The following is a 67,471-nucleotide window of genomic DNA, read 5'->3' as shown; positions in this document are numbered from 1 at the left end:
GTTTTTGTTTTAGTTTCGGTTAATAATCAAAATCAAACTTGGGGGCTAAAAAATTTACTTGAAAATACATTAAATGAATGCATAAATACAAGAATTAAATATATAAGTACATGAAATGTAGATATAAATACATAAAATAAAGATGTAAACTATGAAATAGAGGTAATAAAATTTTGAAATATATAATACATGAATGGTTTGGTTAATTTTGGTTAACCGAAGGTACAAAAAGTAACCGATAAACTGTTTTTCGATTATCGGTTAATTTTGATTCGGTTTCGCCAGTTTTTGGTTTGATTATTGCTTATCCCTGGGAGTTAGTTTCGGGTTTCGTTTCTTATGTTTACCCAGTTTAATCATATGAGTACCAATTCCCGTTTTTACTTAAATTGTGAGATGTGGTTTTAAATATATAATCAGTTAAGTTAAGTTGAATGACATTTAGTTACTTTATATTTGATGGAATGAATATTTATCTAAAGTAGAAAGTTCTTTTAATAGTTAGAGATTAGTTGTTAAATCACATAAAATAATTAACATAATAAAAGACAGTATATATGTGACATACACACACAAACTGATCGGGGTTGAAGTTCCAATCAACGGTAAGTTTAAAGCAATGTTCCTAAGTACCTTAACTAGTATGGTAAGTAGGGTGTCAAATCCAGAGAAGTTAGGTAATGATGCTTGAATTTACTTGATTCATTTATGAAGTTCAAACAAATTGTTTAGAAAAACTGGTTTCAATGAACCAAACACTTTGATTTTGTTGAAAGGATCAATTGTCGATAAGAAAAACAAGAATTTGATTAAGTTGTAAACATTGTAAGAAGATGACATCACCTTAGGTTTCAGATTTAGAAGCTAGTTGTATAACCAATATTAACCCTTTTACATGGACACAAATTGTTCAGAATATTCTAAGAATAAGGACAGACAAAATCCGACCGTCTTGACCTAAAAGGTTTTTGAACAACTAGTTAAGATAAGAGCACAAGTTGGAACAGTATCCAATCGTTCATCTCCTAATCAAAACCCAACAAGTTGAATTAAGAAAATATTGACTTTAACGCTCTTTGAAATTCAAATTAATTGCACAACTCATTCGCAATCAACATAATGTAAAATTGGTACAACTGATAAATGGTTCATATTTAACAATGCATAATTACAAATTAAACAAGTTGGTTTTCCTGGGCGATAAGGGGTTACAACCCTCCCACCCCCCACCAGAGGGATATTTAGACGATAAGTGGGGGTTGTATAGATTTGTCGTCAGGTTATGTGATGAAAATAATAATATTTTATTCAATGAGGGTGTGATTTTTTACTTGAACACCACAACACATTTAAAATGAAAATATGTCATAGCGACATAGAGTCACGTGTCGAAAATCCCCTAATTTATTAACTCTTCACTATGCATAGCCTTGTACTAACTAAACTCTACACCTAGGGGTTGATCAAAGAAAGACTAGCCATTCATAGCTTGGCAACATAGACAAAGTAACGACCTTCCAAACATATATTGCTTGTTTTCCACTATTGCCATGCATTGAACAACCCAGCAAGAAAGGTTGCACGAGGTGGAGATAGTGATAATAGAGAGTTTGTGTATTAGTATCTTAAATATATATAAACGAAACTTTTAAAAGTTCTCTAGCTGCTCTCTACATTCTCTCAAGTCACCAGATTGTTTTATTTAAAAATGGAGGTTTCTCATGCATTTGACCAGAATTCACGGGTATGAGACTTACCAAACCCACATTATAATATCTCATTAAATAATCCTATAAAATAGGTTCAAAATTAATATCCGATTAAAAAAATATTATTTATAATTAAGAAAACAATTTTATAGTAAAAAAAAATAAGTGGGTCATGGGTCTCACTAATCCCAGATAGCTTTTAAATCGGTTTATAGCATCTCATTTCTTTGTGAATTTCTTTCATCATCAAATCACAACTATATTATTAACTTTCTTACAATAAACAAAATTAAAATTAAAAATATATATATAAATATTAGTTACGAATAATGTAAAACAACATGGAGTTGTTTAGAGGAGAGTTTATGTTAAAAAATGGGTCCTACTGGGCACACCCAAGAGAATTAAAAACACCCACCCCCGCCACGGATCGGGCAATCCACCACGGATTACTTTAGTTTTGTCGTATTATGTCTGTACGCTATCCGCCACGGATAGAGCTGTCCGCCACAGACCTCGCACACGTCAACCCCGGACTATCAAATCAGTCTGACCTCGTACACAATCCGCCACGGATTGGGCGATCCGCTCCAGATTGAGTTAATAATTGAATTATAAAGCATCCGTCTCTCTTCTTTCTATATATTGTGCATGCATTTTCCCCTTTCTTTATAACAAAATATTTGTTACAATATACAAAGAAAATGTCGTTGTATGATATTTTGTTTGGTGACGGGAACGACGAGTAGTCGGGCTACGCATATAACGATCAGTCGGAGCAATCGGGATTTCTAGATTTGAATGAACTTCCAGACTCGAACCATGAGCCGGGCTATGCATATATCGAGCAGTGCGACTTACCAAATCCTGACCAGGTTATTTAGTATATTTATATAGTACAATAGCGCGCTAGTTATTTTTTTAATATTATACGTTGCCATTATATTTTATCAGGGGTATGTCATATACGGTAGTCACCCTTCCTGACCGGAGGAAAATAGGACATCGCCGAATACATACGATGCCAGAACCGAGCCTTATGGTCAGTCTTCGCAGCAGTTACATGTAGACGCTCCGTATTACGGAACCCATAATTCGTACCAGTTACCTTTAGAAGAGCAACCATACGTGTCACGACCAGTCATGAGTAACGTCACTGATGGCATTCAAGAGGCTCACAGTGAAGGAAGCGATGATGATGGTATTGATGATGATGATGATGGTGATCGTTTACATACGCCAGGCGACATTTTCCTATGTAACTGATAATGTATGACCTATGTTTTTTTTAAAACTTATTATTATTCTTTTTCAACACGTTACTAAATATTACTTTATTTACATTGCTTGATATCAGTATTTTAATTCTTTTGATGAGTTGGTGGATTGGGTTAAGAAGACAGGACGGGAGCATGGTTGTGTTAAAAGGGGTTGTCAATTTAGGAACAAAGTGTTGAACTTGTATGCAATCAAGGAGGGGAACCAAAACTCAAGGCCAGGGTGAGGCATACCAGGAGTATTAAAAGGGGTTGTCAATTTAAACTTGTCGGGAGGTACAACGCGACAGGTGATTGTTGGAAGTTAGAGATAGTCAACGAGACGCACAACCACGGTCTCGTTGTGTTTGAGGAGGGGCACCCAGCTCTATGGAAAATGATCGACGAGGAAGTTGATATGGTTGCGACGTTACATAGACAGGGTCTGAGGCCGACTCAAATTAAGGCAGCCTTAAAGAAACGCTTTCCCGGTAACAAATGTATTAATAAGGACATATACAACGTTCCGCATACATATCGCGCCGTGCGTTTGGATGCGGCCACTGACTCACGGCTACGGAGAGTGGAGCGTGGAGTGTCACAGCTCCGTAGTCAGATGACCTGGATGGTTGGGTTTATGTCTGCCCAGCAGCATGGTGACTTGTACACAGCACAAGCGCCACTTTTCGACTAGGAGGGGAGCACGTCAGGCGATGATGACGCGGGTGGTGCTGCATTTTAGATTTGTTTTTGTATGTTGTTTATTTTTCCCGAACTCGTAATGTATTAAATATTATTACTTTATAAATCTCATTCTGTTTATTTTGTTCGTTTTCAATTTTTAAAATTGTTGTTTCGTTGTAACTTTAATACCGATCAAAAAATAGTTACACCCGACTAACAAAAAAACAAAACAAACAGAAGTTGTTATGTATTTATTATTATTATTATTATAATATAAATATTGTCCTGTTTATTTTGCTCGTTTTCAATTTTAAAATTGTTGTTTCGTTGTAACTTTAAAACCGATCAAAAAATGATTACACCCGATGGACATAAAAACAAAACAAACAAAATGAAGAAATAAAAATAAAAACAAAAAGAAAAGACAACAAAAGACAAAAAAAAACACAATAAAATAATAAAAAAGACAACAAAATGACAAAAAAAAAACACATTTTTCCAAAACACCCCACCAATTCGTGGCGGATTGAGTGGGCGTTTTGGAAATACAATATGGTGTATCTAGCAAACCCGTAAAAAAATCACCCTGTTTAAAAAGTCTGAGTATGAAGTGGTCTAGCGCTCTAGGCCATTAGATTACCTGAATGGGAATGAAATTTAATCTTTTAATTGTTTAATCCAGTCTTCTAATTTGATTTTATTCAGTGTTATTTCATTTCCAATTTTTATATATTAAATTATTAGTATATCTTTTATATTAGTTTCTATAATTGAAAATTAATTATACATATATATATATATTTATTACATTTTTATTAATATCTTAAATAGATATTTTAATGATGAAAATGATGTGTGTTTCTGTTAGTTAATCATCGACCCTGTTAAGTTTATTAGAAAATACCGTTATTATAGTTTAGTGTCAAAATTGTAATTAGGTGATAGTTTGTGTGGATAATGTAAATATGTAAAATACAACTGGTGCAACGTTTTATGAAACGTCGCGACTCTTGACGGAGTAACTGTCTCCGGTAATAACCGTCACCGGAGGGTATAAATACACCTCCCCGGTTGATTGTAAACATCACAAACACATTCAGTTTATAATAAAGAAATCGTTTCCGTATTATTGTTTATCGATCCAATTTGTTATCAAATTGGTATCAGAGCGCAGGCAGAAACAAGAAGAAGATCGAGTGTTTCTGATTCAATTTTACTAACCCTAAAATTGACAATAGAGAAAAGCGCTTACCGGTTCTGAAATCGAAATCCTGAAGTGACTGAGGATCTCATAACCTTGCAGATTGCAAAACCCCAGATCGTCGAAGCCTGATTATCGAATTAGGGGAACCAGTTATATTGCAAGAAGTGCGATACGAGGAGGAAATCGCTAGACGAGCGATTATAGGAGACGAAGAGAACGACTCCATTTTGATTCAGGAAGAAACTATATATTTTTTTTGAAAAGAAAGTTAACAAAAAAAGGAAAGAAAATCAACGTAAGTTTTCTTAAAAACAAAATTTGTTGGGTCAAGAGTTTGACCCAAATGAGGAGATTTGACCTAAATGAAGAATATTGAAGATTGGAATCTTCTCAACCTCCTCAGAAACTGCTAAGTATTGAACCCGGGTACACCTTGGACCTTCGAGTAAGCTTTTACTTAGCCGAGTACGAGATTTTGCCTCCTGGGCAAGGTTTACTTCAAGTAGTCTTCTTTAGTGGATATCCGAGCAAGGTATGCTTTTTAGTGTTTTCCCGAGTAAGGTTCATTAATTTGGCATATCCGAGCAAGGTTCACTTTGTCAAGCAGGATTGTTCTCAAGACCAAGTATTTTACTCTTCCGAGTAAGGTTTGGTCAACCAAGTCCAAGAAACCAAGTATTTGGAAGACCGGGCAAGGTATTCTTTAATAATTGTGGTCCAAGTATACTTGATGAGTTGATGGAATATCTCTAAGTTATATCGAGTAAGGTTCTGCTCAAGCAAGGTATGTACTCCCGAGTACGCCTTATCAATAAGTTATTCAACTGACAATGAGCCGAACAGGATCATAGAAGAACAAGGTTGCTCGTAAGGATTTGTCGAGCAAAGTTTGATAAGTCCAAGAAGATTGAAGTCTACTCGGTGAATATTTTACTTGGTAAAATATTCTTTAAGTAAAGTCTACCCGGAAACTGATTCCGAGTACACTTCTATGTTTACTAAGTCTGAAGGAAGGCCGAGTACACTGCGTACTCGGAGACTGAAGTTTAATGAAAAGCCTACCCGGAAGACTTGTTTTACACTTAGTATAATTTTTGAATATGTAAATTGAATATGTACTATCGGATAGGGTTTCTAGAAGGAATGACAGCTGTCCTAGGTTGGCAGGCCTATAAATAGATTAATTAGGACATGCCGCAAAGGACACGAGAGACAGAGAGGATAAGACCGACACATTAATTAAGAGAATATTTTGTGTGTGACGGCTGTCCTAGGATTCCTCCTAAACCCTAATCGATTATCCTTTTGTATGATTAACGTTATATAAATGGAAATCTTTTGAGTGAATCCTTCGTGTGTCTTCGTATTTTGAATATTCACTGCAACCGTATGTTTGTTATTGATTCCACCTTTAACAAACGGTCATCTTTCTAAACATAGTAACCCGTCATTAACTCGCTTGTCAACACGATTAATTTTGTGTGAGTTATGACATGATTGATTAAGATCCGATCCGAAACGACCTGACAAGTGGTATCAGAGCTGTGTTGCTGCTATTTTTAGAAAGATTGTTGCTGATTAAGTTTTGAAGAAGAATGACGTAAGCAGAGCACTGTTCGATTGATTTGTGACGTCAGAAGCTCTGTTCTTCATTTTTCTTCCAGATCTACAAGTTTTAGGTGTTTTCTTTTCCTTATTTCACTTAAAGCTTTGATTTTTATTGTTGAATCTTGTTCTATTCATATCAGACACCTCAAATCTAAGAATTTATTCTCAGATCTGATTATTTCTCTATTTTCGATAAAAGCTTAACTTTTGTTTTAAGAAAATGTCTGGATATGAGGAACAAGAGGTGTCTACTAATAAGATACCTAGATTGTATGGTCAGGAGAACTTTACCAAGTGGAAAGTGCTTTTTGAGGCTGCTGTTTGTTATAATGATGTGGATATGTGGAATTCTATCAAGAATGGACCACAAGCTGCTGTTGAAGAAGGTGCTAATGCAAATGCTATTGCTGCTGTTAGAGAGAGAATGAGAAAGATTGATGACAGGGCTTTGGCTATGCTCAAACTTGGTCTGTCTTGGGAAATCCTCACAAAGGTTGCACATCATCAAAGTGCTAAGGTCCTTGAGATGTATGAAGGGAACACTGAATTGAAGAACATTAAGAAGCAAAGACTGAAGCAACAGTTAGAAAGATTCAAGTATAGAGATGGTGAAAGGTTGAAGTCAATACTAGAACGTTTTCTGAGTATTGTGAATGAGTTGAGAACAACTGACTATGTAATGACTGACTTTGATTTAAATACAAAGTTGCTCAACTCAATGCCAAAAGAATGGTATACTGCTTGCAAATTCATCCTTCAAAAGCAAAATTTCAATGAATTGAAATTGAATGATGTAGTATGTTTTCTTCAAGCTGCTGAACTTGAAATGATTGAGAATGAAATGATCAAGGAAGATAAACCAAGTTTCAATGTGTCAAATGCTTTAATTGCTCCAATGGGGAATCTTACAACAAAGAATCAACAACAAATTCCCATCATTGAAGAACCAAGTGATCACAACAATGAGATTGCTAGGTCATTCATTGGAGGTGGTTCAAGCAGTCAAGGTGGTCAACAGAGGTTTAATGTTCAATTAATTGATGATGATTCAGCCTCTGTGGGAAATGGAAATGCTCAAAGTGCTGGTGCAGGGCATTTTCAAGGGAGTGATGCACAAGCCCTAATGTCTATGTTCACTGAGTCCTACAATGCATTTGTGGCCAAAAACATGATTCACACAAGTGTAGTGCAGGATGATTTGGAACAAATAGATGCTGATGACCTTGAAGACATGGATCTCAAATGGCAAGCTGCAATGTTGGCATTAAGAAGCAAGAGACTGTACAACAGAACTGGTAGATCACTAGTTTCTGGTCCAAATGAGAGAATAGGATTTGATAAGTCCAAGGCTATCTGCTACAACTGTCAACAGCCTGGACACTTTGCAAGAGAGTGCAATTTGCCAAGGAACTTTCAAGTCAATCAGTTCCAACAGCCTAGAAACCAACTACAATACCAGCAGAATGTGCATAGAAACAACAACCAGCAGAACTTCAACAATAACCAAGGATTCAATCCCAACAACAACAACTTCCATCCAAACAACAACTTCAATCCCAATTTTAATAACCACTATCAGCCTCAGATGAACAACCAGCAAAGCATGAATCAGAATCAAGTATATCAAATGAACAACAATCAGAATCAAGCTGTTCAAATCCCTGCAACTCACAACATTCCAGCAAACCAAAATCAACCAAGAAATCAAGGCAATGTGGCAGTAACTACTCAGCATGAGGGAAGCTTTGACTGGAGTAACCATGAGGAAGATATAGCAGATGATATCAGAAGAGCTAATGTGGCATTCATGGCCATAGACTCTGCATCTTCATCTAAGGTACATTCTGATCCTAATGCTGATTTACCTAAACTTGTCAATGAATTAAAAGAAAAGATTGGTAAACTAGAAAGTGAGTGTTTTAAGAAGCAAAGAATTATCAATGCTTATGAGGCAAGTGAGATTGTTAGTGAGGAAAGAATGAAAAGTTTGGAAGAGGATTGTATGAATAGCTATAGAGCTCAGACAAGATTCACAACAGAAATTAGTGGGTTGAAGAAGATGGTGATTGATGAAAAGGTGCTGAATACAAAGCTGCAAACTGAAAATGAATTCCTAAAGAACTTAGTTTCAACTGGAAACATTTGTGGAATTCTGAATAAAGTAAAAGAAGATGAAAAGTACAAGGCTGTTCCACCACCATTCAACAACAACTTTATGCCTAACGTTGACAAAGAAAATAGAAGTGCTTATCTACAACAATTCAAAGATGTGTTTCAAGACAAAGAAGATGTTGCAGATTTGTACAAGAATGTTGAGGTGAGTGAAGATGGTGAATTTGTTATGAAGAAAGAAATGAAAGAGGAAAAGTCAATTGGAGTTCAAGTATCTGAAGATGACCTTGATTCAGATGAGTTGGATCAAGATGATCTGAGTGATTTGAGTGATCAAATTACTAAGGAGGAAATTCAAGCTGCTGAAAAAGGAAGAAAATATAGAAAGCCTGAATCTGTTGATCAACTTCCAAAGTATCCTCCAGTTACACATAAAATGAAAAGAATGAATGAGCAAATTAAGAGAGAACATGTTTCTTTTGACATTGGTGAGAAGAAGAATGTGAGTTACAATGCTGTCAGACCTCCAAGCAAAAGGTTTTTGGAGAAGTTGGAAAAAAACAAGAAAAAGAAGGTAAATAAGGAAGAAATGGATATAGAATATATTGCTCCTATTTATCCTATCTTTTCAAGTGTTGAAGACTTTGATGTGGGTGAGGTTGAAACTGTTGAGGAATATGAAAGAAGGAAGTCAAGATATAGAGAGAATGAAGATGATCAACCACTGGACTTGAAAAAGGTTGTCTTTGTTAAAGGGAATGTGGAAAGAAGTGACATCAGAATGGCTGAGTTTGTTCCATTCTCAATTGATTTTGACAATCTGAAAAACAAAAAGACAATTGGTGTAAGAGAGCCCAAACCAAGTGAAAGATTCAGGAGACCAAAAGAACATGAGATGTTCAAAAGAAAGGTGTGGTGTAGAAAGTGTGATGAATATGGACACCATACTGATTCATGTAATGAGAGACTCAAGTTTCAGCCATTTCATGTCCCAAATGGAACAAAGTTTGGTCAAGATTTTGTTTTGTACAAAGAGAAGTATGCCTTGTATTTGGGAAAGGGAAATGTGAATAGAATAGAGACAAGAGTTGAAGTGAAGGCTGAGACAAAGAAGAAGATGCATATGACTGAAAATGTGAGAAGAAGTAAATCACCTCAGAAGCAAAAGCAGGTGATAAGGGAAAACCAGTCATTGAAATTTACCAAAAATACTCATTCAGTCAAGTCTGATGAGTCACAAGAATCATCAAGCAGTGAGAAATCAAAAAGAAAAACTGTATATCAAAGAAAGAAACAAGCTGTACTCACTGGTGATGAAAAGTTCTTGTTAAAACATGGATATGAACCACAAGGTTTCACATGGAAACCTAGAACTGAAGCTAAAGTTGTAGCTGTGACTGATGTAAGAGACTTCTCAGAATCTAATGACTATGTCTTACAAGAAAAGAGAACTGCCTCAGTTGAGCTTGACAATTCAGCTTCACTTGTCAAGACACCAAGAGAGTGTGGTTATGAAACTGACCATTCAGACAACTTGGAGATCACTCATGAAGATCCTGAACCTACTACACTCACTTCCCAAGCTGCCACTGAAATTGACACTGATAAGTTGCAAGTTGAAGAAGCTTGCATCTCATCACTGAACTAATCAAATTTCTCTTTGTGCAGGAACAGGCCACTCCATTGAATGATATATGGTATATGGATAGTGGTTGTTCTAGGCACATGACTTGTGACAAGAGGTCACTTGTGAATTATGTAGAGAAGTATGAGGGTCCAGTTTCCTTTGGGAGTGATGAAAATGGAGGAAAGATTGTGGGTAAAGGGATATTGACAAATGGGAAGGTGTCTTTTGACAATGTCTTTCATGTTGAGGGACTACAATACAATTTGTTGAGTATATCTCAAATGTGTGATAAGGGTTACAAAGTCAGTTTTGATGATTCTCATTGTTTCATCTTAAAACCTGAGTTTGTGATCCCACCTGAAATGATTATGATGATGGCACCAAGAAATGGCAACTTGTATGAGTTGAATATGAAAGATGCTATTTCAAGAGGTGGTGCATGTTTTGTTTCCAAAGCCACTGAAAATGAATCTAAATTGTGGCATAGGAAGTTGTGTCATGTGAACTTAAAGAATATGAATAGACTGGTCAAGGGTGAACATGTGATTGGTTTACCTACAAGAGAATTTAAGTCAGATGATCATTGTGACTCATGTCAGAAGGGAAAACAACACAAGTCTACTCATAAGACAAAGCTCATCAACTCAATTGATCAACCACTTGAGTTACTTCACATGGATCTTTTTGGTCCTGTGAGTGTACCAAGTATTGGAAAGAAAAGATACTGTTTGGTGATCATTGATGACTATTCAAGATATACTTGAGTTTATTTCCTAAGTACCAAAGATGAGACTGCTGAGTTGATTAAAGGTTGTGTCACAATGATTGAAAACAAGCTGAATAAGAAAGTGAAGATGCTGAGAAGTGACAATGGTACTGAGTTCAAGAATGGAGTTGTGGAAGAATTTTGTGCTATGAAAGGAGTACTGCAACAATTTTCAGCTCCAAGAACTCCTGAACAAAATGGTGTTGCAGAAAGAAGAAACAGAACACTAATAGAAGCTGCAAGAACCATGTTGGCTGATGCTAACTTACCTGTCACATTCTGGGCTGAAGCAATCAACATGCTTGTTATGTTCAGAACAGAGTGCTTGTGAACAAAAGGCATGATAAAACTCCATATGAGATTTTCAACAATAGAAAGCCTTACATCAAGTTCTTCAAGCCCTTTGGCTGCAAATGTTTCTTATTGAACACTAGAGACTATTTGAACAAGTTTCAAACTAAGTCACTAGACTGTTTCTTTGTTGGATATTCTACTCACTCAAAGGCTTACAGAGTTTATGTGAAAGATCACATGAGTGTGATAGAGTCATCTGACATTATTTTTAATGAGAATCAATTCAATACAGTCAGTGGTGCAACATGGCTGTTTGATCATGAAAAGTTAATAAAGTCATTCAAGATTTATTCTGAAGACTTTGATGAAACATTCTACAAGACCAGTGTACTTGAAGAAAATAAGAAGAAAGAACTGGACTTGGAAGAATTGTGGAAGAAGGTTGCTAGAACAGAAAAAGAATACACTTTTGTGAATAGCTCCTCAAAGAATGACATTGAACAAGATCAGGAAATGACAAGTCAAGATAGTACTGATGTACAAAATGATCATGTTCATAATGGGAGTGACACAGGCAACAAAACAAATGATGAAGAAGCTGCAACAACAGCAAGATTTCAAGACTTATTTCAAAGTTTGAATCTGGGAAACAATGGTGCATCTACTTCAAGACAACACAATGAAACCTGAAATTGATCATTGAAGAACCTGAAATCAATGAAACAAATCTTGACACAAATTTGTCTACAAATATGATAATACAAACTCCTACTGTTGAAAAGAATCATCCTGCTGGAAATATCATTGGTGACCTGCATGAAAGAGTAACAAGGAGTCATTCTGAGATAGCTAACATCTGTTTGTACTCTTGCTTTCTATCCTAATTAGAACCAAAGAATATTGCTTAAGCTTTAAAAGACAATAGTTGGGTAGAGGCAATGCAAGAGGAATTGGCCCAGTTTAGAGATTTACATGTATGGGATCTTGTAGACAAGCCACATGACAGATATGCAATAGGAACCAAATGGGTGTTCAGAAACAAAATGGATGAAAGGGGTTTGGTGATTAAGAACAAAGCTAGACTTGTAGCACTGGGATGTCTTCAAGAGGAAGGGATAGACTTTGAGGAAGTGTTTGCACCAGTTGCAAGACTGGAAGCCATATGGATTTTTCTTGCATATGCTGCCTCAAAGAACATTAAAGTATTCCAGCTTGATGTCAAATCTGCATTCCTTAATGGAAAGATTGATGAAGAAGTGTATGTGACTCAACCACCAGGTTTTGAGGATCCCATGTATCCAAACAGGGTGTATAAGCTAAACAAAGCCCTTTATGGTTTACATCAGGCTCCTAGAGCATGGTATGATGAGTTATCAACTCATTTACTTGAAAATGGCTTCACAAGGGGAGCCATTGACAAGACACTCTTCTACAAAAGAAAAGGGTCAGATTTGCTGCTTGTACAAGTCTATGTTGATGATATCATCTTTGGATCTACAAATGAAAATATGTGTTTGGAGTTTGAAGAGGTGATGAAGTCCAAGTACAGCATGAGTTCCATGGGTGAAATGAATTTCTTTCTGGGACTACAAGTTCAACAAAAGGATGAAGGAATCTTCATTCACCAAGTTAAGTATGTGCAGGACATTATGAATAAGTTCAACTGTCATGATTACAAGGCTGCCTCAACTCCAATGGACACCAAAGAAAAGATGATAGCTGATGAAAAGGGGGAGTCAGTTGATGAACATGAATACAGAGCAAAGATTGGATCTCTGATGTATCTGACTACAACAAGACCAGATATCATGTTTGCTGTGTGTGTATGTGCTAGGTTCCAGTCAAATCCAAAAGTCTCCCACATGAATGCTGTGAAAAGAATATTCAGATATTTGAAGGGAAGACCAGACTTAGGGATTTGGTATCCAAAGAACCAATCCTTTGATCTGATTGCATATACAGACAGTGATTATGATGGATGCAATATGAGTAGAAAGTCAACATCAGGGGGATGCCAGTTTTTGGGTGAAAGGCTAGTGTCATGGCAATGCAAGAAACAGACCACAGTGTCAATCTCCACTGCAGAAGCTGAATATGTTGCTGCATCTGCCTGCTGTGCATAAGTTCTCTGGATTCAGAATCAGATGCTGGACTATGGTTTGAACTTTCTAAACACCCCTATTCTGATTGATAATACTGCTGCATATTTTACTGTTAAGAATCATGTGCAACATTCTAAGACTAAGCATATTGAAATCAGACATCACTTCATCAGAGATTGTAGTATGTGCAGGACATTATGAATAAGTTCAACTGTCATGATTACAAGGCTGCCTCAACTCCAATGGACACCAAAGAAAAGATGATAGCTGATGAAAAGGGGGAGTCAGTTGATGAACATGAATACAGAGCAAAGATTGGATCTCTGATGTATCTGACTGCAACAAGACCAGATATCATGTTTGCTGTGTGTGTATGTGCTAGGTTCCAGTCAAATCCAAAAGTCTCCCACATGAATGTTGTGAAAAGAATATTCAGATATTTGAAGGGAAGACCAGACTTAGGGATTTGGTATCCAAAGAACCAATCCTTTGATCTGATTGCATATACAGACAGTGATTATGATGGATGCAATATGAGTAGAAAGTCAACATCAGGGGGATGCCAGTTTTTGGGTGAAAGGCTAGTGTCATGGCAATGCAAGAAACAGACCACAGTGTCAATCTCCACTGCAGAAGCTGAATATGTTGCTGCATCTGCCTGCTGTGCATAAGTTCTCTGGATTCAGAATCAGATGCTGGACTATGGTTTGAACTTTCTAAACACCCCTATTCTGATTGATAATACTGCTGCATATTTTACTGTTAAGAATCATGTGCAACATTCTAAGACCAAGCATATTGAAATCAGACATCACTTCATCAGAGATTGTAGTGAAAAAGGGTTGATTGAAATGCAAAGAGTTGATATAAGTGATAATCTGGCTGACCTATTCACCAACCACTTGATAGAACCAGGTTCAACTTTCTTTTGAAAGCCCTGGGGATGATCAACTTTGATGAAATCTGATTAAGGATGTGTGCTTAGTTGTGTACCTCTATGTGCTACTTGAATATTTTAGAAGAGGTTACACAAGTTGAATATGTTGCTGAATATGCTGCTGAATATGTTGTTTAATATGTTTTTGATTATGTCACTATTTTGATGTTAACTGATAGGTGGTTAAGTAGCTATCAGTGCAATTTGGTTGACATTGATGATAATTCTTGACTATTATGTTAACTGATCTGATGTTATGATAAGTAGTTTGATCTGTTTAGGTGAGATTAATTGCTTATATAATGTCATGAGTAATCACATGTTAATGGTTACTTGAATATGTTCTTAATCTGATCTTCTGAAGTTGTTAAGGTAGAATAGACATTGAATGAAATTACAGTATGTTTTTCTTGATGATGTAAGAATGATTAAGATTTGAGTATGCGATGCAACTGTTTATGTCAAAATGTGCTTTATGTCAAAATTAAGTGATTCAATGAAATTTATAATGAATTTTGCATAAATACTATATTTTGGTCAAAACATGAGCAAGTTGATTAATGGTGATGAGATATGATAAGATTATTCAGTTCAAGCTTTTAAGAAGCTTAAAAGAAGGATTTTTAAAGGGAAAGATCTCAAACAGTTGTTTTTTTTTTTGCTGAAAATTATGTCATTTGCCCAGTTGGAAGGACATGCACTTGTGTATGTTTGGTCCTTAAATCTCTATTGATTCAAAGGATAGCCATTGACCTGAAAACTGAATGCATTTGGGGAAATTATGACTTGTTTCTTATTCCTTCACTTAAAACTATGTCAATAACTCTGACTTTAAAAGGACATATACTCACATGTATGTTTGGTCCTGTTGACCACTTTTGGTCAAAACAGGATAGCCATTAACCTGACAATGAAGAGGTATTGGGGTGATTGAATATTAAACTGTATTTATGGGAAATGATAGTACATTGACTACTTAGCTAATCATATGGAATTATTAGGCTAAAAAAGGCCTTAGTATAGTCTTTAACATGTATGGTTACTTTCCCATGATGATGTAAAATCTAAGGTGATATAAACATAATGAATATGCTAATCTTTATGTGGAGATGCATGGTTGTTTTGCATGTCTCAAGATAGATCTCTCCGAATGATATGACAGAAAAGTGATTACCCAGTCATACACAAGCCTGTTGTTATTTGGTCAACCAAAATGAAACAATTTTTTTTGTATGACAAAGAACATGCTTTAAGAAAATTTTGAGAAAATATCAAAAACAAGGGGAAGAATGAATAAATCAACCAAAAGTTGATGAATGTTTTAAATATTTTATCAAACAAGAGGGTTACAACAAGAACTACAAAGATGTTGACAAAATCTGTCTCATCTTGAATGAAAGGCATGTTGCTAACTGTAAGTCCAACGTTCAACCTCTATATAATAAGTTCTGTCATAAGAAACTATTTTTGACCAAATACAGGAGGTTGGAGTCAAATTGGGGTGATCTGGGGAAAGCCAAATAAGCTTTGAGAAGAGATATGAGGCATCATAGCACAGTGTTGACCATTATTGCATTATACTCAAATTGAACCTTAATCATATCACCAAAGAGATGAAAATCATGCTAAGTTTATACCTGCTGTTAACCTATCTAAGTTGTCATAATAATGCTGAGAGTGAAGTAATGAGATAGCTACTTAGTCAATATGATCCCATTCCTGAGATCTTTTCAGTTTATAAAAGAAATTGTTTTGAAATGAAGTATAACTGAAATTTAATCTCTAAATGCACCATTTGCTCTTAAACTATGTTCTGAAAGGATACATAACTTAGAAATGTCTTTGAAAAGTGGTTTAATTCAAAAAGTGTTGCATTTTGCCTAAAATAGGCTGAATATGTAAGTTCGAGTAAGGTTTGATGATTTCTAACCCTCTCGAGCACAAACTGTTTGAATATGTATTTTCGGGTAAGGTTATTGAATTATAACCTTTCCGAGTACAGAACAGTTGATTATGGTTGAATATGTAAGTTCGAGTAAGGTTTGATGATTTCTAACCTTCTCGAGCACAAACTGTTTGAATATGTATTTTCGGGTAAGGTTATTGAATTATAACCTTTCCGAGTACAGAACAGTTGATTATGTGTGAATATGTTGTTTCGGGTAAGGTTTGACAACTTTCAACCTTTCCGAGTAAGCTTAGTCATTTTTGACTAACATTATGATTTTCGGGCATGCTTTGAAGTGTTTACACTGTTGCACTCACTTTCCGAGCAAGCTTGAAGTCTTGAGATGATTATGTGTTGAAATAGCTAACTGTTAACAAGAAATTCTTGTTTCGAGTAAGCTATGCATGTTTTATGTTAGCTTCGAATAAGCTATGCATGTAATATGCTGATTGTGTTTTCAAGCAAACTTTGTGAACTTAAGTGAGTACACCAAGTAAGCTTTGTGTGAATATGTTGTTAGGAAAGGTTTGTTAATCTTTCCGGGCACGCTTAGATGTTACTGTTTAAGTTTGTCATTTTTCGGGTATGGTTTGATATGATAAGTTCCCTCGAACAAGGGCATACCTGATGATTGAATGTGTTTATCCTAGCAAGCTTAGTGCTAACTTAGGATTTTCGAGCAAGCTCTATGAAATTTTAGACTATAGCACACTTAAATGTTTATGTGTTTAATTTCATTCAGAGCATGCTCTGTGATATATGTGTTTATGATTTCTTTGAAATTACAAGTGTTTTCGGGCAAACTTTGTTTTCCGAGCACACTTTATATTTCGGGTACACTTGTGTTCCTTCAATATACTTGGTAATTTTCAAAACCTAACTTTCCGAGTACGCTGTCTGCTAGAATTTGGTCTCGAGCACACTTTGTATTATATGAAAGTTATTCGGGTATACTTTGCATAAGATTGTTGTCCGAGCACACTTTACATTTGAAAGAGTGCTCGAGCACAATCTTCATACAAGCATACTTGAATGAATGCATTGATTGAATATGTGAGTTAGTATGATGAAATTGTTTAGACTCATACTTAAATGAATACGTTGTTTGAATATGTTAGTGATTATGATTTTTAGGGTTCATGCTAGATAAGTTTTAATTTGAATTTGAGAAATTTTTGGGAGGATCTTAATTGATTCTTAATAAGAATGTTTATTTGATAACTATATTTGATTATTTGTCTTGCGATTTATTTCTCAAGAAATCAAGTATTTCGGGTAAGCTTTCTTCATTATATCTTAACTTTAAATTAATTTACTTGATTGAGCAAGGTTTAAATAGAGAATTATTCGGGCAAACTTCACATTCAAAATGAAAAGTTTTCGAGTAAAGTTTGACCGAGTAAGGTTTGTTAGTGGAAGAAGATCGATTAGACTTTGGATAAATTAATTTTTCGAGTAAGGTCTTATAATTTTAAATGAGATTAAATGTTTTTAATATATCAAGTGGATAACGTTACTGGTTGACAGCTAGTAATTCACAAGAAGACAAAAAGCATTTAAAACCCACTTTCAAAATGTATAAAAGAGGGACTTAGGCAAATTTCTTCTACATTATTTCCCTCTATCTCTCTCCTTCCACTGCAAATCTCTCTTACTAAGAAAAATAACCGACTTATCGAATTCAAGATTAATCCAAACCCTAATTTTTATCAGCCACTAATTTCCGACTCGGTAAGCATAAAATTTTATGTTTTCCGATCACGATTAGATTGTTATTGTGACTTGATAATGTATTCGAGTACTAACACTCTGTTTATGTGTTTAGGTTATTAATTTCTCGAAGAACAGGTTCTTGAAGATTTCTTTCTTTCTTCTTCATTTTTATAACTTGAAATTGTCTAAAGTTTTAAACTTTATGTCTAATTTCACTTTGAATATGTTTGTTTATGTTTTACAGATATGGCGGACAACGAGCCGAAATATGTGTTTGAGCCAAAGCACAATATGTGCGCACTACTACAAGTAACACCAGAAAATGAACCGATGGCTCGAATGATCTTATGGATGGCACGGTCAAACATTAGCTTTGCTCTCACTGAAAGCCCGATTATCTACAGAAATCACTCCTTGGATTTCTGGAGATCAGCAGAGCTTATTGAAGACGGTAATGAAAGACGAATCGAGGCAACCGTGGCCAGACAGGAGATACAGATCACTGAAAGATTGATCAGAAGATGTTTAAGACTGAATGACGATGATCACAATCACATTAGCTTCGATACAAAGCATCTGTTGAAGATTTTCAGAGAAACTATGGGGTATCAAGGAAATGTCCATGAGGGACAGTTTTAGAAGGGATTATTTCCAATGTTGTACAGATTTCTGATTCATCACATCATACATGGATTTGCTCCGAGAAAGGGATCATGGACTCTGATGAGTCTTGATCTAGCAAATGCCACCGTTGGAACAATCTATGATCTGCCATTTAATTTTTCCAAGATGATCTTTGATGGGCTAGTGGGGAATCTAAAGAAACCGGAAAGAAAAAGATTTTTACAGTACCCGAGATTCCTGCAGATCATATTCAATAGCACACTACAAGATTTACCAACAATTGGAACCACCCATAAACTGCAAGATCCCGATGCCTACAAGAGAATAAAGAATCCTGGTGTCTCTAACAATTTTGATGCAAGTATTCCATTGGAAATTCTGCCATGGTTATTAAACCATGATTTGGTATAATGCCTGTGCCTGAGCTGAGCTCAGAGGAGGAAGAAGGGAGTGATGAGGAGAGTGCTGAAGGAGACTCTAATGATGATGTTGATGGCAATGATGGGGGAGATGGTCTGGATATGGAGGTTATGGCACCAGTACAGGGGGAGCAACATGAAGAACTTGAACAACCTATCCCTACACTACCACAATCACCACCACCTACCTCACCACATCAAACACCACCTCAAACCCTTACCCTAGACCAACCAGAAACATCCACATATCAATACACACATCAATCACCAACACCACAAACCCCTACCACAAACCTACCTGATTTTGAACCATTTACTACATCAAACCCTACAAGTCCACATGATGATATGTCACTAAGAAATGCTGAGTTGATGCTTGAAAATGATGAGTTGAAAAGGCAAGTGGAGGAGGTTAGGGATGAAAATACTGATTTGAAAAGAAAGAATGAAAAGCTAACAAGTGAAAATGAACTGTTATTGAAAAAGTTAGCTGATGCTGAATTGTTAATTCGAACCCTGGTGCAGGAGGTTGAGAAGACCTCAGCTGCCCCAAAACAGGGGGAGAATATAGATGAGAATGATATGGTCATGACTGATATTGAAAATATTGATGGTTTGATGAGGATCATGAATGAATATGATGATAGTGATGAATCTGTAATGGATGTGAGAGAAGAAGTAATCAATGATGATGTTGAGAATGTGCTGACAGAAGAGTTGACTGAGATTGTGAATGAAGAAATGAGTGTGGAGAATGTGAATGTGAGTGCTGCTACTGAGGAACTAAAACACACTGAGCCAAATGATGATCAAGAAGCTAGTTCCAAGAGGGTAGAGCATGACTCTGAATTGGAAGACTTATTTAGAGAGATTGATGAGTTTGGAAGTGATGAAAAAGAAAATGAAGAACAGTTAAGAAAGAGAAAAGAAAAGGGTAAAGAGATAGCCACAGATGAAGAACCTGCTGTATACGTTGAAAAAGATGTAACTTTTGTGGATACTGCTGCTGCTGCTGCTCTTGCTGAGAGAGAAAGACTTATTAAAGAATCAATGGAAAGGGAAACAATTGCCCATTCCTTGACTGAAGAAGAGTTGGCACAGCAGAACCTATTGATCAAAGAAGCCAATGTAGCAAAAGAAATATTTCAATATGTGGCAGATCAAGAGGTTATTGAAATTCTGGTGAATATGAACAAAACTCAAGAGTTTGATGACTCTTTGAGAAAGGTGGTAAACAAGTTTCAGGAGCAACAATCGGAGACTGTTGAACCATCAACCAATCTTAACACTGACATGATTATACCTGAAGAGATTGGGGAGTCAATTGCATCTGCAGCTGCCAAGAAATGGGCAGAACAGGTTAAGGAGGATATGAAAAAGAACCCTGCTAGTAACTGGGGAGAAAGAAGATATGAAAAGACCTATCAAAGAAGAAAGAAATCTGCTGAACAGACTGATGATGAACCAATCAGGGCAATCCCCTTGCAAACATTGCAACCAGGAGAAAAATTACCAGGGTCCTGATGTTAATGTTTCTGATAAAGATGAAGATGAAAATATGGATGAACCAGAGCATCCTGACTCTGATGAACCCAAAATAGATGCCATGAATGACTTATCAGATGATGAGGAGGATGACTCTGAGGAGTCTGATGGAAAGGGTGATGATCACCCTAATCAAGGAGGTGAGAAAGTTGACACAAGCTCCATTGCTGAGACCCCTCAAGCTGAAATGACTTATATTCAAAGGGGAAACATTGAAATTAATGCAGAGGAAGTCTTAAAGAAAGTTGAAAAGAGAAAGAAAAATACTGAGCATTATTAAACTTTTTTGAAGGTTAGAGGCTATCCTGAAGCTGCCTTAGAAAAATACACTGCTGAACAAATTCAAGATCTTTATAACAGCGAGAAAGAGATAGTTGCAGAAAAGTTTGTGAAACAAGATGATAAGATGGAATTGGAAGAATTAAAGAAGAAATATGATGGCATGTTTAGGTATTTGATTGAGAAAGGCATGAAGCCTGAGGTTGTGAGAAATCTGAGCAAATAGGCAGTATTTGACCAATATTCCAAAAGGAAAGAGAAAGAGTTGAAAAGGGTCTATACTGAGAGCACAACTCAAAAAGAACTATCTAATGAGCCTCCAAAGAAGAAAAGAAGAATTCAGACCTTAAGGGAGAAGGAAAAAGAGCAAGTCAAACCTGTTGAAATTTCTATCCCTCAAGATGATGTCAAATCTGAACAAGAAACTGAACCATTTATGCCTTGGGAGAATGAGGAAATGATCAGCATCCTAAGAAACATAATGACAAACAAGAGAGGGATGACTGAAGAAGACTTTAATGTGTTGGAGAAAGAGGACTTGAAGACTCTTTTCTATCTGCAGAAGGATGAGTGGGAAAAAGCATTAAGGGAGGGAGAAAATCCCAGATATTACTCTGATGGCAGATTTGTGCCTGCTGGACTAGCAAGAACTCCAGGAATGATCAAAATGTTAATTGAGCTGGAGGCAGCAGGACATGACATAGTGGAGATTGCAAACCTTCCTACTGAGATGGTGGAAGCAATATATGTGAAGACATTCAACTTGGGACCTCAAAAGCCCAAGAAATCAATTCCATTCAGACCTCCAATCCATCAAAGATTGCAAAGAGGAAGAGGCCAAGCAGGAAGAGGGGATTCAAGCAGCTCAGTACAACAAAGAACAAGACCACAGTCTGATGTGGATCTACCCAGAGAGCTGTACTATGATTCAGTTACTGATTCTATGAAAGTGATTATGGAGAGCAGCATGCTAAAGGAGATTGTGGTCAGAAGTGACTTCCGTGAGTATAATGAAGATCAATTAAGAAGGATGGCCACACTTCACTTGTATGATTACAGGAACAGGGACAGATCAGCAGGAAGACAGATGAATGACTTATCTAAGTATCTGCAAGAACAGGCTGCTGATGGGTTCAAATTTTTGAAAGAAAAGAGAAGTTGGAGACTGATCCAACTTCACAAGTCAAAGAGGTCAGAAAAACTGAAGAAAATGGACAGGGCTGAACTGAACTACCAGATGAGAGTCCGAGATCAGAATCCTCTGTCCAACATGGAGACTTGTATAAGCTTGGGAAGAAGGATGAGAAGGCCAAATTACACAGTGCAGAAGAACGGTGTCATTATAGAAGTTGAATACAAAGAAGACACTGGCCACTATGTGCTGAGGAACTCGGATGGGAAGGCCTTGGCAACAATCAAGAAGGATGCAGATCTGACATGCCTACATAATGATGATCTTACTGATATAAGAGACTTGGTGATACCAGAAGGACACACTCACTACCAAGTGCTCAATATATTCAGAGAAAGAGCAGCATCTGTGATCCAGCTGAGAAGACAAGCAGCCTACAATGAGAGGAAAAGACAAATGAGATAGAATAGGCTTTGCTTTGTAATGTCTTCGGACAAGCTTCTGAATATGTAATGTTGTTTATGTAATTTGATTATGAAATTTGACTTTAATTTGATGTGTATTTTGCTAAGTGTATGCAACCTTAGAGTGTTTTGGGTCAGCTGAGGTGTTCCAATCTAGGGGGAGATTTTTGGGTCAAGAGTTTGACCCAAATGAGGAGATTTGACCTAAATGAAGAATATTGAAGATTGGAATCTTCTCAACCTCCTCAGAAACTGCTAAGTATTGAACCCGGGTACACCTTGGACCTTCGAGTAAGCTTTTACTTAGCCGAGTACGAGATTTTGCCTCCCGGGCAAGGTTTACTTCAAGTAGTCTTCTTTTGTGGATATCCGAGCAAGGTATGCTTTTTAGTGTTTTCCCGAGTAAGGTTCATTAATTTGGCATATCCGAGCAAGGTTCACTTTGTCAAGCAGGATTGTTCTTCAAGACCAAGTATTTTACTCTTCCGAGTAAGGTTTGGTCAACCAAGTCCAAGAAACCAAGTATTTGGAAGACCGGGCAAGGTATTCTTTAATAATTGTGGTCCAAGTATACTTGATGAGTTGATGGAATATCTCTAAGTTATATCGAGTAAGGTTCTGCTCAAGCAAGGTATGTACTCCCGAGTACGCCTTATCAATAAGTTATTCAACTGACAATGAGCCGAACAGGATCATAGAAGAACAAGGTTGCTCGTAAGGATTTGTCGAGCAAAGTTTGATAAGTCCAAGAAGATTGAAGTCTACTCGGTGAATATTTTACTTGGTAAAATATTCTTTAAGTAAAGTCTACCCAGAAACTGATTCCGAGTACACTTCTATGTTTACCAAGTCTGAAGGAAGGCCGAGTACACTGCGTACTCGGAGACTGAAGTTTAATGAAAAGCCTACCCGGAAGACTTGTTTTACACTTAGTATAATTTTTGAATATGTAAATTGAATATATACTATCGGATAGGGTTTCTAGAAGGAATGACAGCTGTCCTAGGTTGGCAGGCCTATAAATAGAATAATTAGGGCACGCCGCAAAGGACACGAGAGACAGAGAGGATAAGACCGACACATTAATTAAGTGAATATTTTGTGTGTGACGGCTGTCCTAGGATTCCTCCTAAACCCTAATCGATTATCCTTTTGTATGATTAACGTTATATAAATGGAAATCTTTTGAGTGAATCCTTTGTGTGTCTTCGTATTTTGAATATTCACTGCAACCGTATGTTTGTTATTGATTCCGCCTTTAACAAACGGTCATCTTTCTAAACATAGTAACCCGTCATTAACTCGCTTGTCAACACGATTAATTTTGTGTGAGTTATGACATGATTGATTAAGATCCGATCCGAAACGACCTGACAAAATTTAATAATTTTCAAAATAAATTTAGATAATTAAAATTACTAGATAAAACTTTGCATCGAAGAACCGATAGCAAGCCGACCCGTTTATAACGATTAAAGAAAATATCGCACGATGTCAGATGGACAAGAAACCTCGACAAGTCAGAATAGCCAACCCAACCAACCAAGGGATAACACGTTGTTATCATTTCAATGTCCCATATTAAATTCCACAAACTATACAATATGGGCAGTAAAAATTAAAGCAATTTTTAACGTTCATGGATTACTGGAAGCCATTGAACCAGAAGAAGGAAAAGTTGTTGACCAAAAAAAAGAACAACATGGCAATAGCCTACCTTTATCATGCACTGCCAGAAGACGTGGTACTACAAGTAGCTCAATATACGAAAGCTACATAAATATGGGAAGCAATCAAAGTAAGGAATATGGGTGTCGAAAGAGTAAAAAAGGCACGACTCTCAACTCTAAAGGCTGAGTTTGAGTCATTAAAGATGAAAGATGGAGAAACCATCGATGACTTCTCGGGAAAATTAAACGGCTAGTCTCCAAAGCCGTAACGCTTGGCACAACAATTGATGAATCTGACATGGTCTGGAAACTCCTTGACTCCATGCCAGATCGTTTTATTCATATCGTTGCAATAATCGAACAATGCTACGATGTTGACAACATGAAGTTGGAAGAAGCCATAGGGAGACTTAAAGCATATGAAGAACGAATCAAAGGAAAAGAAGATTCGAGTATAAAGGACAGTAAACTGTTATTTACTCGCTTGCAAGGAAAGTATAAACAACAAGCTGGTCATCGTCCTAAGCAAGGACAAAATCGTAATAATTACAATGGCCGTGGAAAGAGCCGTGGGCATGGAAAGCCGTTCAGACAAGACCATGGAGGTCAAGGATCATCATCAAATGATCGGAAGGACCAGTCAAAGTATAAAGACAAAAGTCAAATAAAGTGTTACCAATGTAATGAACTTGGTCATTACGCATCTGAGTGTCAAAAGTCCAAGAATAAAGAAGAAGCCAATATTGTTCAAACTGAACAAGTAATAAAAACTCTCTTGTTAGCTAGCTGTAGCTCCAAACGGAAAGATGCAATTTTCCTCAATGAAGAAAAGATAACACCAAGAAGATTGGAAGCCGAGCTAAGTAATAAAGATATATGGTATTTAAACAACGGAGCAAGCAACCATATGACAGGGATTAAATCTCATTTCTCTGAACTAAATGAAGACATCAATGGAGAAGTAAAATTCGGAGACGATTCGCATGTGAAGATAAGAGGAAAAGGCTCAATACGAGTAAATTGCAATAACGGTGAAGAAAAGACAATCACCGACGTATACTACATACCCGATCTTCGAAATAACATTTTGAGCTTAGGACAAGCTATTGAAAATGGGTGTGATATACTAATAAAGAACGAGTTTTTATGGATATATGATGACTCTGGTGATCTCCTGATGAAGGTGGAAAGATCACAAAATCGTCTCTACAAAGTAAAGCTTGATATGGGAAAATCAATGTGTTTTCTTACAAAAGCAAATGAGACGTCAATGTTGTGGCATGCAAGACTCGGACATATTGGATTCGAGTTCGTTAAAATGATTGTTAAGAAAAATATGGCCAAGGGTGTGCCAGATTTTACCCATCAGCCACAAGTATGTGATATATGTCTAGCTGGAAAACAAACACGACACTCATTTCCAGCTCAAACACAATTTCGAGCAAAGCGACTGCTAGAATTAGTCTAACGGCGACCTATGTGGCCCAATCTCACCAACAACACAATCCGGTAACAAATATGTGTTTTTATTGATGGATGATTACTCTCGATATATGTGGGCATATATCATAAAGTCTAAGGATGAAGCATTGAACTTTTTCGTTAAGTTCAAAGAAGTAGTTGAAGTTGAAACAGGTCATAAGATTAAGACCTTAAGAACCGACAGAGGAGGAGAGTTTACCTCGAAAGAGTTAAAGATATTTTGTGAAAGAAATGATATACTACGACAACTCACAGCCCCTTACACTCCACAACAGAATGGAGTAGTAGAACGCAAGAACAGGACCGTGATCGGAACTACACGGTGCCTACTAAAAGGTATGAATGTCCCACAAAACTTTTGGGGTGAAGGAGTGAGACATGCGGTGTATGTGCTAAATCTCACACCAACAAAGGCCCTCGAAAACATAACACCATATGAAGCAATGTCAGGGCGAAAGCTGAATTTGAAACACTTGAGAGTGTTCGGCTGTGTGGCTCATGCGAAGATTCCTGCAGTAAATTTAAGGAAACTTGATGATCGAAGTGAAAGAACCATTTATTTGGGTACCGAACCAGGAAGTAAAGCATATCGGTTATATAACCCAAATACAAATAAAGTAATGGTGAGCCGCGATGTGGAATTTGAAGAAAACAAGGCATGGGATTGGAAGAATCATCTCACAAACGCCGATGAAGGACCCGAATGGGTAGAGTTTGTGGTTGAAGGAGAATTAACCACAACCAATGATAATCAAGATGAGACCTATGGGGAAGATCCCGATGAACCAGAAACCCCAAGTACCCCACCAAGCCAAGGATCACAGTCAATAGGGCAAAATACACCCTCAACAGACTCTACTTTATCCAGTCCAGGTCAAGATGAATCTCCTATGTTTTCGCAAAATGAATCAGTAAATGAAAACACTGAAAGTGAAGAGATAGACCCTAACGTAGATGACACACCAATTCAAGGTCTACGTAATATGGCAGAAATATATGAAAGAGCTCCAGCCATGGACGAGCATGAAGATTTTGTAATTCAAGGAGTTGACATGTATGGAAATGAACTCCTATTGATGCACGAAGAACCAATGAATTACAAAGAAGTGACTGGAAATAATGCATGGGAAAAGGCGATGAAAGACGAGTTAGATTCAATAGAAAAGAATAAAACATGGACACTGACCAATCTACCTACTGGACACAAGCCCATTGGTTTGAAATGGGTATTTAAGCTGAAGAAAGATGCGAAAGGTGAAGTAACAAAATATAAAGCACGCCTTGTCGCAAAAGGATACGTACAAAGACATTGTATTGACTATGAAGAAGTATTCACACCAGTAGCTAGAATCGAAACCGTTCGATTACTACTCGCACTAGCTGCACATGAAGGATGGACCATTCATCACCTCGACGTCAAGACAACATTCTTGCATGGTGAATTAAACGAAGAAGTATATGTAGAACAGCTGTTTCGTGAAACCAGGAGCTGAAAACAAGGTCTACAAGCTAATAAAAGCATTATATGGACTACGTCAAGTACCACGAGCTTGGAATATTAAATTAAATAATACTTTAAAGGACCTTGGTTTCAAGAAATGTCCAAGAGAAGCAGCAGTGTATACACGTGAAAAGGGAAAAAGAAAGTTAATAGTAGGCGTCTATGTTGATGACTTAATCGTAACAGGAAACGATAAAGAAGATATCTCAAAATTCAAGCAGCAAATGAAGAAGTCATTTGAAATGAGTGATATTGGAGAACTAAAGTACTATCTAGGGATCGAAGTACTACAAAATGAAGAAGGGGTGACGTTAAAACAATCGGGTTATGCAAAGAAGCTATTAAAGGACGCTGGGATGTTAGTATGTAATCCTACACGATACCCGATGGAAGCAGGTCTAAAATTATCAAAGAATGAAGAAGGAGCTGAAGCAAATGCAACAGAATACCGAAAGCTGATAGGATGTCTAAGGTACCTAACTCATACAAGACCAGACATCAACTTTGCAGTAGGATATGCAAGTCGGTTTATGCACTCGCCAAAAGTAGCTCACATGAAAGCCGTGAAACACTTACTACGGTACGTAAGAGGTACAATCGAGTATGGAATTCAGTACAAGAAAGGAGGCAGAAAAGTATTGAAGGGTTATAGTGATAGCAGCTATAACATGGACATTGATGATGGAAAGAGCACAACTGGAACTATATTTTATTTCTGTGATGCTCCGATTGCATGGAATACTCAGAAACAAACTATAGTTGCTCTATCATCTTGTGAAGCTGAATTCATGGCAGCCGCCTCAGCTGCATGTCAAGCCTTATGGTTACAAGGATTGTTAGAAGACTTGACTAGTTGGAAGCAAGAGAAAGTGACACTGTATGTGGATAACAGGTCAGCGATAGCATTGATGAAAAATCCAGTGTTTCACGGGTGAAGCAAACATATAAGTACAAAATACCACTTCATACGAGAATGCGTGGAGAAGCAACAAATCGAAGTGGAGCACATTAGTGGCGAGGAACTGAAGGCAGATATACTAACGAAGGCATTGCCAAGAATCAAGTTCATGGAGATGCGCGAACTACTAGGTGTCAAGGACCTCGCAATACAAGATCGAGATTAAGGGGGTGATTTTTAGTTAATCATCGACCCTGTTAAGTTTATTAGAAAATACCGTTATTATAGTTTAGTGCCAAAATTGTAATTAGGTGATAGTTTGTGTGGATAATGTAAATATGTAAAATACAACTGGTGCAATGTTTTATGAAACGTCGCGACTCTTGACGTAGTAACCGTCGGAGTAACCGTGTCCGGTAATAACCGTCACCGGAGGGTATAAATACCCCTCCCTGGTTGATTGTAAACATCACAAACACATTCAGTTTATAATAAAGAAATCGTTTCCATATTATTGTGTTCATATTATTGTTTATCGATCCAATTTGTTATCAGTTTCGACTGTAAATTGATAGGAAAAGATGATCAAATGGAAAAAGTCCATATAAGTGGCTGCAGTTTACATTATTGCCCGACTAATCTACTTAAAACGTCGCCCTTATAAGGTCGATAAGGTCTTTGGTTCATATCCATGCTTATTGCCAAGAACAACCACCTATAAAAAATTTCGCAAATTCTTTGGTAATTTTTCTGCTAAATCATGACCATATTAACGCCTTGCTTCCTTCTTATCTTAATCCCTTATGCAGTTTTGGTTTCCTTCTATTATACAAACATCAGTCCAACTGATAAGGACGAGTTTGCATTAGATGGTGGAGCTTATGTCTCTGAAGATGCAATTCAAGTAACCCCACAAAATACAAGTGAAAGGGTCGTTGGGCAGGTGACATATACTGAACGGCTTCATCTTTGGGACAAAAGATCCGGTCAGCTAGCCAGCTTTTATACCAGTTTCTCATTTGTAAAGTTATCTGACCCAGCTAAACGTCATCGTCAAGATGACGGCTTCATATTCTTCCTTTCTCAGAATAGTTCTTTGATAAACGGTGCTATGACTCCTGATCAGTTAGATACCACAGGCAATGATAGTGTTCATCGGTATGTTTGGGTGGAGTTTGATCCTTACTGCAACACTTGGGAAAATCGTTCCGAATGTGGTCATGTCGGTATCAATGTTAACTCTCATTCTTCTGTTACGCAAACAAGATGGCTTAATGACATGTCAACTGGAAGAGAGTGTCGAGTTTGGATTAAATATGATCCAGGTCTTAGTATTCTTACTGTTTCCTTCACTGAGTTCCCCAACAATACAGTTTTTCAAGACAGTGAAATATGGCACGCAGTTGATCTCCAGAATGAGTTGCCTGAATGGGTTGTTTTCGGGTTTTCAGCTGCAAGCGCTGATTTGCTTGATCAGAACACCTTAAGTTCTTGGATTTTCAGTAGTAAAATTAATACGCAAGCTGACGAAAACAACGTGTCAGGAAACAAGACCTGGCTTGTGTTGGGATTAACAGTTGGAGTATTGGTTCTAATCACGTTTTTTGTTATTCTTGCACTAATTCTATGGAGGAAGAAGGAAAAGCATGGTGATGAAGTAGAGGAAGTTGGATTTTTTATGGAAATGAACCATGAATTTGAGATGTGCGCCACTGGTCCTAGAAGATTCTCTTACCTTGAATTAACTGAGGCAACCACTGACTTTGCAGAGAAAGAGAAGCTTGGACAGGGAGGTTTTGGAGGAGTTTATAAGGGGGTTTTGAAAGATTTGAGCTCATATGTAGCAGTCAAAGAGTGTCAAAGACCTCCAAACAAGGAATCAAGGAGTATGCATCGGAAGTCAGGATCATTAGCCGGCTGAGGCACAAAAATCTAGTGCAACTCATTGGTTGGTGCCATGAGAAAGGAGAACTTCTTCTTGTTTACGAGTATATGGAAAACGGAAGCTTAGACTCGCATCTTTTCAAGGGAAAGAGCTTGTTGACATGGGGAACAAGATACAAAATTGCAATCGGTTTGGCTTCCACTTTATTTTATCTACATGAAGACTGGGAGCAGTGTGTTTTGCCTAGAGATATCAAATCTAGTAATGTGATGTTGCACTCAAATTTTAATGCAAAGCTTGGCGATTTTGGGTTAGCCAAGTTGGTTGACCATGAGAAGGGCTCCCAGACAACACTTTTGGCTGGCACCTTGGGTTATATGGCTCCTGAATCTTTAGTGACATGCAAGGCAAGCAAAGAAACAGATGTGTTTAGCTTCGGCGTTGTTGCATTAGAAATAGTATGTGGGAGAAAAGCCATTGACTACAACTCACATGAAAAGAAAATATGGTTACCGGAATGGGTTTGGGAGCTTTATGGGACTGGGTCCATTTTCGAAGCAGTTGATCCACGTCTAGGATTAGAATTTGACGAAGTTGAAGGCAAGCGTTTAATAATCATTGGGTTATGGTGCGTACATCCTGACTCACAACTTCGCCCATCGATGAGACAAGCGATTCAAGTACTAAACTCCGAATCATCCCTCCCTATATTGCCTTCAAAGATGCCTGTAGCGTCTTACTCAACAACACGCATGCCACTGTTATATGGTGGCTCTAATGTGGATTTGACAACATCTTCATCTTATATATATGATCGTTAAATACATTTATTGGCAATTATGTAGAAATTTTATGAATGAATATATATATAATCATATGACATTTACCTTCTTGTAAAATGTTTTCTTTAACCTTTGGGGCAACATTAAGCAGAAATTTTAGATGAAAATTTTGTAGTTTTGGTGAAACCACTTGATTCATAACATTACACGCTGCGAGAAAAAAAGGGTATGAATTTATGATTTGAAAATTGCCAATAGACCAGGGCCTTCATGTCACTGAGATTTGTTGGCTCACTCAACGCGAGAACCTGAAAACTAGAATTTGACATTCGCTATATACGGTTAACCAACTACGCAAATAGTAGCCGGACCACTGGAACCAGTTATGGTTCGAAGCTATGTATCCAGAAGACTACACAGTAAATGTTATTATTCATATCCACCGCAAAATACCTTGTAGTTAAACAGAGATATACTATGTGTTAAATTTATGACAGAATTACAGAAATTGTCCTTTATGTTTGTACCAAATTTCACTCATTGTCCTTTATCTTTAAAATTGATATATTTTATCCTTTACGTTTAAAAATCCAACAACGTTTGTCCTTTGACCCTAACCCAGTTAGTTTTTCTTGTTAAGTCAGATCAATGATCAATGTACATATTAAAGTTATTAAAAAAAATCTAAATCATTATCCTCCACTTTCACCTGAACATATTCAGGTGAAAGTGGATGATAATGATTTAGATTTTTTTTAATAACTTTAATATGTACATTGATCTGACTTAACAAGAAAAACTAACTGGGTTAGGGTCAAAGGACAAACGTTGTTGGATTTTAAACGTAAAGGATAAAATATATCAATTTTAAAGATAAAGGACAATGAGTGAAATTTGGTACAAACATAAAGGACAATTTCTGTAATTCTGTCTAAATTTATTGATAGACAAATACCTGTTTAAAGTAACACACTCGAGAATGATCAAATCAATAGAGAAACTTGAAAGACTCATTATTTTGCGATTATTCTTGAAGAATATCACTACATAAGACTTGATCATACTAACAATAATAAAGGTCTCAACAGATAAATTTTTAAAATTTAAATAATACCAGTATCTTTGCAAGGCCAGAACAATTATTTTGAAGGCGTAAAGGGAACCTGAAAGTTGGGGACTTTCCAGAATTTCTTTGTTAAGTTATAAATTCAACTTTAATAGAGAGAAACCTAAATTTATTATTTATGCAAAGTTAACTTTTCTAATATTCTAGGAAAACTTGATGCTAATGGATTAAGCAGGCAAATAGGCGAGTCGAATATTGGGTTAACCCGAGTTCAAGTGAGCAACTTTTTTTCTTTTAAACAAACCCAAATTTTAAACTTTTTTAGTACTATAATGATGTATAATACTAATAAAATTTGATGTGCATACATGTAAGACAGTATGGTAACAATTTATAACGTCCCAAAAACATACCTTTTCGCCCCTACCTCTCCCCCATGTACATGTACCCCTTTCAAATAACCCGTTGTTTTGGGTGTGGTTGCACAAGAACATCATCCATCTCTGATCTCTCACTACTCAATATCATTCTCTATCTCTCTCTCACACCGTCAAGTTTGTTTATATACAATTAAGGTGATATTTTATGGACACTTTTAAACCAGCAAATATCACTATAAAATTTTAATAATACAAGTTGTAGGAGTTAACCCTTAAAAGGAAGTAGAAACTCTCAACGGCCAAGGGAGACCCAAGGCCATAGAAGGGGTTTGGAAATAGTTTTCAACCAACAATTGGCGCACTTCGGTTATTACCTCATCAGCTGCGTCATTGCCCCAAGCGCAAAGACGCCATAAACAAATCCCCAGCCCCTCCTTTTATATACCGCTAGGCCCGCTTCCTTCTACATCGGCCACCGCCGATCTGGGATATATTAGTCAACATTTCAACCTGCTTTTAATTACTCCTTTTTATAATTGATTTTAAACACTTGGTTATTAATTAAGTTAAGAAGGTTGATATGATAACTATGAAACAAATCAAGTGGAAAATGGGAAAGACAGAAATGTTTTGCATACTAAGGCCATCGCATGCAAAATCAATAAACATCAGTGCACAACTCTACAGTCGATTTGATAACGTAAGCATGGAGTTACTTGTTAGTATGGGTAACTCAAACCCGAGTCGATTTAGTTCATCTTAAAGATCATCGTGACTTAACTACATTTATGATATCAAAATATTATGTTAGAAGAGAAAACCTTTGGCCTCTTCATTTCTAAACAAATATACGCGAGAATTTACCATTCCTCAAGATTCTACTTCCAGTATCTACTTTGTGGTGTTCTCCAAATTCTTGTTTGCTCATTGAAGCTTCCAATCACAGCAGATTGTTTGTCATCAGCTAGCCGATCAGCAACAACGTTATAATATGATACATGATCAAATTTCTGCAATATTTTGAACGACTTCCTTCGTTTCGGATCAGCAATAATTTGCCCATCTTTAGATAATTCTGCTGTTGCTCTAACTTTAAGATATTTCACTTGAAAGGTTGGACTTAAAGCTTGTTGATCCGTGGTTAAGATAACTGCACCGAGCATCTCCCCCAAGAATGTATCCTGCAATATGTGTAAATGAATGTGCTGTTTACAAAAATCACGCACTTTATAATTAAAATGGACTGTTGAGTAATGTGTCACACTATCACAATGGGTTTGGGTCAAAACAGGCCAAGTCGTCCAGAAACACTTTGTCCATAAATCCTTTTTATTATTATTATTATTATTTAGGGTGTCAAATATTATTATAAAACTATATAAAATGATACACAAAAATTGAACAAATTTTGCAACTTTCTCCTTTCTAGTCCCTTTTAACGGGAGACTATTGGGGGGTGGGGTGGGGGGGGGACTTTTTTAAATTTGGGGCTGCTAGTGGTGATAAATTGACTTGAGATTATTATCGGTCAATACCATTTAATATGGATTATTAAAACCAATAAACCTATTTATAATTATGAGTAAGTGGATTATTAAAACCAATAAACCAATAAACCTATTAAAACCAATAAACCAATAAACCAATAAACCTATTTATTAAAACCAATAAACCTAGTCAATACCATTTAATATATTTATATATATATATATATATATATATATATATATATATATATATTTATATTTTTAAATAAAATATATTGATTATTTAGAGGTGCACGAAAATACCGGTTTTAACCTAGTTTGACCCAAACTGGAACTGGTTATAACCCGAACCAGATTGGGAAAAAAACCCGATTTGTGCACCTTTACAATATATGAAACTTGGACTTGGGCACAATTAGCGATCTAGAGTAGCTCACGAGCATCTCAGCTCATTTACACCCCAAGAGAAACCAATAAACCAATAAACCTAGTCAATACCATTTAATATATTTATATATATATATATATATATATATATATATATATATTTATATTTTTAAATAAAATATATTGATTATTTAGAGGTGCACGAAAATACCGGTTTTAACCTAGTTTTAATATGGATCTAACGAGCATCTCAGCTCAGCTCATTTAACCTAGTTTTAACGAGCATATAACAAAATCAGAATTGGGCAAGTTTTAACGAGCATCTCAGCTCAGCTCATTTAACCTAGTTTTAACGAGCTCATTTAACTCAGCTCAGCTCATTTAACCTAGTTTTAATATGGATCTAACCTAGTTTTAACGAGCATCTCAGCTCATTTACACCCCAAGAGAAAGCATAACCAGTATTGACCAGTTCATAAGTAAGTGGTCGAAATTACAGCATCTAATTGGGCAAGTACATATAACAAAATCAGAATTATTTTAGTTTGCAAGTACCATGTGTTGATATCTATGATTCTTCTGTTGCAACTGATACATCCTTGCCAGCAACCGTTGGCTGAAACGAGCTTCAGGTGTCTTTTTCTCCAAGTCAAGCTTATTAATAATATGTGGAAACAAGCAAACCTTCGTTGTAGGCTAAGAGGGATGAGTGTGACATCAAGCAATGATTTAAACACCACTTTAGCAGCTAAAGGGTCTAGAAACATGTTCATTTCGGCGTATTTGTTTGAAGGAATATTAATAACACTTCCTCTATCATATTTGTTGTAATCAATATGTCCACCTAATATAAATACATCCTGCAATAAAATTCATGATCTATAATTAGGATTGATGATTCTTTAAGGATAGTATAGTTATGTTTACTAAACTCGCTAACCTGAATGATGGAACCAGCATTTGCATCTTCAAGTATTATGTTTGCTAAAGTGGTCAACGGTCCGTTAGTCAAAATGGTAATCTTAGAGCCAGGATCAGTTGATTTCACTAATGATTTCCAAACTTCTAGTGCTAGTGGTTGTCTAAGTTGAGGAAAATCAGTATTCCTAGGTGCTCCATATTTTACAGAATTTTCGGCTGTATATCTACCAAGAAAACCAAGATCTCTATTAGAGGTGGCATTAAAAAAATGAAAATATTAACAAAAAACTAAAAGGACCGGACGGAGGTCGTAAATTGAAATTTTAACACACATCCCAGTAAGATGGAAAAGTTGTAAATAGTAGTGCAATTACCTTCTTGGGCTTCTTGGAAGATCGCGTGCAAGTCCAAAAAGAGAGTCGGAATCTAATAAGCCACCACTTCCATGAGGGATAGCCTTCAAGTATTTGCAATCTCCAACACTTGGATCATCCGGGTCAGTCTGGTTTAAACCAAATGAATCCCCTAAACCAACAATAATATCGTCACGGCCCATCATATGCAACAAATCATAGATTACATCTATTGTTGCTGCATTTGCCCACCCTGTTGGGGTTACAAGTATTGCCTGAAATAAAACCAAACAAATAATGAAAACCATGTTCATCTACAAACTAAAATATAACTATAATTGCATTGCATGAGACATATTTTACAGTACCTTAAGATTTATTGTCTCCACCGGTACTTTAAGAAGATAAAAGAGAGCAAGAAAATCTCCTGCACTCATATCCATGTCGAAGACGACCGTTTTCCCTAGTTTTTTCCCTTCAAAATCTGGTTTGTAAAGAACTTCCTTGTAATAAGGAAATTGAGATGTGAAATTAAATCTGCCTTTATTTTGTGGCGTGTTTAGTACCTGATATACGTGTATAAAATCGAATAAACCAAAGTGACATATGTTTATAAAGTGCAACAATGTATAGCCACAAGATGAGCTTAAAAGTGTATTAAAATTTTGGAACTATTTTACCAATATAAATATTAACAAAATTAAGGTAATGAAAAGATGCCAGAGGTAACAGTTTTGTTCCATTTAGCTTAAAAATAAATTAAATTAAATACTTTTGAAGGTAATCGGGGCCAAATGGGCCAACGGATGATCAAGAGTCACCCATTTGACCCATTACCCAACCCGTTTGACCCACCCATTTTTCAACTTCTAAGAAATATAATTTGAATCAACTTACGTCGAGAAAACTGACAAAAGATTCTTTCTCAAGTGAGCTACTCTTGTCACGGTTTTGCTTTGCCCTTGTAGCAATCCGCACACGCACCGAATCAGGTCCACTTACTTCCTCTGTGTAACCATCCTGATTTTATAGTTTCAGTATCTAAACAGTTAATGAAAATGTTATAACGATAGGATAATTATTCTTCTTTTTTCTTTTGAACTAGTTGACTTCTTATGCTAGCAATCTTCTAAATTATAATAATAGTATTGTACAATAGATTGATGTAGCAAGAAGTTACCTTACATCTCTCATTATTTTGGAGGCGAAATGGATCTTGAATGCCTGTTTGAACATGACCACTATGAACTCCATTTTTCTTTAAGTTGAATTTTGGAGCACTATGGTTGTTAAAAAAATTATTTGAGCCATCAAATACTCCATAAGGCTTGTTGGAAGTAATGACAGTAATATTCATATACTCCATTTCAGCGAATTCGTTTTCTCCATTACTCTTGTGCAAGTTACGCATAATGGATGTGGAAACACCTGACATAAATGAGTCCCACATAAAATAACTCTGCAAAAATGAGACAAATTATAAAAAAAGTTATTTTGTCAAGAGTTATTATACATATGACTATATAAAGTTATTAAATATAGAGGAACTAACAATAGAAAAGCCTACATTGAGACCCATGGTCCATAAAGAAATAAAAATAAACTAATACAATATACCTACAGTAAATTCACATAATTATATGTGAGTTACAAAATATCACATAAAATAATAAAAATTCATAATACGAAGTTCAAAAACTAGCTATTTTTATAGAGGCCATAAAATGAAAAAAATAAATAACAAACTTTGTAAGTGAATAAAAGTATGACTCCTCAAAGGGTAAAATGATCATTCTATTAAAGACCAGAATTGATAATTTAAAAGCACAAAACACGAGATCGGATAACTTGCAAACTTTACTAACCAAGAAAATTTAACTCAAAACTTGGTTACAAAGTAAACCACAACTCAGTTTATATAGCTAAGCTAAACTCATTAGACTATAATTCGAATTGTAACTAACCAGATAGATATAACCAACTTATAACTATTATCTATATTAACCACCTCTAGCTTGTACTACAAATTTCGGTTTATTAACCAAGTTACTTGTGGCCCAAGTTCAAATATTTATATTTAACCAACATTTAGGACCTATGGCCTTAACGTCAGAGACCATGAGTATTACAAGTTTCAGTTAAGTGACGATATGTGTAGCTTCAAATACTGTAATCTCATACAAACCACAAAGACAACTTATGTAGTACGTTTACTCTAGTAATTAAGTTAAAGATGTGTTTTAAGTTTATTACCTTATAGAAATGATTGTCAAACCAAGTATCTCGAACCATCTTTAATGTCTTGAAAACATATTGTACCTCATATGTACGTTGGTTCCGCTCAAATTCCTCAAAGAAGTTTTGAGTTATGGGAATTGCGTTTGTTCCATCTAGGGGAACAAGTGTAACCGGAATTCCAGAATGAATAACCTGTGAAACACACATCCAAACACCGTCCACCCTTAGTTATGAAGGATACATAAACACAAGTACTAATGTTTAATATAGCCTATACTTGCCTGGTATGCAGCAAAGGGATCACCAAAGAAGTTAAACTCAGCATAAGGATTGGTTTTGTAGGATGTGTATAAATTACCATGTTTACCACAGAGTTGAGGTTGACAAGATGAGTTGCCAATTTTGGGACAACAACCAGTTGGATTCTTTGACCTCACACCACCTCCCATGACATATATATGCTCAATGTTTTTCTTTAAATGCGGATTGGTCATAAGAAAAATGGCAATATTTGTGTGTGCTCCGATTACAAATAGACTAATGGGCCCAGCGGATATCTTCTCGATTAGTACTTGCTGTGCTGTAGGTTGTTTAAGAGGTGTGTATCTCCTGCTTCCCTAGTTCATAGTTAAAAGTTAACAGACACATTAACCGTCTAGAGTGCAAGCAGAGGTTCACAATCACAAATGGGCATGGGCCTTACACTTGTCTAGGAAATGGGTTAAGCTCGAAAGCTCATTTCGGTTGAAATATATTTTCCAAATCTGGGCCCAACCGTAGCCTGGATAAGCCCAATCCTTAGCTCAAACGGATACTTTATGTATTCTATTTTCTGTAGATTCTATGATACCATATATAAAACTTGTTTGAAGTGTATTATTTAAAAAAACATTTAATTTAGTGCTGATGCTTTATATTTAATTCATGCTTGTTAATTTAAGTAATGTTAAAACTGAAAATCTTCTTTTTACATTTTCTCTTATAATTTAAAACCACTTGTGAGTTTTATGTTAAATCTTATGCATAAAATTTGCATAATATATACTCCATAGAAAATGCATGATGAAAAAATGACCTGGTTAGGACTGATCAAGCCTGTTTTTTTATAAAATGACCCGACTCTTCCGAATAGGTCAGGGCTTTATGCAACTCTTTAAGTTAAAGTGTATTACAATAGTATGGGCAAAATTGTCATTTTTTAATTACTAAGAGAAATAAGTCAACACCGGTTAGTGGAAATGGTGAAAAGTGTGACAACATATGAACTTTTAAGACGCTTTTTGTACTTATTGAAGTTAAAAGAACATGGACTACAAATTACCCCATATATAAAAACAGCGAAAACTGTAATTTACCCTAAATATATAATACCTGTGGAAGAAAGCTTTTCCTATAACCAAAGTTTGTATCTTTATACAATCTCCCTCCAGCTCCCACAGGTATGGCCTGTCTATATCTACAAGGTCCAGCTGTACCACTTCCCTAACCATATACATGCATTTACTTACTTAAATAAGTGCTTGTATGCAAGTAAGATGTAGAATCAATGGACATGATTGGTTAATTAGTTACCTGGTCAATTATAGGCATATATCCACCAACATTTGGTTGTATTGTACCATCTTCGAGTATTCCACCCTCGCCTCCCACACCAACGGCTATATCATCTCGACCCATCATGTAAAGAATATCATATATCTGATTTACCGAATGACCACCGTCTGACCACTCATTTGTGTTGATAGTTATTGCCTGTACCAACATATAATTGTCCTCAATTAAAATCTTGCATTTGATTTGTGACTCAAAAATCAAATCTTGACCGCATTTAGAATCCTTTTTAGCTGGTAAAGTTTACCAAACTGAAACAAGAGGAATTATAGTTATACTTTTTAACTAAGAATTTCAGCGTTTCAACAGAATCGATGTGATGATTCGCACCCTTTAGAGGGAACGTCTTTGGCCTATTTTTGGTACAGGTTTTCATAACAGAATCTGCATAACCTAACTAAAGTCTAAATTACTCTAAGAAGACAAATAAGAGTAGAAAACCAAAAATGAAATTTCACCGTGTACTGTTTTAATGATATCTGTAATTTACGTCTTAATTTTATAAAGTCAAAGTTATCGTTAAAAATAATCATGGCATTCTATGTAATATGTTATTTACATTTTGACGAAAACATGTCGGCAAACAAAATCAAAGGTATCTTAAAATTTCTACAAGTTGATTTTGAATTATTGATATTCATAAAAGTTTAAGGACAAATTTCATAAATTAATATTTTGTTCTGAAGATGTTTGATGGTACTTGAATAATAAATAGTACTGGAACATTGATAAGAAACAATCCCATCTTGAAGTTGAAATTTCATTTAATTCTTAAACAATAAAATATGTATCCGAACTGCAAGATCCGCTTTTAACTCTTTTAGCAGGTGGCTAAAGATGGGAAACAAGCCCAACTTGAAGTTAGAGTTTCATTTATTGCATAAACAATTGAATATATATTTGAAGTACAAGATCCGCTTTTAACTATAATAAAACTACTTGTTATATAAACTGATTACTAAATGGTACGTGGTCTACGGTATCAACGTGATAGAAAATGTGTACAAGTTTATGTGGTTGAAGATTAAAATCTCATGGTTGATTAATATGTAAATTTAAAATGTAAGATTAAATTGTATTTGTGAACCACAGAAGCGCGTGCAAGTAGTTATTCAAGGAATAAGATAAAATAAAAAAAACAAAACAAAAAGGTTTAGAGTATGTGTTGCGGCCACCGCCAAAGGGTGCCACCAATTGCCACCGTGGATTCACTGACGCCAAACCCATTACATACTCAGCGCCAAAGGGCGCCAAACAAGGGGCCGCGAGAACAATGTAGGGCGTGAGGGCATTTGGGAGGATTTTTGAATTATTAATTAATAATATAACCAACAATTTCACTTCATTATTTACCCCTTTCACGCACATCTCTCATAGCATTCTCGAATTTGTCAACTAAGCACTTACATTGCATGATTTGTCTCTTTCACGTTGGTCTTTAAACACATTGAATTCACCATTGGTCTTGAATTGAAAATCTCACTCTGTCAGACTAAGTGTGGTGAGCTGACGTCCATGTCCACCTTAAGCCTAGAGGTGCGTTAACCCCGTCCTGTATGGGCGCTCTAGGGCGTTGGCAGGCTAACAAGTGCAAGAGAGATGTAGCCATTGGGTTTAGTTGTTTCCAAGGAAAAAGTAGTCGTTGAATATTGAATAGAAAAAAGTTACTTTTGTTCCAAATTATATAAATAAAATCGATCTCTTAAGCAATTTTTATCCACGCAATTCCTACTTCATATCTATTTTAAATCCAATTTCTTCGCTTTCAAACAATTTTTAACCAACCTTCAACTCTTCAACTACAAATCATTCAAACCCAAACAACCCTTTTTCTTAAAACCTTCAACCAAACGACCCAAAGACATGAATGATGATTTCGATCTCCTAGAGTAACCGGTTCATACGACCAGGGTATATAGAAGTAAAGCGAAAACAAACCCTCATGTTCAACTTCAACCAATGCGTAGTTTAAATCACAAACTGAAAGTTTAAACTCAAAATTCGATCGAGTGCTCGGGTTGAAGGAACAAAAACAAATGGCCCTTGATCTTAAATTACTCGCGTCTAGCATCAACCACTCGACCGGGGATCATGTAAGAACGGACTGTATTAGTTTTCATGAATACTTATTTAAGTATTTGTAATTTTTTTTATTTCGTATTTTATAATTAAAATTAGTATATATAATATAAGAACACTCTCAATCAGTTCTCCATCTCTAAATATAAAATTACACCAAAAATCACTATATTTTTCTCTTTTTTTCAATTATAATATTTTTTATACCTTTATTATTACATTTTCACTCTTCTTTGCTCACCGATTTCAAAAAATATTAAAATATTAGGAAGGATGAAAATTGATTTTCCAAATTTAACCATAAAACGGTAAATTTCATCTCTTTTCTACTCACAACCACTCTAACCACATGGAGAGTACACTCACATAATAGGAAAAACTAGCTCTAAACAATATAAATAGATAAATAATGGAAAAAAAGAGTAAAAATAATTGTGACAAGGTGAGAGTGTATGAGAGCCCTACATAGTACATACACATTTTAGTTAGGTCTCGATACAATTTCATATTGTCCTATTATGGTTAGCCGGTTAGCCTTTCACACCTCATCATTCGTACAAATATCAAATTATTACTCCAAGTGATAAAAGGACAAAAAGATAAATCTATAATTTAAGGATTCTAGCACTTATTTTTGCCCAACAACATGTGGGCTTTCAACTTTTAACCCTAAATTTCTGATCCATAATTTTCTCCATAGTTTAATTACTGATCATGCAACCAAAATACTTATTGAATTTTAGGCTTGGAGACCAGGATAATTAACATAATACCGATTGAAATTAGATTTGTTCCCCAAATATCATTACTGGTATCGATGATACAGTCTTTGGGACATTTCGGTTTTGGTATTATGGTTTCTTGACTACGAATGAATTTGATACGATTTTTGGCTTATTAATTATCCATGGTTAAAAACCAATCTGATACCATCAACAGAGAAAAACAAAAAAACAAAGTAATACCAAGATGGGTACTTTTCTAAAATACCCGTACCGAACTAATACATTTGATACCCAGTTTTCTCGAAACCATATATGATGCATGTAGGATGGAGAAGAAGAATAAGAGAAAACGAACCTGCAAATCGAATTCCGATTTGTTAAGCTTGAGGAGGTATAACATGGCAAAGAAATCATCAGAATCAAAATCCGTATCGAGAAGAATCCGGTGAGGACTGCTAAATCCAACTGCAGTACTGATAATTATGGCAAACAACAACCTCCGCCACAGCAGCAACAACTCCATTAATTATTTACGATCAACCTCCGAGGTTAACGAGAATATCACGTTACTTATTCAGTGAAAATTCTGGAAAACAAAGGTTAGAGAGAGAAAGAGAGTTGTGTTGTGTTGTGTTGTGTTGTGTTGTGTTGTGTTGTGAGGTTGATGGTGGACCAGAATCAATATTCGAATACTGATGACGGGTGGACTCAGAATGTCAACTACTTTTTAACACCTTCAAAAGTTTATGTTATTTTTATTTATTATTTCATTTTCTCTCACTTTATAACTTTTAGCGTATCTATATCTATATCTATCTATAATATATATAAATTTAAATGGAGACTTATCATGCATTTAACCTGAATTCATGGGTATGTGTCTTATCACACTCATGTATTTCTTAAATGTGTTATAACATCTCATTAAATTAAAAACTAGTCTCATCAAATATTTGATATAATAATCCTATAAAGTAGGGATATATTAAAAATTAATATATGATTTATTTAAAAAAATATATATTTATAATTAAAAAACCAATTTGTAGTAAAAAAAAATAAACGGGCTTGGGTCTCATCAAACTCATATAGCTTTTAAACCGGGTTATAACATCACATTTATTTGTGAAATAATTTATCATCAAACCATATGTGTATTATTAGCTTTCATACAATAAAAAAAATAAAAGTTCAAAAAATAAATAAATATCAGAAACAAATAATATAAAACAACCCCCGTAATACGGGGATAAAAACTAGTTAAGTTATATATAGCGATCTAGTAAGATTTTTGCCTTTCGATTTAAGAACCTCGTTGAAGAAACACCGATCCAATACCCTTAACGGGTCCTGGATCTAATGAGTCCACAAGGTAGGATACCGACAACAACCAACTACGATATGAGCACAACCTTCGGAAGTCCAATGACAGAACCTGCAAAACAAGCACCATGAGCTCGTTACGGGAAGGACAAGAGGGGGGTTTTCCCGTAACCACACTCCAGCGTGAGAATAAATACAGTCCTAACGAAGAGAAAGTACTTAAGTAATTTAAGTAGATAGTGGGGAGTGAATGAATTACTTCATGGAGATCGTGAAGTATTTATAACCGAAGGATGTGGGAATATGATTGGGCCAGCTGTCCCATTCTAGAATATCTCTCATAACCGCCTGGACACGTGTTCTTACATGATAGGTTGAGCTATACGTCCCATGTGTATGGATATAACAACCTGGACACGTGTCTCTCTATGATAGGACGAGTTAACTCCTGGCCATGTGCAAGGTTATAACAACCTGACCATCTGTTCTTTATTCATTGGTTGACGGGTCACGTATTTTTCAAGTAACAATCGTGATTAATCTTCTAGAAGGTAATTAGTTAATTACAGCTGTCCTGTGGCATTGCATTCTGTTCATCTTAGCGGGTGGGTATGTTACCTTGCGGATGACTTTTGAGGGTGCCTGGATGCTTCCTCGCATGGTAAGTCATGAGGGTGATCCATATGTCCCGCGGGTGCCACTTGAGGAGCTCCCTCTGACCTGCGGGTGATACTTAAGGGTATTTGGGGCTTTTTGGTGCCCTACCTCTATAAGTCCCCCAGTCCAGTGTTTCTTACGCGTGAAGTCTTTATGTGGGTGAAATGTTGGACTTAAGGTATAATTTGGGGGGTTTTTGAATTTTGTAATTTGGTGGAAATATCTTCTGTTGGTGGTGTGGATAACCATGAAAAGGACAAGTTGACCACTTGCAGGCGTGTGAACAGATGACGAGAAGTTTATGCCGACTGTCACTGTACCCGACTGTGCACCTTTTTCTCTTTTTCGAATTTCCCGCGTGACGTGGCGTCTGGCGAGTGGTTGATAACTTTCTCTCACCACTGTTCGTATCCCATCGCATTAATTGCGATCGGTATAAATAGAGAAGTTATCTTTTTGTTGAAGTTTTATCGCCTTTTATATCTTATTTCTTTTTCGGTTTTCTCAATCTTTTGATTAGTCTATCTAGTCCGTTCAAGATTGCTCGTTGTTTTCCATTTACTGTTGAGTCGATGGCTAGTGACACAAGATCTTTGATACCGAGCATCGATACTAATTGGGATATCTCTGAGTATGAAACGCTTCTTCATACTTACGGTATCTCACCAGACTGGTTGAAGTTTTATCGCCTTTTATATCTTATTTCTTTTTCGGTTTTCTCAATATTTTGATTAGTGTATCTAGTCCGTTCAAGATTGCTCGTTGTTTTCCATTTACTGTTGAGTCGATGGCTAGTGAGACAAGATCTTTGATACCGAGCATCGATACTAATTGGGATATCTCTGAGTATGAAACGCTTCTTCATACTTATGGTATCTCACCAGACTGGGGATCGGAATTCCCTAACGTCGGGTCTGTTGCGAGCATGCCCCCTGTCGGCAAGATGGCAGTATACGCCGACTTTTTTTACCTATGGGAATCTTTGGTTTCTGATAACCAAGTTCCTCATGAAGGTATTAAGCGCTTATGGGATCCATCTATCCCAGTTACATCCTCTTGCACTCATACGAATCAGACACTCGAATTCGTGTGTAAGGCAAAAGGGATGTTGCCTCGAATCGACCGATTCCCCGTGTTCTACCGGATGACCAACCGCGGCGGGTGGTTTAAATGCAATCCGATTTCTGAAATGATTATCGGCACTGTGCCCCAGGGGGTTCTGAAGATTGGCGCAACAAGTTTTATTTTTGGATTTCAGAGGATGTCGTTCCAGACGCTATGGTCCTTCGTCCGGCCAACGAGGCACTCCCGGAGGTCTTTACGGCTCCTCATGAGGGCTAGGAATGGTTCCGCGTCTTGGTTTCGGAACCATCACCAATGCGGGCCATGCCAGAGGAGGCCCTAGTATGGGTGGATATGAGCCGCCCGTGACCATATCCAGATTTGGAGCCCGTCTTTATGGGCGTGAATGAACGTAAGTTTTATTCCTATTTTTCTCTTTTATTTCATATAAAACTTCTGACTGACTTCTTGTTACGCTTTTCTCAGTTGAAGGGCCTATGTTAAATGCCCTTTTTGAGAATAGGGGTTGTATGGGAAAATGTATCCGTGACGTAAAAGAAACGCTTGTCCTGGAGAGGACGCTGGGGTCAGTTTCTACTAAGGTGCATGCGGAACCGATGGCTTCGGAAGCTATCTTCCAAACATGTGCGTACATCTTTAACCCTCACCCGCTCAACGCTCTTACTTCTATGTGGCCCAATCTCACCAACAACACAATCCGGTAACAAATATGTGTTTTTATTGATGGATGATTACTCTCGATATATGTGGGCATATATCATAAAGTCTAAGGATGAAGCATTGAACTTTTTCGTTAAGTTCAAAGAAGTAGTTGAAGTTGAAACAGGTCATAAGATTAAGACCTTAAGAACCGACAGAGGAGGAGAGTTTACCTCGAAAGAGTTAAAGATATTTTGTGAAAGAAATGATATACTACGACAACTCACAGCCCCTTACACTCCACAACAGAATGGAGTAGTAGAACGCAAGAACAGGACCGTGATCGGAACTACACGGTGCCTACTAAAAGGTATGAATGTCCCACAAAACTTTTGGGGTGAAGGAGTGAGACATGCGGTGTATGTGCTAAATCTCACACCAACAAAGGCCCTCGAAAACATAACACCATATGAAGCAATGTCAGGGCGAAAGCTGAATTTGAAACACTTGAGAGTGTTCGGCTGTGTGGCTCATGCGAAGATTCCTGCAGTAAATTTAAGGAAACTTGATGATCGAAGTGAAAGAACCATTTATTTGGGTACCGAACCAGGAAGTAAAGCATATCGGTTATATAACCCAAATACAAATAAAGTAATGGTGAGCCGCGATGTGGAATTTGAAGAAAACAAGGCATGGGATTGGAAGAATCATCTCACAAACGCCGATGAAGGACCCGAATGGGTAGACTTTGTGGTTGAAGGAGAATTAACCACAACCAATGATAATCAAGATGAGACCTATGGGGAAGATCCCGATGAACCAGAAACCCCAAGTACCCCACCAAGCCAAGGATCACAGTCAATAGGGCAAAATACACCCTCAACAGACTCTACTTTATCCAGTCCAGGTCAAGATGAATCTCCTATGTTTTCGCAAAATGAATCAGTAAATGAAAACACTGAAAGTGAAGAGATAGACCCTAACGTAGATGACACACCAATTCAAGGTCTACGTAATATGGCAGAAATATATGAAAGAGCTCCAGCCATGGACGAGCATGGAGATTTTGTAATTCAAGGAGTTGACATGTATGGAAATGAACTCCTATTGATGCACGAAGAACCAATGAATTACAAAGAAGTGACTGGAAATAATGCATGGGAAAAGGCGATGAAAGACGAGTTAGATTCAATAGAAAAGAATAAAACATGGACACTGACCAATCTACCTACTGGACACAAGCCCATTGGTTTGAAATGGGTATTTAAGCTGAAGAAAGATGCGAAAGGTGAAGTAACAAAATATAAAGCACGCCTTGTTGCAAAAGGATACGTACAAAGACATTGTATTGACTATGAAGAAGTATTCACACCAGTAGCTAGAATCGAAACCGTTCGATTACTACTCGCACTAGCTGCACATGAAGGATGGACCATTCATCACCTCGACGTCAAGACAACATTCTTGCATGGTGAATTAAACGAAGAAGTATATGTAGAACAGCTGTTTCGTGAAACCAGGAGCTGAAAACAAGGTCTACAAGCTAATAAAAGCATTATATGGACTACGTCAAGTACCACGAGCTTGGAATATTAAATTAAATAATACTTTAAAGGACCTTGGTTTCAAGAAATGTCCAAGAGAAGCAGCAGTGTATACACGTGAAAAGGGAAAAAGAAAGTTAATAGTAGGCGTCTATGTTGATGACTTAATCGTAACAGGAAACGATAAAGAAGATATCTCAAAATTCAAGCAGCAAATGAAGAAGTCATTTGAAATGAGTGATCTTGGAGAACTAAAGTACTATCTAGGGATCGAAGTACTACAAAATGAAGAAGGGGTGACGTTAAAACAATCGGGTTATGCAAAGAAGCTATTAAAGGACGCTGGGATGTTAGTATGTAATCCTACACGATACCCGATGGAAGCAGGTCTAAAATTATCAAAGAATGAAGAAGGAGCTGAAGCAAATGCAACAGAATACCGAAAGCTGATAGGATGTCTAAGGTACCTAACTCATACAAGACCAGACATCAACTTTGCAGTAGGATATGCAAGTCGGTTTATGCACTCGCCAAAAGTAGCTCACATGAAAGCCGTGAAACACTTACTACGGTACGTAAGAGGTACAATCGAGTATGGAATTCAGTACAAGAAAGGAGGCAGAAAAGTATTGAAGGGTTATAGTGATAGCAGCTATAACATGGACATTGATGATGGAAAGAGCACAACTGGAACTATATTTTATTTCTGTGATGCTCCGATTGCATGGAATACTCAGAAACAAACTATAGTTGCTCTATCATCTTGTGAAGCTGAATTCATGGCAGCCGCCTCAGCTGCATGTCAAGCCTTATGGTTACAAGGATTGTTAGAAGACTTGACTAGTTGGAAGCAAGAGAAAGTGACACTGTATGTGGATAACAGGTCAGCGATAGCATTGATGAAAAATCCAGTGTTTCACGGGTGAAGCAAACATATAAGTACAAAATACCACTTCATACGAGAATGCGTGGAGAAGCAACAAATCGAAGTGGAGCACATTAGTGGCGAGGAACTGAAGGCAGATATACTAACGAAGGCATTGCCAAGAATCAAGTTCATGGAGATGCGCGAACTACTAGGTGTCAAGGACCTCGCAATACAAGATCGAGATTAAGGGGGTGATTTTTAGTTAATCATCGACCCTGTTAAGTTTATTAGAAAATACCGTTATTATAGTTTAGTGCCAAAATTGTAATTAGGTGATAGTTTGTGTGGATAATGTAAATATGTAAAATACAACTGGTGCAATGTTTTATGAAACGTCGCGACTCTTGACGTAGTAACCGTCGGAGTAACCGTGTCCGGTAATAACCGTCACCGGAGGGTATAAATACCCCTCCCTGGTTGATTGTAAACATCACAAACACATTCAGTTTATAATAAAGAAATCGTTTCCATATTATTGTGTTCATATTATTGTTTATCGATCCAATTTGTTATCAGTTTCGACTGTAAATTGATAGGAAAAGATGATCAAATGGAAAAAGTCCATATAAGTGGCTGCAGTTTACATTATTGCCCGACTAATCTACTTAAAACGTCGCCCTTATAAGGTCGATAAGGTCTTTGGTTCATATCCATGCTTATTGCCAAGAACAACCACCTATAAAAAATTTCGCAAATTCTTTGGTAATTTTTCTGCTAAATCATGACCATATTAACGCCTTGCTTCCTTCTTATCTTAATCCCTTATGCAGTTTTGGTTTCCTTCTATTATACAAACATCAGTCCAACTGATAAGGACGAGTTTGCATTAGATGGTGGAGCTTATGTCTCTGAAGATGCAATTCAAGTAACCCCACAAAATACAAGTGAAAGGGTCGTTGGGCAGGTGACATATACTGAACGGCTTCATCTTTGGGACAAAAGATCCGGTCAGCTAGCCAGCTTTTATACCAGTTTCTCATTTGTAAAGTTATCTGACCCAGCTAAACGTCATCGTCAAGATGACGGCTTCATATTCTTCCTTTCTCAGAATAGTTCTTTGATAAACGGTGCTATGACTCCTGATCAGTTAGATACCACAGGCAATGATAGTGTTCATCGGTATGTTTGGGTGGAGTTTGATCCTTACTGCAACACTTGGGAAAATCGTTCCGAATGTGGTCATGTCGGTATCAATGTTAACTCTCATTCTTCTGTTACGCAAACAAGATGGCTTAATGACATGTCAACTGGAAGAGAGTGTCGAGTTTGGATTAAATATGATCCAGGTCTTAGTATTCTTACTGTTTCCTTCACTGAGTTCCCCAACAATACAGTTTTTCAAGACAGTGAAATATGGCACGCAGTTGATCTCCAGAATGAGTTGCCTGAATGGGTTGTTTTCGGGTTTTCAGCTGCAAGCGCTGATTTGCTTGATCAGAACACCTTAAGTTCTTGGATTTTCAGTAGTAAAATTAATACGCAAGCTGACGAAAACAACGTGTCAGGAAACAAGACCTGGCTTGTGTTGGGATTAACAGTTGGAGTATTGGTTCTAATCACGTTTTTTGTTATTCTTGCACTAATTCTATGGAGGAAGAAGGAAAAGCATGGTGATGAAGTAGAGGAAGTTGGATTTTTTATGGAAATGAACCATGAATTTGAGATGTGCGCCACTGGTCCTAGAAGATTCTCTTACCTTGAATTAACTGAGGCAACCACTGACTTTGCAGAGAAAGAGAAGCTTGGACAGGGAGGTTTTGGAGGAGTTTATAAGGGGGTTTTGAATGATTTGAGCTCATATGTAGCAGTCAAAGAGTGTCAAAGACCTCCAAACAAGGAATCAAGGAGTATGCATCGGAAGTCAGGATCATTAGCCGGCTGAGGCACAAAAATCTAGTGCAACTCATTGGTTGGTGCCATGAGAAAGGAGAACTTCTTCTTGTTTACGAGTATATGGAAAACGGAAGCTTAGACTCGCATCTTTTCAAGGGAAAGAGCTTGTTGACATGGGGAACAAGATACAAAATTGCAATCGGTTTGGCTTCCACTTTATTTTATCTACATGAAGACTGGGAGCAGTGTGTTTTGCCTAGAGATATCAAATCTAGTAATGTGATGTTGCACTCAAATTTTAATGCAAAGCTTGGCGATTTTGGGTTAGCCAAGTTGGTTGACCATGAGAAAGGCTCCCAGACAACACTTTTGGCTGGCACCTTGGGTTATATGGCTCCTGAATCTTTAGTGACATGCAAGGCAAGCAAAGAAACAGATGTGTTTAGCTTCGGCGTTGTTGCATTAGAAATAGTATGTGGGAGAAAAGCCATTGACTACAACTCACATGAAAAGAAAATATGGTTACCGGAATGGGTTTGGGAGCTTTATGGGACTGGGTCCATTTTCGAAGCAGTTGATCCACGTCTAGGATTAGAATTTGACGAAGTTGAAGGCAAGCGTTTAATAATCATTGGGTTATGGTGCGTACATCCTGACTCACAACTTCGCCCATCGATGAGACAAGCGATTCAAGTACTAAACTCCGAATCATCCCTCCCTATATTGCCTTCAAAGATGCCTGTAGCGTCTTACTCAACAACACGCATGCCACTGTTATATGGTGGCTCTAATGTGGATTTGACAACATCTTCATCTTATATATATGATCGTTAAATACATTTATTGGCAATTATGTAGAAATTTTATGAATGAATATATATATAATCATATGACATTTACCTTCTTGTAAAATGTTTTCTTTAACCTTTGGGGCAACATTAAGCAGAAATTTTAGATGAAAATTTTGTAGTTTTGGTGAAACCACTTGATTCATAACATTACACGCTGCGAGAAAAAAAGGGTATGAATTTATGATTTGAAAATTGCCAATAGACCAGGGCCTTCATGTCACTGAGATTTGTTGGCTCACTCAACGCGAGAACCTGAAAACTAGAATTTGACATTCGCTATATACGGTTAACCAACTACGCAAATAGTAGCCGGACCACTGGAACCAGTTATGGTTCGAAGCTATGTATCCAGAAGACTACACAGTAAATGTTATTATTCATATCCACCGCAAAATACCTTGTAGTTAAACAGAGATATACTATGTGTTAAATTTATGACAGAATTACAGAAATTGTCCTTTATGTTTGTACCAAATTTCACTCATTGTCCTTTATCTTTAAAATTGATATATTTTATCCTTTACGTTTAAAAATCCAACAACGTTTGTCCTTTGACCCTAACCCAGTTAGTTTTTCTTGTTAAGTCAGATCAATGATCAATGTACATATTAAAGTTATTAAAAAAAATCTAAATCATTATCCTCCACTTTCACCTGAACATATTCAGGTGAAAGTGGATGATAATGATTTAGATTTTTTTTAATAACTTTAATATGTACATTGATCTGACTTAACAAGAAAAACTAACTGGGTTAGGGTCAAAGGACAAACGTTGTTGGATTTTAAACGTAAAGGATAAAATATATCAATTTTAAAGATAAAGGACAATGAGTGAAATTTGGTACAAACATAAAGGACAATTTCTGTAATTCTGTCTAAATTTATTGATAGACAAATACCTGTTTAAAGTAACACACTCGAGAATGATCAAATCAATAGAGAAACTTGAAAGACTCATTATTTTGCGATTATTCTTGAAGAATATCACTACATAAGACTTGATCATACTAACAATAATAAAGGTCTCAACAGATAAATTTTTAAAATTTAAATAATACCAGTATCTTTGCAAGGCCAGAACAATTATTTTGAAGGCGTAAAGGGAACCTGAAAGTTGGGGACTTTCCAGAATTTCTTTGTTAAGTTATAAATTCAACTTTAATAGAGAGAAACCTAAATTTATTATTTATGCAAAGTTAACTTTTCTAATATTCTAGGAAAACTTGATGCTAATGGATTAAGCAGGCAAATAGGCGAGTCGAATATTGGGTTAACCCGAGTTCAAGTGAGCAACTTTTTTTCTTTTAAACAAACCCAAATTTTAAACTTTTTTAGTACTATAATGATGTATAATACTAATAAAATTTGATGTGCATACATGTAAGACAGTATGGTAACAATTTATAACGTCCCAAAAACATACCTTTTCGCCCCTACCTCTCCCCCATGTACATGTACCCCTTTCAAATAACCCGTTGTTTTGGGTGTGGTTGCACAAGAACATCATCCATCTCTGATCTCTCACTACTCAATATCATTCTCTATCTCTCTCTCACACCGTCAAGTTTGTTTATATACAATTAAGGTGATATTTTATGGACACTTTTAAACCAGCAAATATCACTATAAAATTTTAATAATACAAGTTGTAGGAGTTAACCCTTAAAAGGAAGTAGAAACTCTCAACGGCCAAGGGAGACCCAAGGCCATAGAAGGGGTTTGGAAATAGTTTTCAACCAACAATTGGCGCACTTCGGTTATTACCTCATCAGCTGCGTCATTGCCCCAAGCGCAAAGACGCCATAAACAAATCCCCAGCCCCTCCTTTTATATACCGCTAGGCCCGCTTCCTTCTACATCGGCCACCGCCGATCTGGGATATATTAGTCAACATTTCAACCTGCTTTTAATTACTCCTTTTTATAATTGATTTTAAACACTTGGTTATTAATTAAGTTAAGAAGGTTGATATGATAACTATGAAACAAATCAAGTGGAAAATGGGAAAGACAGAAATGTTTTGCATACTAAGGCCATCGCATGCAAAATCAATAAACATCAGTGCACAACTCTACAGTCGATTTGATAACGTAAGCATGGAGTTACTTGTTAGTATGGGTAACTCAAACCCGAGTCGATTTAGTTCATCTTAAAGATCATCGTGACTTAACTACATTTATGATATCAAAATATTATGTTAGAAGAGAAAACCTTTGGCCTCTTCATTTCTAAACAAATATACGCGAGAATTTACCATTCCTCAAGATTCTACTTCCAGTATCTACTTTGTGGTGTTCTCCAAATTCTTGTTTGCTCATTGAAGCTTCCAATCACAGCAGATTGTTTGTCATCAGCTAGCCGATCAGCAACAACGTTATAATATGATACATGATCAAATTTCTGCAATATTTTGAACGACTTCCTTCGTTTCGGATCAGCAATAATTTGCCCATCTTTAGATAATTCTGCTGTTGCTCTAACTTTAAGATATTTCACTTGAAAGGTTGGACTTAAAGCTTGTTGATCCGTGGTTAAGATAACTGCACCGAGCATCTCCCCCAAGAATGTATCCTGCAATATGTGTAAATAAATGTGCTGTTTACAAAAATCACGCACTTTATAATTAAAATGGACTGTTGAGTAATGTGTCACACTATCACAATGGGTTTGGGTCAAAACAGGCCAAGTCGTCCAGAAACACTTTGTCCATAAATCCTTTTTATTATTATTATTATTATTTAGGGTGTCAAATATTATTATAAAACTATATAAAATGATACACAAAAATTGAACAAATTTTGCGACTTTCTCCTTTCTAGTCCCTTTTAACGGGAGACTATTGGGGGGTGGGGTGGGGGGGGACTTTTTTAAATTTGGGGCTGCTAGTGGTGATAAATTGACTTGAGATTATTATCGGTCAATACCATTTAATATGGATTATTAAAACCAATAAACCTATTTATAATTATGAGTTTGAATCAAATACAAATGAAATTAACGTGCTAAACGTGGGAATCAAGGAGAGTAAATATATATAAGTAGAGTACGTAATTATCATAGAGTAATTACATAATTACTCTATGATAATTACTCTACTTTTACATATACTTACTCTACTTGATTCTCACGTTTAGCACATGAATTTTATTTGTATGTTAACCTTCCCCTATAATTATAACCTTTATACAAAACATATATATTTAGTTGTTTTTATCATAATCCCATATATAACAATTTTTATTATTTAAATATAAATATATATATATATATATATATATATATATATATATTTATATTTTTAAATAAAATATATTGATTATTTAGAGGTGCACGAAAATACCGGTTTTAACCTAGTTTGACCCAAACTGGAACTGGTTATAACCCGAACCAGATTGGGAAAAAAACCCGATTTGTGCACCTTTACAATATATGAAACTTGGACTTGGGCACAATTAGCGATCTAGAGTAGCTCACGAGCATCTCAGCTCATTTACACCCCAAGAGAAAACATAACCAGTATTGACCAGTTCATAAGTAAGTGGTTGAAATTACAGCATCTAATTGGGCAAGTACATATAACAAAATCAGAATTATTTTAGTTTGCAAGTACCATGTGTTGATATCTATGATTCTTCTGTTGCAACTGATACATCCTTGCCAGCAACCGTTGGCTGAAACGAGCTTCAGGTGTCTTTTTCTCCAAGTCAAGCTTATTAATAATATGTGGAAACAAGCAAACCTTCGTTGTAGGCTAAGAGGGATGAGTGTGACATCAAGCAATGATTTAAACACCACTTTAGCAGCTAAAGGGTCTAGAAACATGTTCATTTCGGCGTATTTGTTTGAAGGAATATTAATAACACTTCCTCTATCATATTTGTTGTAATCAATATGTCCACCTAATATAAATACATCCTGCAATAAAATTCATGATCTATAATTAGGATTGATGATTCTTTAAGGATAGTATAGTTATGTTTACTAAACTCGCTAACCTGAATGATGGAACCAGCATTTGCATCTTCAAGTATTATGTTTGCTAAAGTGGTCAACGGTCCGTTAGTCAAAATGGTAATCTTAGAGCCAGGATCAGTTGATTTCACTAATGATTTCCAAACTTCTAGTGCCAGTGGTTGTCTAAGTTGAGGAAAATCAGTATTCCTAGGTGCTCCATATTTTACAGAATTTTCGGCTGTATATCTACCAAGAAAACCAAGATCTCTATTAGAGGTGGCATTAAAAAAATGAAAATATTAACAAAAAACTAAAAGGACCGGACGGAGGTCGTAAATTGAAATTTTAACACACATCCCAGTAAGATGGAAAAGTTGTAAATAGTAGTGCAATTACCTTCTTGGGCTTCTTGGAAGATCGCGTGCAAGTCCAAAAAGAGAGTCGGAATCTAATAAGCCACCACTTCCATGAGGGATAGCCTTCAAGTATTTGCAATCTCCAACACTTGGATCATCCGGGTCAGTCTGGTTTAAACCAAATGAATCCCCTAAACCAACAATAATATCGTCACGGCCCATCATATGCAACAAATCATAGATTACATCTATTGTTGCTGCATTTGCCCACCCTGTTGGGGTTACAAGTATTGCCTGAAATAAAACCAAACAAATAATGAAAACCATGTTCATCTACAAACTAAAATATAACTATAATTGCATTGCATGAGACATATTTTACAGTACCTTAAGATTTATTGTCTCCACCGGTACTTTAAGAAGATAAAAGAGAGCAAGAAAATCTCCTGCACTCATATCCATGTCGAAGACGACCGTTTTCCCTAGTTTTTTCCCTTCAAAATCTGGTTTGTAAAGAACTTCCTTGTAATAAGGAAATTGAGATGTGAAATTAAATATGCCTTTATTTTGTGGCGTGTTTAGTACCTGCTATACGTGTATAAAATCGAATAAACCAAAGTGACATATGTTTATAAAGTGCAACAATGTATAGCCACAAGATGAGCTTAAAAGTGTATTAAAATTTTGGAACTATTTTACCAATATAAATATTAACAAAATTAAGGTAATGAAAAGATGCCAGAGGTAACAGTTTTGTTCCATTTAGCTTAAAAATAAATTAAATTAAATACTTTTGAAGGTAATCGGGGCCAAATGGGCCAACGGATGATCAAGAGTCACCCATTTGACCCATTACCCAACCCGTTTGACCCACCCATTTTTCAACTTCTAAGAAATATAATTTGAATCAACTTACGTCGAGAAAACTGACAAAAAATTCTTTCTCAAGTGAGCTACTCTTGTCACGGTTTTGCTTTGCCCTTGTAGCAATCCGCACACGCACCGAATCAGGTCCACTTACTTCCTCTGTGTAACCATCCTGATTTTATAGTTTCAGTATCTAAACAGTTAATGAAAATGTTATAACGATAGGATAATTATTCTTCTTTTTTCTTTTGAACTAGTTGACTTCTTATGCTAGCAATCTTCTAAATTATAATAATAGTATTGTACAATAGATTGATGTAGCAAGAAGTTACCTTACATCTCCCATTATTTTGGAGGCGAAATGGATCTTGAATGCCTGTTTGAACATGACCACTATGAACTCCATTTTTCTTTAAGTTGAATTTTGGAGCACTATGGTTGTTAAAAAAATTATTTGAGCCATCAAATACTCCATAAGGCTTGTTGGAAGTAATGACAGTAATATTCATATACTCCATTTCAGCGAATTCGTTTTCTCCATTACTCTTGTGCAAGTTACGCATAATGGATGTGGAAACACCTGACATAAATGAGTCCCACATAAAATAACTCTGCAAAAATGAGACAAATTATAAAAAAAGTTATTTTGTCAAGAGTTATTATACATATGACTATATAAAGTTATTAAATATAGAGGAACTAACAATAGAAAAGCCTACATTGAGACCCATGGTCCATAAAGAAATAAAAATAAACTAATACAATATACCTACAGTAAATTCACATAATTATATGTGAGTTACAAAATATCACATAAAATAATAAAAATTCATAATACGAAGTTCAAAAACTAGCTATTTTTATAGAGGCCATAAAATGAAAAAAATAAATAACAAACTTTGTAAGTGAATAAAAGTATGACTCCTCAAAGGGTAAAATGATCATTCTATTAAAGACCAGAATTGATAATTTAAAAGCACAAAACACGAGATCGGATAACTTGCAAACTTTACTAACCAAGAAAATTTAACTCAAAACTTGGTTACAAAGTAAACCACAACTCAGTTTATATAGCTAAGCTAAACTCATTAGACTATAATTCGAATTGTAACTAACCAGATAGATATAACCAACTTATAACTATTATCTATATTAACCACCTCTAGCTTGTACTACAAATTTCGGTTTATTAACCAAGTTACTTGTGGCCCAAGTTCAAATATTTATATTTAACCAACATTTAGGACCTATGGCCTTAACGTCAGAGACCATGAGTATTACAAGTTTCAGTTAAGTGACGATATGTGTAGCTTCAAATACTGTAATCTCATACAAACCACAAAGACAACTTATGTAGTACGTTTACTCTAGTAATTAAGTTAAAGATGTGTTTTAAGTTTATTACCTTATAGAAATGATTGTCAAACCAAGTATCTCGAACCATCTTTAATGTCTTGAAAACATATTGTACCTCATATGTACGTTGGTTCCGCTCAAATTCCTCAAAGAAGTTTTGAGTTATGGGAATTGCGTTTGTTCCATCTAGGGGAACAAGTGTAACCGGAATTCCAGAATGAATAACCTGTGAAACACACATCCAAACACCGTCCACCCTTAGTTATGAAGGATACATAAACACAAGTACTAATGTTTAATATAGCCTATACTTGCCTGGTATGCAGCAAAGGGATCACCAAAGAAGTTAAACTCAGCATAAGGATTGGTTTTGTAGGATGTGTATAAATTACCATGTTTACCACAGAGTTGAGGTTGACAAGATGAGTTGCCAATTTTGGGACAACAACCAGTTGGATTCTTTGACCTCACACCACCTCCCATGACATATATATGCTCAATGTTTTTCTTTAAATGCGGATTGGTCATAAGAAAAATGGCAATATTTGTGTGTGCTCCGATTACAAATAGACTAATGGGCCCAGCGGATATCTTCTCGATTAGTACTTGCTGTGCTGTAGGTTGTTTAAGAGGTGTGTATCTCCTGCTTCCCTAGTTCATAGTTAAAAGTTAACAGACACATTAACCGTCTAGAGTGCAAGCAGAGGTTCACAATCACAAATGGGCATGGGCCTTACACTTGTCTAGGAAATGGGTTAAGCTCGAAAGCTCATTTCGGTTGAAATATATTTTCCAAATCTGGGCCCAACCGTAGCCTGGATAAGCCCAATCCTTAGCTCAAACGGATACTTTATGTATTCTATTTTCTGTAGATTCTATGATACCATATATAAAACTTGTTTGAAGTGTATTATTTAAAAAAACATTTAATTTAGTGCTGATGCTTTATATTTAATTCATGCTTGTTAATTTAAGTAATGTTAAAACTGAAAATCTTCTTTTTACATTTTCTCTTATAATTTAAAACCACTTGTGAGTTTTATGTTAAATCTTATGCATAAAATTTGCATAATATATACTCCATAGAAAATGCATGATGAAAAAATGACCTGGTTAGGACTGATCAAGCCTGTTTTTTTATGAAATGACCCGACTCTTCCGAATAGGTCAGGGCTTTATGCAACTCTTTAAGTTAAAGTGTATTACAATAGTATGGGCAAAATTGTCATTTTTTAATTACTAAGAGAAATAAGTCAACACCGGTTAGTGGAAATGGTGAAAAGTGTGACAACATATGAACTTTTAAGACGCTTTTTGTACTTATTGAAGTTAAAAGAACATGGACTACAAATTACCCCATATATAAAAACAGCGAAAACTGTAATTTACCCTAAATATATAATACCTGTGGAAGAAAGCTTTTCCTATAACCAAAGTTTGTATCTTTATACAATCTCCCTCCAGCTCCCACAGGTATGGCCTGTCTATATCTACAAGGTCCAGCTGTACCACTTCCCTAACCATATACATGCATTTACTTACTTAAATAAGTGCTTGTATGCAAGTAAGATGTAGAATCAATGGACATGATTGGTTAATTAGTTACCTGGTCAATTATAGGCATATATCCACCAACATTTGGTTGTATTGTACCATCTTCGAGTATTCCACCCTCGCCTCCCACACCAACGGCTATATCATCTCGACCCATCATGTAAAGAATATCATATATCTGATTTACCGAATGACCACCGTCTGACCACTCATTTGTGTTGATAGTTATTGCCTGTACCAACATATAATTGTCCTCAATTAAAATCTTGCATTTGATTTGTGACTCAAAAATCAAATCTTGACCGCATTTAGAATCCTTTTTAGCTGGTAAAGTTTACCAAACTGAAACAAGAGGAATTATAGTTATACTTTTTAACTAAGAATTTCAGCGTTTCAACAGAATCGATGTGATGATTCGCACCCTTTAGAGGGAACGTCTTTGGCCTATTTTTGGTACAGGTTTTCATAACAGAATCTGCATAACCTAACTAAAGTCTAAATTACTCTAAGAAGACAAATAAGAGTAGAAAACCAAAAATGAAATTTCACCGTGTACTGTTTTAATGATATCTGTAATTTACGTCTTAATTTTATAAAGTCAAAGTTATCGTTAAAAATAATCATGGCATTCTATGTAATATGTTATTTACATTTTGACGAAAACATGTCGGCAAACAAAATCAAAGGTATCTTAAAATTTCTACAAGTTGATTTTGAATTATTGATATTCATAAAAGTTTAAGGACAAATTTCATAAATTAATATTTTGTTCTGAAGATGTTTGATGGTACTTGAATAATAAATAGTACTGGAACATTGATAAGAAACAATCCCATCTTGAAGTTGAAATTTCATTTAATTCTTAAACAATAAAATATGTATCCGAACTGCAAGATCCGCTTTTAACTCTTTTAGCAGGTGGCTAAAGATGGGAAACAAGCCCAACTTGAAGTTAGAGTTTCATTTATTGCATAAACAATTGAATATATATTTGAAGTACAAGATCCGCTTTTAACTATAATAAAACTACTTGTTATATAAACTGATTACTAAATGGTACGTGGTCTACGGTATCAACGTGATAGAAAATGTGTACAAGTTTATGTGGTTGAAGATTAAAATCTCATGGTTGATTAATATGTAAATTTAAAATGTAAGATTAAATTGTATTTGTGAACCACAGAAGCGCGTGCAAGTAGTTATTCAAGGAATAAGATAAAATAAAAAAAACAAAACAAAAAAGAAACAAACAAAAAGGTTTAGAGTATGTGTTGCGGCCACCGCCAAAGGGTGCCACCAATTGCCACCGTGGATTCACTGACGCCAAACCCATTACATACTCAGCGCCAAAGGGCGCCAAACAAGGGGCCGCGAGAACAATGTAGGGCGTGAGGGCATTTGGGAGGATTTTTGAATTATTAATTAATAATATAACCAACAATTTCACTTCATTATTTACCCCTTTCACGCACATCTCTCATAGCATTCTCGAATTTGTCAACTAAGCACTTACATTGCATGATTTGTCTCTTTCACGTTGGTCTTTAAACACATTGAATTCACCATTGGTCTTGAATTGAAAATCTCACTCTGTCAGACTAAGTGTGGTGAGCTGACGTCCATGTCCACCTTAAGCCTAGAGGTGCGTTAACCCCGTCCTGTATGGGCGCTCTAGGGCGTTGGCAGGCTAACAAGTGCAAGAGAGATGTAGCCATTGGGTTTAGTTGCTTCCAAGGAAAAAGTAGTCGTTGAATATTGAATAGAAAAAAGTTACTTTTGTTCCAAATTATATAAATAAAATCGATCTCTTAAGCAATTTTTATCCACGCAATTCCTACTTCATATCTATTTTAAATCCAATTTCTTCGCTTTCAAACAATTTTTAACCAACCTTCAACTCTTCAACTACAAATCATTCTAACCCAAACAACCCTTTTTCTTAAAACCTTCAACCAAACGACCCAAAGACATGAATGATGATTTCGATCTCCTAGAGTAACCGGTTCATACGACCAGGGTATATAGAAGTAAAGCGAAAACAAACCCTCATGTTCAACTTCAAACAATGCGTAGTTTAAATCACAAACTGAAAGTTTAAACTCAAAATTCGATCGAGTGCTCGGGTTGAAGGAACAAAAACAAATGGCCCTTGATCTTAAATTACTCGCGTCTAGCATCAACCACTCGACCGGGGATCATGTAAGAACGGACTGTATTAGTTTTCATGAATACTTATTTAAGTATTTGTAATTTTTTTTATTTCGTATTTTAGAATTAAAATTAGTATATATAATATAAGAACACTCTCAATCGGTTCTCCATCTCCAAATATAAAATTACACCAAAAATCACTATATTTTTCTCTTTTTTTCAATTATAATATTTTTTATACCTTTATTATTACATTTTCACTCTTCTTTGCTCACCGATTTCAAAAAATATTAAAATATTAGGAAGGATGAAAATTGATTTTCCAAATTTAACCATAAAACGGTAAATTTCATCTCTTTTCTACTCACAACCACTCTAACCACATGGAGAGTACACTCACATAATAGGAAAAACTAGCTCTAAACAATATAAATAGATAAATAATGGAAAAAAAGAGTAAAAATAATTGTGACAAGGTGAGAGTGTATGAGAGCCCTACATAGTACATACACATTTTAGTTAGGTCTCGATACAATTTCATATTGTCCTATTATGGTTAGCCGGTTAGCCTTTCACACCTCATCATTCGTACAAATATCAAATTATTATTCCAAGTGATAAAAGGACAAAAAGATAAATCTATAATTTAAGGATTCTAGCACTTATTTTTGCCCAACAACATGTGGGCTTTCAACTTTTAACCCTAAATTTCTGATCCATAATTTTCTCCATAGTTTAATTACTGATCATGCAACCAAAATACTTATTGAATTTTAGGCTTGGAGACCAGGATAATTAACATAATACCGATTGAAATTAGATTTGTTCCCCAAATATCATTACTGGTATCGATGATACAGTCTTTGGGACATTTCGGTTTTGGTATTATGGTTTCTTGACTACGAATGAATTTGATACGATTTTTGGCTTATTAATTATCCATGGTTAAAAACCAATCTGATACCATCAACAGAGAAAAACAAAAAAACATAGTAATACCAAGATGGGTACTTTTCTAAAATACCCGTACCGAACTAATACATTTGATACCCAGTTTTCTCGAAACCATATATGATGCATGTAGGATGGAGAAGAAGAATAAGAGAAAACGAACCTGCAAATCGAATTCCGATTTGTTAAGCTTGAGGAGGTATAACATGGCAAAGAAATCATCAGAATCAAAATCCGTATCGAGAAGAATCCGGTGAGGACTGCTAAATCCAACTGCAGTACTGATAATTATGGCAAACAACAACCTCCGCCACAGCAGCAACAACTCCATTAATTATTTACGATCAACCTCCGAGGTTAACGAGAATATTAAATTTGTATCACGTTACTTATTCAGTGAAAATTCTGGAAAACAAAGGTTGAGGTTGATGGTGGACCAGAATTGTCGAAGCACGAGATGAATCTGACCTGATCCATAACGATGTTTCCACGAATTTCGAGATGAACGAACCACGTCTTGATCTTCTTCTCCGGCTGGTTGGGATCTGCAATGACTTTTTGGGGGTGTGGAGGTGACCACTAAGAAATCTCTAGGATCTCTTGTTCACAGACACAAAAATATGGTGGTGGCTCTTATTGAGAATGACCAACCCCTAATAAGGAGGTGGAGACCTCCTTATATAGGGAGCCTCATGGCCACCATCATGGTACCCTAATGGGCCTAGCCCAGTTAGGGTTACCTCCACAAAACCCCCTCAGCCCAATAACATTGTATTAGTCCATATAATAAAATAAGCCAAACATAATAAATTTAGGGTCGTAAAACCGGGTTTAGTACCATACCCCTACAAGCCACCTCATAAAGTCCAACGCTCCACCTGTCGAAGCACGAGATGAATCTGACCTGATCCATGACGATGTTTCCACGGATTTCGAGATGAACGAACCACGTCTTGATCTTCTTCTCCGGCTGGTTGGGATCTGCAATGACTTTTTGAGGGTGTGGAGGTGACCGCTAAGAAATCTCCAGGATCTCTTGTTCACAGACACAAAAATATGGTGGTGGCTCTTATTGAGAATGACCAACCCCTAATAAGGAGGTGGAGACCTCCTTATATAGGGAGCCTCATGGCTACCATCATGGTACCCTAATGGGCCTAGCCCAGTTAGGGTTACCTCCACAAAACCCCCTCAGCCCAATAACATTGTATTAGTCCATTTAATAAAATAAGCCAAACATAATAAATTTAGGGTCGTAAAACCGGGTTTAGTACCATACCCCTACAAGCCCCCCCCAAGTCCAGCGTTGCTCCTGGGCGCGCTAGCGTTTAGGTGGAGCGTTGGACTTTATGAGGGGTGTTAGGGCGTGAGGCGGTTTTTTCCCTTTTCTTCGGCCTTATCTTTATTGTCTTTGAGTTTTGGGAGGTTTTCTTCATGATGGTGACGTGTTGTGGTTTTTATGATAATGATGGTGCACTAGCATGAGCACGCCGAATAATAAAAGCCTGCGCGCGAGGCGACTTACGAGCTATGAGAATAATAAAGCTTGCGCGCGAGGCGACTTATGAGCTATGAGAATAATAAAAGCTTGCGCGCGAGGCTTCTTACGAGCTATAAGAATAATAAAAGCTTGCGCGCGAGGCGTCTTACGAGCTATATGAATAATAAAGCTTGCGCGCGTGAGGCGACTTACGAGCTGTAAAAATAATGAAGCCTGCGCGCGAGGCGACTTACGGATCAATGAGATCAATGAAGCCTGCGCGCGTGGCGTCTTACGAGCTATAAGAATAATAAAAGCTTGCGCGCGAGGCGTCTTACGAGCTATAAGAATAATAATAAAAGCTTGCGCGCGTGAGGCGACTTACGAGCTTTAAAAATAATGAAACCTGCGAGCGAGGCGACTTACGGATCTATGAGAATAATGAAGCCTGCGCGCGTGGCGTCTTACGAGCTATAAGAATAATAAAAGCTTGCGCGCGAGGCGTCTTACGAGCTATAAGAATAATAAAAGCTTGCGCGCGAGGCGACTTACGAGCTATATGAATAATAAAGCTTGCGCGCGTGAGGCGACTTACGAGCTGTAAAAATAATGAAGCCTGCGCGCGAGGCGACTTACGGATCTATGAGAATAATGAAGCCCGCGCGCATGGCGTCTTACGGATCAATGAGAATAATGAAGCCTGCGCGCGTGGCGTCTTACGAGCTATAAGAATAATAAAAGCTTGCGCGCGAGGCGTCTTACGAGCTATAAGAATAATAAAAGCTTGCGCGCGAGGCGACTTACGAGCTATATGAATAATAAAGCTTGCGCGCGTGAGGCAACTTACGAGCTGTAAAAATAATGAAGCCTGCGCGCGAGGCGACTTACGGATCTATGAGAATAATGAAGCCTGCGCGCGTGGCGTCTTACGGATCAATGAGAATAATGAAGCCTGCGCGCGTGGCGTCTTACGAGCTATAAGAATAATAAAAGCTTGCGCGCGAGGCGTCTTACGAGCTATAAGAATAATAATAAAAGCTTGCGCGCGAGGCGTCTTACGAGCTATATGAATAATAAAGCTTGCGCGCGTGAGGCGACTTACGAGCTGTAAAAATAATGAAGCCTGCGCGCGAGGCGACTTACGGATCTATGAGAATAATGAAGCCTGCGCGCGTGGCGTCTTACGAGCTATAAGAATAATAAAAGCTTGCGCGCGTGGCCTACGCGCGTGGCCAATGGGTTTATGAGGATTCCCAACCTTTAAGTTTGGCGTGTAGCCATATGAGATATTATGAGGATTCCCAACCTTTAAGTATGGCGCGTAGCCATATGGGATATTATGAGGATTCCCAACCTTTAAGTTTGGCGCGTAGCCATATGGGATATTATGAGGATTCCCAACCTTTAAGTATGGCGCGTAACCATAGGGGATATTATGAGGATTCCCAACCTTTAAGTATGGCGCGTAACCATAGGGGATATTATGAGGATTCCCAACCTTTAAGTATGGCGCGTAACCATATGGGATATTATGAGGATTCCCAACCTTTAAGTATGGCGCGTAGCCATATGGGATATTATGAGGATTCCCAACCTTTAAGTATGGCGTGTAGCCATATGGGATATTATGAGGATTCCCAACCTTTAAGTATGGCGCGTAGCCATATGAGTACAATCATGGTTGTTCTTATCCTAATTTGGATTAGACTGTTCATTTGATATGTCGCTTACGCGCGGCCTGCGCAATGTCTCCTTTATTCTCACGCGCAGATGTGGTGCGTGAGCGTGCATGATGCGTGAGCATCTAATATGCATGAGCGTACGTGAAGCCCAATAACATATGTGATGCGTGAGCATATGAGATGCGTGAGCATGTGATATGCGTGAGCATACGTGATGCGTGAGCATACGTGATGCGTGAGCATATGTGGTATGCGTGAGCATACGTGATACGCGTGAGCATGCGTGATGCGTGAGCATGTGATATGCGCCACGAGCATAGGTTTTGGCTGTCTTCATGAGCATGTGATATGCGTGAGCTGTGGCGTAGAGTGATCGCCGGGGGCACGCATGCGACCCGCTGTGGCGTAGAGTGATCGCCGGGAGCGCGCATGCGACCAGCTGTGGCGTAGAGTGATCGCCGGGAGCGCGCATGCGACCCGCTGTGGCGTAGAGTGATCGCCGGGAGCGCGCATGCGGCCCGCTGTGGCGTAGAGTGATCGCCGGGAGCGCGCATGCGACCCGCTGTGGCGTAGAGTGATCGCCGGGAGCGCGCATGCGACCCGCTGTGGCGTAGAGTGATCGCCGGGAGTGCGCATGCGGCCCGCTGTGGCGTAGAGTGATCGCCGGGAGCGCGTATGCGACCCGCTGTGGCGTAGAGTGATCGCCGGGAGCGCGCATGCGGAATCCGAAGTTGATCCACAGGGAGCGATTTTGATCCGCGGTGGCGCGCACGATCTAGAGATTTTGACTATCCACATCAGGTAGGTTTTATGTATAACCAACAGATCTAATAGGATTTATAGATCTATGAATATGAAGTGTGACTGTTGCTCAAACGAACCCAGATCTGAAAAAATCATAACTAGATTTGGTATATTTCATTTAGAAAAAACACAGATCTAAGGGTTTTCCCCAAAAGTTCGGTGGTATTTCTTCCTGTGTATTTCCAGATCTGGAAGTATTTTTAGATCTACGGAATTTTGGATTTCCATAGAACATATCTGAAAGAAGAAACCGTAGACCCGAGATATTGATGAACAGATCGGAGGGCCGAGACGAGAAGCGAAGCGTGGTTCATTGCCGTCCCACGGATGGCGCCAATGTCGAAGCACGAGATGAATCTGACCTGATCCATGACGATGTTTCTACGGATTTCGAGATAAACGAACCACGTCTTGATCTTCTTCTCCGGCTGGTTGGGATCTGCAATGACTTTTTGGGGGTGTGGAGGTGACCGCTAAGAAATCTCCAGGATCTCTTGTTCACACACACAAAAATATGGTGGTGGCTCTTATTGAGAATGACCAACCCCTAATAAGGAGGTGGAGACCTCCTTATATAGGGAGCCTCATGGCCACCATCATGGTACCCTAATGGGCCTAGCCCAGTTAGGGTTACCTCCACAAAACCCCCTCAGCCCAATAACATTGTATTAGTCCATATAATAAAATAAGCCAAACATAATAAATTTAGGGTCGTAAAACCGGGTTTAGTACCATACCCCTACAAGAATCAATATTCGAATACTGATGACGGGTGGACTCAGAATGTCAACTACTTTTTAACACCTTCAAAAGTTTATGTTATTTTTATTTATTATTTCATTTTCTCTCACTTTATAACTTTTAGCGTATCTATATCTATATCTATCTATAATATATATAAATTTAAATGGAGACTTATCATGCATTTAACCTGAATTCATGGGTATGTGTCTTATCACACTCATGTATTTCTTAAATGTGTTATAACATCTCATTAAATTAAAAACTAGTCTCACCAAATATTTGATATAATAATCCTATAAAGTAGGGATATATTAAAAATTAATATATGATTTATTTAAAAAAATATATATTTATAATTAAAAAACAAATTTATAGTAAAAAAAAATAAACGGGCTTGGGTCTCATTAAACTCATATAGCTTTTAAACCGGGTTATAACATCACATTTATTTGGGAAATAATTTATCATCAAACCATATGTATATTATTAGCTTTCATACAATAAAAAAAATAAAAGTTCAAACAATAAATAAATATCAGAAACAAATAATATAAAACAACCCCCGTAATACGGGGATAAAAACTAGTTAAGTTATATATAGCGATCTAGTAAGATTTTTGCCTTTCGATTTAAGAACCTCGTTGAAGAAACACCGATCCAATACCCTTAACGGGTCCTGGATCTAATGAGTCCACAAGGTAGGATACCAACAACAACCAACTACGATATGAGCACAACCTTCGGAAGTCCAATGACAGAACCTGCAAAACAAGCACCATGAGCTCGTTACGGGAAGGACAAGAGGGGGGTTTTCCCGTAACCACAC

The 67,471-nt window shown here is 36.7% G+C and overlaps 8 pseudogenes across 1 annotated transcript; 4 read left to right on the top strand and 4 right to left on the bottom strand.

Annotated features, from left to right (window-relative positions):
• The first annotated feature begins 27,300 nt into the window (after nucleotides 1–27,300).
• On the top strand, nucleotides 27,301–28,011 carry LOC143612512 (secreted RxLR effector protein 161 pseudogene; annotated as a pseudogene).
• Nucleotides 28,012–28,661: 650 nt separating this feature from the next.
• Nucleotides 28,662–30,680, top strand: LOC143603563 (L-type lectin-domain containing receptor kinase IX.1 pseudogene; annotated as a pseudogene).
• A 1,676-nt stretch (nucleotides 30,681–32,356) lies between these two features.
• LOC143617662 (U4 spliceosomal RNA) lies at nucleotides 32,357–32,496 on the bottom strand (annotated as a pseudogene).
• Nucleotides 32,497–32,747: 251 nt separating this feature from the next.
• LOC143614861 (nucleoside hydrolase 3-like) lies at nucleotides 32,748–42,411 on the bottom strand (annotated as a pseudogene). The gene is made up of 12 exons (XR_013150371.1): nucleotides 42,244–42,411; nucleotides 39,046–39,225; nucleotides 38,845–38,955; nucleotides 37,755–38,090; nucleotides 37,489–37,665; nucleotides 36,416–36,694; nucleotides 36,133–36,255; nucleotides 35,604–35,801; nucleotides 35,257–35,510; nucleotides 34,902–35,106; nucleotides 34,517–34,821; nucleotides 32,748–33,268 (listed from the first exon to the last, which is right to left on the bottom strand). The product of XR_013150371.1 is annotated as a nucleoside hydrolase 3-like (transcript).
• A 4,938-nt stretch (nucleotides 42,412–47,349) lies between these two features.
• On the top strand, nucleotides 47,350–48,060 carry LOC143612327 (secreted RxLR effector protein 161 pseudogene; annotated as a pseudogene).
• Nucleotides 48,061–48,710: 650 nt separating this feature from the next.
• Nucleotides 48,711–50,729, top strand: LOC143603484 (L-type lectin-domain containing receptor kinase IX.1 pseudogene; annotated as a pseudogene).
• Nucleotides 50,730–52,405: 1,676 nt separating this feature from the next.
• Nucleotides 52,406–52,545, bottom strand: LOC143617603 (U4 spliceosomal RNA; annotated as a pseudogene).
• A 251-nt stretch (nucleotides 52,546–52,796) lies between these two features.
• LOC143614780 (nucleoside hydrolase 3-like) lies at nucleotides 52,797–62,266 on the bottom strand (annotated as a pseudogene).
• Between the last annotated feature and the right edge of the window lie 5,205 nt (nucleotides 62,267–67,471).

Source organism: Bidens hawaiensis, unplaced genomic scaffold, assembly GCF_021521415.1.
Source record: "Bidens hawaiensis isolate Kalapana, Puna unplaced genomic scaffold, B.hawaiensis_p1.1 tig00000237_1, whole genome shotgun sequence".
In the NCBI taxonomy this organism is placed as follows: Eukaryota; Viridiplantae; Streptophyta; class Magnoliopsida; order Asterales; family Asteraceae; genus Bidens; species Bidens hawaiensis.
This window is presented reverse-complemented; position numbering and strand designations above follow the sequence as displayed.